The 72,089-nt window shown below is 34.5% G+C and overlaps 2 protein-coding genes across 2 annotated transcripts; one reads left to right on the top strand and one right to left on the bottom strand.

Annotated features, from left to right (window-relative positions):
* Positions 1 to 16,192: 16,192 nt before the first annotated feature.
* Positions 16,193 to 16,693, bottom strand: LOC131857026 (U3 small nucleolar RNA-associated protein 25-like). Its single transcript, XM_059209014.1, has one exon. The coding sequence runs from the start codon at positions 16,691 to 16,693 to the stop codon at positions 16,193 to 16,195; it is 501 nt and encodes a 166-aa protein (XP_059064997.1).
* Positions 16,694 to 31,927: 15,234 nt separating this feature from the next.
* Positions 31,928 to 44,438, top strand: LOC131036076 (probable LRR receptor-like serine/threonine-protein kinase At5g48740). Its single transcript, XM_059209012.1, has 15 exons — positions 31,928 to 32,018; positions 32,125 to 32,248; positions 32,332 to 32,403; positions 39,479 to 39,547; positions 41,414 to 41,485; positions 41,618 to 41,686; positions 42,290 to 42,361; positions 42,461 to 42,520; positions 42,640 to 42,812; positions 42,913 to 43,121; positions 43,202 to 43,334; positions 43,413 to 43,484; positions 43,623 to 43,812; positions 43,897 to 44,029; positions 44,133 to 44,438. Exons 1-15 carry the CDS (start codon positions 31,949 to 31,951, stop codon positions 44,397 to 44,399), a joined length of 1,785 nt encoding a protein of 594 aa, XP_059064995.1. The 5' UTR covers positions 31,928 to 31,948; the 3' UTR covers positions 44,400 to 44,438.
* The last annotated feature ends 27,651 nt before the right edge of the window (positions 44,439 to 72,089 follow it).

The raw sequence follows: 72,089 nt of genomic DNA, 5'->3' as shown, positions 1-72,089 counted from the left end.
TTATTGGGCTGCCCAAAGATTCACACCATGCAAGCAATACCATCGACATTCCATTAGTGTGTCAAATTCCCGTATAATGGCATTGAAATCACCATAAAAGGTGATCCAAATCCATTCCAACACTGTAATTACTTGAAAGAAAGTGTAGATAATCAAGTACCAATTAATCAAGAAGCACCTCTCACTACACAAATGGATGTATTGACAATCACAGAAACACAGAAGAATATGCTTACAACATATTCTTTATAGATAAAAGATATTGGTTATGGAGAGATATTCTATTTCGAATGCCTCAAGTGGAAAACAATTGTCTCTATCTCGTAAGTCTTTTGGGAAGCCAAAAAATGTAGTACAGAAGCTAGAAAAAAGAAAAGAAATCATCAGATACACATACTCGTGCTCTTTCATTAGATGGAGTGACTTACAAGAAGAATCTCTGAATGAATATGCCAATCATTGGATATATAGAGAAGAGGATCACATGACAATACCCTGGATACCCCTAGATCAGTATGGCAATGGGTTCCAAATACTCCAAAAACATGGATATGATGGTACCACAGGCTTGGGATTACAAAAACAAGGAAGACTAGAACCCATTATTCCTAATGACAATCCAAGGAATCCAGGGTTAGGGTATAAGCATGTACCACATATCATGGAAGAAAGACAGTGCACTCTAGATATACTAAACATACCAAGGACACCATCAGACTACATATCTCACAGACAATTGGCCGTGTGAGTGCTTCCCTCTTCATCTCAAACAAGAAACCAAGTACCCACATTGCCTAGTGTGGAATCATATGGTGAAGACATGAGACAACTCTTGCAAGAACCTAGCATTGAGTCACACAAGCAAATGTAGTAATAGACACAAGTTTACCACTAGTAGATGAACCTAATCCCTAGTTATTATCAATACCTCTGCTATGGGAAATGAATCAATCTCAACCCAATGAATCAGATGAAGAAAGACTACAATGGCTTATACCAGGCTTAAGAAGGGTAACTACTGTGCAAAGGAGACCAACCAATTTACAACAAAATCAAAGGAACGAACAAGACGAGATAAGTGATACTACCTCAAAAGATGAAATAGACATTGAAAGTGAGAGAGACTCTCACAACTATGAGTTCCTATCACTCCATGATTCTAGCCCATGAACAAGTGTCATATTAAGGTATCAAATAAAGGCTATAAAATATGAAAATACACCAAGTCACTCAAACAATCAAGTCTTCATGTAACCAGAATCTATTATAGAAGGGAGTAATGACTTACACCTTGATTAGGGGCGAGAAGGAAAACCAACTCTAGATTTATTTGAAAATGATGAAGCCATTACAGAATTCCTCGGAGTCAGAGAGGGATTTCCACAAGGTGATCACAAGGCAAGATTTTTTGTAGACCTAGATAGGATGACATACTTTGGATAGGCAAGTACCTCTATCATAGAAGATACATATCAAAATAAACATAATGGCAAGAGCGAGTTAGGTAACCTCCCTATCGTAAAAGAAATTTCAGGATTTCTTATAGAAGAAACTGAAGAGGTAAATATAGCAGAAGGAGAGGTTGTACATAATATCCACCTGGAAAAATCATTAAACAAGGAAGAAAAGGACAAGTTCATTCATTTTTTCAAACAAAGTCCAATCAACTTTGCTTGGTCCTATGCAGATATGCTAGGCTTAGATCCTGATTTGGTGTTACATCATTTACCTTTGCTACCAGGAGTTAAATGATACAAGCAAAAATTGAGAAAAATGCATCCACAGATTGCATTGCTGGTCAAAATAGAACTCCAAAAGCTGCTAGATGTAGGTTTCATTCGACCTATCAACTATGCGGAATGGATATCCCACCTGGTACCTATGACTAAGGCCACAAGAGGCATAAGAATCTGTATTGATTTTCGGGATCTAGACAAAGCTTGTCCTAAGGATGATTTCCCATTACCCAATATTGATATGATAGTTGACTTAACAAATGGGAATGAAATGCTATCATTAATGGATAGTTTCTCATGATACAACCAGATTAAAATTGCACTAGAAGATCAACATAGAACAACCTTGACCTATCCATGGGGACCATACTGCTGGAATGTGATGTCGTTTGGCCTAAAAAATGCAGGAGCAACATACCAAAGGGCCATGAAAATGCTATTTCATGACATGATCCACAATATAATGGAAGATTATGTGGATGATCTAGTGGCTAAATCACAGGCAAGAGAGGGTCACCTTACGGTCCTTGCATAGATATTTGATTGGTTAGAGAAGTACAATGTAAGGCTAAACCCAAAGAAGTGTGTGTTTGGTGTAACGATAGGAAAACTATTAGTGTTTATCATTTCTAACAAAGGAATTGAAGTAGACCTTGCCAAGGTCAAAGCTATTAGACACAATGCAACAATGAGAGGGGGACGGGGTGAATCAGTGGTTCTCTATCTATCCTTCTTCATGAATCTAATGTGTGTATATAGGTTATGGGATCTAACACAATGAAGACATACCAATTAGTGAGGAGACTAAAACAAAAAAATCACACATAAAGAGACATCTCATAATACCAGGATGTACGACGAAAACCCAAGATGGGAAAAACCTTGGTGAGCAATGTTGTTGGAGTCTACTACTCCAATCTAGCCTCACAAAGAAAAACATTGTTACAAAGTTTAGGGCACCAACCCCTAACTTTAGGGAACCAACCCAAGGAGCTACAACCCCTACACTGAGTTGCAACTTAGTGAGCACTAAGATAACTTCAACTACAAAATTATTTATCTTGTTACAAGTGAATCTTGCAACCTTGTCATATATCTTACTCTGTCGGTGAGGTACTTTCTCTTTTACACCAACTCACTTCTCTTGCTACTCTTCACCTACTTCTTCTCTGTCTACCTTGTCTGCAACCTCATTCACTTCTACTCAACTGGTGTAAACATTGCCGGTTCTTCTCTCTAACCGGTTGATTGCTTCAACCAGGTTCTCCCTCTCTCTCACTCACTTCTCTCAAATTATCATTGAGCACTTGACTAATTTGCACTTTCTTGCAGAAGTATCCCACTTCGCATTAGCACAATGATCTTCTCTCAAGCAGCACCGAACAATCTCTTAGGCCTTCATACTTATAGGTTCGTTTTCTTGCCAAAGTCCAATTCAAAATTTGGGTGGTTAGGGTTTCCTCACCATCTATGATACAAACTGAATCCAATCAGATCCTACATGATCTAATCACCTTGATGTCCATCTGTTCATCTTTGCCATTTTTGCACCTTCTAAAACAAATTTTCCGGATAAGGGAAGCACGATCCTTTATATCGACCTACATCTGCCAAACTACTATTAATACCTCTGTTGTTTCCTTCTCGAGGTATTCTTTCAATCTGATCTTCTTGCTTTGATCCAGGCACCAACAACTCCCTAATTCTATTTTTTCATTCATTCTTCCTCAAGCCACACACATCATATCCGATCCACAAATCATGGGATCCATAATTAATGCACACCTATCAAGATACCTACCTCAACACTGCACATCTCCACCCTTTGCAAGCTTTCCACTTTGACACCATGTGGCATTCACATCAACCAACTACTGACTTGGCTCTTCAAGTCAGTCTAGATAGCATCATATACCAAACACCCTACCAGTTCCTTTTCTCTACCGATTTATTAACCCCGTCGGTATCTCTCATTATACTAGTTCTCTTTATTTCTGTACTTTGCTTGCTCTATCAGTGAAACATCTAAACCAGTCTTTAGACATGTCTATCCAAATCATGCACGTCTCTAACAGATGAGACTCTTCTGCACCTGCACCTTGTCCATATTACTGTTGAGACATATCGATGATACCAAGTCATCACACTCTAACTGTTTTACAACAACCTTCCTTCAGCATCCCAGTATCCCATGTATATTCATATAGAATCACTAGCATTATTCTTTATTAAACTGGTTCTCCTCTCATCTAGTTTATCAAGATGACAAACACACCATCTAAACTCCTAATTCTTCCTTCACTATCTTGGTGACACATCTTGTTTATCCGGTGTGCATTTATGATTTCATGCATTGGAGACTTCCTTATATTTTACTTGTACAACCGATCTCTGCATTCAATCACCTTCCTATCTTAGGGAATCATTCTATTGGTATAGTGTGACTTTACTGAGGGGAGGATATAACATCCACATGCCATATGTCCTCCTACACATAGAGGGAACATGCTCTGTCAATCTATCACCTGGCCAGTGATAGCTTCTTCAACCGATTGGAGTCCTACTAGTCAACCTCACACTAGCAATCCAGTGGCCTGCTCAAACTTCTCCTCCAGTGTTAATGTGAACCAAGCAGTATTTTGCCTCTTCAGCATAACCAGTGCTCGTCATGTAATCTCTTCATACTGGTTGACATCAAACTCTAATGCCAACAACCTCTTGTTTACTAGTTTACATCAATGTCAGTGATACCGGTAACATCCAATACTGGTTTGACATCAATGACAACACAATACCAACAATCTCCCCCTTTGGCATTGATGTCAACTCATGTAGTATCTGGTATACTATAGTAACTTTCTTCCCCCTTGACAACAATGACAAAGGGAACTATCACGATAACATTCCTCCTTGTATTTACTAAATACTGACAGGAATCTCTCTCCCTTTAATACTGGGTGCATTTCCCTCTTTGAAGCTTATGCACAAAATCATCTTAAACAACAACACTTGAGATGGAAATCCCTGGTACCAAACAACCCTTTACAGAAAACACCGGTATCTCTCTTTCTTTGAGCATCTACTTGATCTGCTTTTGTGTTTAGTCTATCTGATATCAATTTGAGGATATAGCTTTGAACTTCCCCTGAACCACAGATTTCTGGTCTTCATTTCTCATTTTCCAAATTTCAAAATGGTACTCACCTTAGTACCTGTAACCTCTACCATCATGACCACAATGTCAACTATCCAACTGGTTGACTCAAAAAGATGCATCCACATGAGATCAACTAATAGACCAATACATGTCATTCGGGTCCTTTCCAATAATACCTGAGACATAACCACATCCATCCAGGTCATTAGAGTTACTACAATGACTCCTCTACTCATTGACTTACATATCTATGCAACAATGATCAACATTTGTGCCGGTAACATGCTTTGTATACCGGTCTCTTGTCTCTACCAGGTCACTTTCCTATTTACCTTTGTTTCTCAGATCCAGTTTCCTCTGCTACCATTCATTTCACATGTAGCAGTAGACCATTTTCTATGTGTAGTCAAAATATTAACTACACACACACACTGCCATCTTATTTTCTTCCTCTTACCGGTAGCATCTTGTTCATTTCCTTGACCACTTTCAACTAAGGGGTGAATGATATAATCAATGTGTAACTCCCCCTAAGCCATGCATCTCCTTTAAACTATAGGAGATATCACTTGTGCATTAAATGTACAATGCCGATCCATGGTCCTATTTACTTGCTTCTTTCTCCATGTCTACATGACCTTGCTTTTCTTCCCCTTTTCAGTCCAGGAAGCAGATTTATTCTTCTCCTACTGATTGATCCTTGCACTTCTAGATTCTCCATTACAGCCAGAAGTAGTTCTATAGTAGCACAAAACATCCATCCCAACCTCATGATTGGGGAACCTTCTAACATACCGGTTTGCACTTCCTTTTCTGACCATGCCATTTTGGCTGGTTACCGGTTTCCTTGAATTCCTTGCATGTGCAGGAACATATTTCATCTTGTTCCATATAGGTCTTTGCTGCTCATATGTACTATAACTGCCTCTGAGTTGATTAGGATGGTTCCACCAGTTTCCATAGGAAGGTGATTTCTTCTTCTTGCATTCATAATTTCTATGGCCAAATCCATTGCAATCATAACATACAACATTTGGATTTCTAGGAGTAGTAAGTGGATTCCTGTTAGCATAATTAGGAGCTGGCATATGCATGTTTCTACATTCTAATATCTTATGCTCAAATGCATTTCCTCTCTTACAATCTAACATTCTATTCTTAGGAGGAATACCCTATCTATTCTTAGGCCTCATTTTACATTCATTTGCCCTCTGGCCATAATATTTACATTTAAAATAATAACTCGAGAGAAGAGGCTTATTACTTACAAATTTATTCTACCAAACATGAGGTGTTCTTACCAGTTTGGCATCAACATTTCTTCTTCTCTGGGAATGGATCTAGGGTTGTCCATTTTCTACAAATCTTTCATCTGATCTCTTCTTCTGCCATGCTTGTTTTGACTTGGTGGCAACTGTGTGGGGGAAAAAGTGACACTAAGCAAACATGCCCTAATCTCACTTTCAACCACACACTTGCGGAATATGAAAGAGCCTAGAGGTATCACACAATTGGCTACTTCTTTTTGTGGAAGAGAGAGCCACGGGCTACCTATTAGGATTTCTATTACTTTGTTGCAATTGAAAGATAAAATGATGCAAGTTCAATCCCTAACCCCAAAGTGCAAGTATGAACTAATAACAAGATTGCAGAATTGAACTTAAACAATGGAAAGCTGTAAACACAAGGACAAGGAAAGAATGCAAATGCATACCCAGTGTTAAAATCTGAGTGAAAATGTTCAGGACGGGGGTGCGGGCGCCACTATCCTGATTCTGCCCCTGAAACTGCTCCGGAAACTACTGTTTTGCAACCTGGAAAAGCTATCAAAAATGCTGTCTGTCAGGAGGACCAGGGCGTCCAGCGCCCCTGTCCCAGGGACCAGGGTGCCCAGCGCCCCTGTCCTGGCACGACCAGGGTGCCCCACGCCCCTGTCCTGGTCTTTTGCTCTGAAATTTGGTGGGAAGGTTGGTCTCAGTCTGCTTCTCCCGGATCTGCAACCTGCGGCGTCGTCCGAGTCCTGAAACCTGCACTTATATTTGAAAAGGTGTTTGGGCGGCTATATAGGGTTTTGCCTTAGTCAAACCCCCGATTCGGTGATTTCCACCTCCACGAATAGCCAAGTTGTATTGTAAAAGTAATGTGTGTGCAGACCTTGTGTGTGTGCAAGATACTAAAATGCAAGTAAGCAAACTAGAGCAACCTAGAAAGTAAACCCTAATTGCTTGTAAATGATAATGTAAATGCTCCAAACCAAGATGCAAAGTGATCTAAAGCATGCATACAAATGATATAATGAAGCTCGTGCAAAGACACGAAAACAACATGAAATCATACCCAACCCCAAGGGAGGGGTACAAGCCAATCTTCAGTCGGTAATCTCCTATTGTTCTTCAATGTCTTCCAAGCCCTAAATGGATGAATGAAATTGATAAATGCTTGATAGAAGGATGTTGAATGTTGTTGAAGTCTTCAAAGATCTTCTCTTTCGCTGCATAGAAGGTCCCTGAAAACAAAATTCCGATCCCTTCAAATGAAGAAAGAGAGCTCTTATGTAGGAAACCCTAGATCGTAATTTCGTCTTTTGGCCGACCTAGAGATTGAATTTCCTGCCAATTTCTTGGGGTTAAGATTTATTTTATGATTGGATCGTGCTCCTAAAATTTCAGGAAAAATGTCCAGGACCGTGTGCACTCCGAGCGCCATGGTCCAAACAACTTTTCACCAAATTTTTAGGGCCGTCGGATATGATGATTTTAGAGAGAATCCCGAAGTTATAGCTGATTTCGAGATGTTTAGACCCCCGAAATCAAGCCCCCAAGTTTGAAATAAGACCTAATTAGGGTTTTTGATTAAATGATGTATTGGAGAAATAAAATGAAAAGGGCACACTTTAATGAAAGGGCCCAACTTTATGATATGGGAGATGATAAAATAGAACCTTAGACCTAATTAATTTAATTAATTAAGTGCTAAAGGGGAAATGCAATGCAAAATGCAAAATGCGCCAAGGCGGGTGCTAAACTAGGTGTGAAATTGTACCACCCTAGCAAGTGCATACAATTTACGACGCTACAGCAACAACATTTCTTTGTCTTCTATCGGTAGGAGGACTTCTCCTACTCATGCTATCGGTAACACTTTCTCCCCTCATCTTTCCTTTTCCTTTCAGATCTACATTGTTTCTCCATGTAGCACCATTCTCCATCCTCAGCTTGAGCTCATCTTGACATTTCTCAATTTATTTCTTAAGGAACTCCCTTTCAACTATCATCTGTTGATGCTCTTTCTCCTTTGTCTCTAGCTCAACCTTTAGTTATTGCACCTGCATTCCTTGGTATCTTTTTGTTGAGTCTTTAACTCTGAGTTACATTTCTCAGATTCTTCAAGGCATCTCATCAATCGGTTTTGCTCAACAACTGCAACATTCTTAAATAGTTTATATTCATTTCTCAAATTCTCCATTTTATTTTCCTTCAAGTCCAATACTAATCTCAAATCATCAGTCAATATTTTTTGTCTCTTTTAGTTGAGTGGTCAATAAACCAACCTTTTGATTTGATACTTCGAGGTAGGTTCTCAACTGGCTGCAATCCTCATGAACTGATCTTTTGTAATTTTTAAATTCATTTCTAGCATTATGAAGCTCTTCTAGAGCACTTACCAGTTCACACTCAAGATCCACTTCTTCTTCTTCTTCTTCTTCATCATCATCAATATCATATAGATCTTGCTGACTAGATCTATCTAGTTTGTCTCCTTCCCCAAGGTCACTGCCAAATACATCATACCGATGGGATCTATCTGCATTATTCCTTTTTGATATGTGATTCTCACTGTCTGTCTTATGAGACATGAAGAGATGAGTCTCTATATTACCAATGCTACTGCAACACTCTAAACTGCCTTTGTCATCTGCACATGTGTCTGTCACATTATTCTTCTCACTCTCATAAGCGGATTCAGTGGTGTAGGTTTAATTTCCATAGAGTTTCTTTAGTCTATCCCACAGACTTTTTTTGGATTTACATTTATCCACTTGTGAGGAGACATCGCCTATTAATCCATGGAGAATAGACTTCACGGTTGTTTCATTATGCTGGTTTCTTCTTTATGCATCTGAATTGGTGGGAGGACAAGCTTTACTAGGGCATCCATTTATGACAGACATCTAGACATCAAATCCTAGAGAGGACATGAATACTTCCATTCTACAACTCCAAATAGCATAGTTTGAACCATCAAACATTGGAGCAAGAATTGACACTAAACAAACCATTGTGTGCTTAGGTCAGAATCTACCCAAGTTAGAGAAAGCTTATCTAGCTGGGAACTTGGGCTCTGATACCAATTGTTAGACATAATGCACCAGTGAGAGGGGGAGGGGGTTGATCAATGGTTCTCTTTCTATCCTTCTTTGAGAATCTAATGTTTGTATACCGGTTATGGGATCTAACACAGTGAAGACATGTCGATTAGTGAGGAGACTAACACAAAACAATCACACACAAAGAGACATCTCATAACACCATGATGTACGAGGAAAACCCAAGATGCAAAAAACCTTGGTGAGTAATGTTGCTGGAGTCTACTACTCCAATGTATCCTCATAATGAAAAACATAGTTACAAACCCAAGGAGCACCAACCCAAGGAGCTACAACCCCTGCACCAAGCCGCAACTCAATGAACACTAAGATAACTTCAACTACAAAAGTATTTGTCTTATTACAAGTGAATCTTGCAACCTTGTCATATTTCTTACTTTGTCGGTGAGGTACTTTCTCTTTTACACCGACTCACTTCACTTGCTGCTCTTCACCTACTGCTTCTTTGCAATTTCCTTCACTTCTACTCGATCGATAGAAACACTATCGATTCTTCTCTCCAACCGGTTGATTTCTTCAACTAGGTTCTCCCTCTCTCTCACTCACTTCTCTCAGATGCTTGTTGAGCACTTGGTTGATTTTCTCTTTCTTGCATAAGTATCCCACTTCACATTAGCACAATGATCTTCTCTCAAGTAGCATCAAACAATCTCTTAGGCCTTCATACTTATAGGCTCATTTTCCCACCAAATACCAATTCAAAATTTGGATGGTTAGGGTTTCCTCACCATCTACGAGGAAAACTGAATCCAATCAGATCCTACACGATCTGATCACCTTGATGTCCATCTGTTCATCTCTACCATTCCTGTGCCTTCTAAAACATGTTTTCTAGATAAGGGAAGCATAATCCGTTATATCGACCTACATCTATCAAATTGCTATTAATACCTCTATTGTTTCCTTCTCAAGGTATCCTTTCAATCCAATCTTCTTGCTTCGATTCAGGCACCAACAACTCCTTGATTCTACTCTATCGTTCATTCTTCCTTGATCCACGCACATCATATCTAATCCATAAATCATGGATCCATAATTAATGCACACCTGTCGAGATACCTACCTCAACACTGCACATCTCCACCCTTTGCGAGATTACCACTTTGACACCATGTGGCATTCACATCAACCAACTACTGACTTGGCTTTTCAAGTTGGTCCAGATAGGATCACCAACCAAACACCCTACCGGTTCCTTTTCTCTGTCGGTTTACTAACCCTATCAGTATCTATCATTATACTAGTTAACTCTTCATGTCTGCACTTTGCTTGATTTGTCGGTGAAACATCTAAACTGGTCTTCAGACATGTCTATCCAAATCATGCATGTCTCTAACAGATGGGACTCTTCTGCACCTGTACCTTGTCCATATTACCGTTAAGACATATTGATGACACCAAGTCATCACACTCTAACTGTTTTGCAATAACCTTCCTTCAACATCCTAGTATCCCATGTATATTCCTACAAACTCACTAGCATTCTTCTTTATTAAACCGGTTCTCCTCTCATCTGGTTTGTCAAGATGACAAACACACCATCTCAACTCCTCATTCTTCCTTCACTGTCTTGGTGACACATCTTGTTTATCTAGTGTGCATTTATGATTTTATGCATTGGAGACTTCCTTATCTTTCACTTGTACAACCGGTATCTGCATTCAATCACCTACCTATCTTAGGGAATCATTATGTCGGTACAGGTATGACTTTACTAAGGGGAGGATATAATATCCACATGCCATATGTCCTCCTGCACATAGAGGGAACATGCTCTGCCAATCTATCACCTAGCCAGTGATAGCTTCTTCAACCGATGGGAGACTTGCTAGTCAACCTCACACTAGCAATCCGGTGGCCTACTCAAACTTCTCCTCTAGTGTTGATGTGAACCAAGCAGTATTCTGCCACTTCAGCATAACTAGTGGTCATCATGTAATCTCTTCATACCAGTTGACATCAAACTCTAATGCCAACAACCTCTTGTTCACTAGTTTACATCAATGTCAATGATATCGGTAACATCCTCTACCGGTTTGACATCAATGACAACACAATGCCAACAAAAGCGATCATAGATATGCAACCTCCATCAACACCTAAACAATTAAGAGGGTTACAAGGAAGACTACAATCCATAAGGAGATTCATAGCGCAACTGGTAGATAGATGTTATCCATTCCAGCATTTACTTAGGAAAGGAGTTACTTTTAAATGAATAGAACAATGCCAAGAATATTTCCAAGATCCGAAAGATTATTTTCTAAACACACTAGTTTTAGTCCCACCTACTCCAAGAAAACCTTTGTTACTATATATAGCAGCGACAAACTTAGCTCTAGGAGCTTTGTTGGCACAACATGATGAACAAGGAAAAGAAAGAGCTATCTACTATATAAGTAGAACCTTGATCGGTTATGAGCTTAATTACACTCCTATAGAATGATCATATTTAGTCGTAATCTTGACATCTCAAAAGCTTAGACATTACATGCTGAGTCATAAGGTGCAACTCATTGCACAATTTGATCCACTCAAATATCTATTAAGCAGAGTGACATTGACTGAGAGATTGGCTAAGTGGATCATGATCTTGAGTGAGATTGATATAGAGTACATGGACATTAAGGTCATCAAAGGAAAAATTATAGAAGATCAGTTAGCAGAGGCTCCTTTACAAGATTGTCACCCATTGCTCATAGAATTTCCAGACGAATCAGTATTTATGTTTACAACAACTACATTGTGGAAATTATACTTTGATGGGTCATATACAAGTCATGGATCTGGAGTTGGGATATTTTTTCATCACCACTCAGAGTGATTCTATCCCTAAGTCATTTAGGATAAATTTTCCATGTACGAACAATATAGCCGAATATGAAGCTCTCCTCATACAACTTCGTACAGCTGTGTAGTGGAGAATTAAATAATTACAGGTCTATGGGGACTCACAACTGATTGTAAACCAAGTCAATGATGACTACCACACAAAAGATGACAAACTCCCACCTTATAAGAAAATGGTAGAATATTACATAGAGCATTTAAGAAAAATCACTTTAGAATAGATTCCAAGGATATAGAACAAGGCACCTAACGCCATGGCTACAGTAGGGTCTCTTCTAAATATGCCTAATAATGAAACTCAGTTTGAGTTTATTATAGAACAATTGATGATACCGACATATGAGAATCCCTCAACAAAATATGTATGTGCAATTGTGAGTCCAAAATCCGCATGGTACAATGAGATATACGCATATTTGCATACTCAGTACATGTCTTCGGATTTGTCTAGAAATCCAAAGAAGACTCTTATTTGTTAGACATCCAAACACACTATTATTGCTAATACATTGTATATAAAGGACTTTGATGGAACTCTTCTCTGATTTCTTGATGAAAATGAAGCACAACTTTCTCTAAAGGAAGTCCATGATGGAATTTGTGGGGCGCATCAAAGTGGTCCACCATTGTCAAAGAAATTTCTAAGAACATGATATTAACGACCAACTATGGAAAAAGACGCCTATAAATATGTGCAAACATGCAAGAAATGTCAAATGCATGGAGATCTCATTCATGCACCAACACAAGAACTTCAACCTATTACATCATCATGGCCATTTTCCCAATAGGGATTAGATCTTGTTGGTAAAATCAATCCTACTTAATTCCAATGGTCACAAATTCATCTTAGCATCTACTGAGTACTTTACTAAATGGGTTGAGGCAATTCCTCTTACATACACCACTGGAAAAAAAATAGCAAAATTCATTCTCAATTACATTATTTGTAGATACAAGATTCCAATGTGCATAGTGACAAACAATGGACATCCATTCAAAAATCAAGAAGTGAAAGAATTGTGTGACAAATTTCAAATACAACAGAGATTTGCAACACCATATTATCTGCAAAGCAATACACAAGTAGAGGCAACAAACCAAAAAATATTAAAGATCCTTAAGAAATTTGTCACTGACATAGGATGGGACTGACATCTCCAGTTAAATCCCGCTCTTTGGGCTTATAGAATAGGAGTACATACCCCTACAGGAGAAACACCATATTCCTTGGTCTATGGTACAAAAGAAATACTCCCTATTGAAATAGAACTACCATCTTTAAGAGTCTCCTTAAAAAACATCATAGCAAAGGAAGACTATCAAGTGGCAAGATTACAAGACCTAGAAATGCTTGATGAAAAGAGACAAACTGCTTTCAATCATCTGCAAGGTTATCTGAATAGACTAAGATGGAGTTACAATAAATGAGTCTACCCAAGAAATTTTGAAGTGGGAGATCTAGTTCTAAAAGAGAACCAAAGGAACCTAGTAGAAGGAGAAAAGCTAGGGAAGTTTGAACCTAACTGGATAGGTCCTTTTTATCATAACAAGGGTTATAGGCAATGGAGCATACAATTTGGCTACCCTGGAGGGAGATCCACTCTCTAACCCTATGAACATCATGCACCTTAAACGATATAGTACCTAAGGGCTGGGTTAGTTTAGGTTTTACTTTTCGCATTGCATATCATCTTATCCAAAGCACTACATCACATATAGTTTCTTTTCAAAGCACATCATATTCAAAAATCACATTATCAAAGTTTCTGCATTTTCATACAACAACATCAATAAAACAAGGCAACTGTCCAAGTTGATCATCTATTTGCATCTAAGAGAAATAAGGGTCATCTCCTTTCTTATATATTTGGATATAAAGTCTTTGAGGTCCTAAGGTGATTCATTTTCAATATTACCCGATGACGATGCTTTACTTATGGTTGGGTAGTGATTTCACTATTTGAGACTTGTTAACCCAAAATCTATCAATTCCTATATCTCAAACACATTAACAAAATCTAATTCATTCTAGACAGCTAGTTGATCATATGACTAGTGAAAAATATAATATTCTACTTCAACGCCACTATAATTGTCACACCCAAGTAGGTTTCATTACTTACAAGTCAAGGCAAGAAAATAAAAGAAAAAGAGCTATGCCAAATATTCATGTCAAGGAAAAAGAGAAATGATATATAAATGAAATATCACACATACAAAGTGCGACAAAAATATTGACTATGGGAACATATGAGTAACTCCATCGAGGCTAAGAATGCCTGATGACAATGGAGCAATAATTGAGAAATTATAGTCTATAACCTCGTCGCAACTCTAAAAGCTTGCTGGCAGTGAGGCTCTATTCATGATGCTTTTGAAGTTAGGATAATCCATGTAGCTAGTCATATAGGATGTTAAGGATATTTAGTGAACACAAGAGCAGGAATTAACTCATCTACACACACATGGGCAAAAGAAGATCAAAGTTTCAAGAACTAATGGGGAAGTTTTCCGCGTCTCCATTTGTAAATCCTAGTCACTAAGTGTGTTAATTTGGGTGTTCCAAAGGACCTTAGGGATTGATTGACCACTTATCTATGAAATTTTTTGCACCTCCAGTTCAATTGGCGTATTACAAAAGGCTAAACAAACATAGTCAACCTTGTTCGGATAGGAAATACATCTTCATCACGCATATTGCATTAACATAGGTCATGCCAATAATTCATTGTCTAAGCATGCATTCTATAGATCATCATGTCATGCAGGTCTGCACACTAGGGGAATAACTGAAAAAATCCTAAAACACCATATAAAGTCTTGAAAAAATTCTAAAAAATCATATAACATCCTTCGAAAAATCCAAAAACAATGAAAAACTTAAAAATCCACAAACATTGGAAAACCATTAAAATCAATCCAAAAATAGTGAAAAAGTTAAACTCCAAAAACATTGAAAAAACATTAAAAAAATCCAAAAAAAGTGAAAAACAGAAAATCCAAAAACATTGGAATATCCTTCAAAAATACCAAAAACATCTGCAAAGCAATCCTGAAAAAATCAATCAAAAACATTCAAATATATGAAAAGAAAAAAATACCAATAAACATTTAAATATCAATCCACAAAATCCAAAAACATTGGAAAAACATTAAAAATACCAAAAACATCCATATAATGTCCTAAAAATTCAATAAAAAACATTCAAATATTGATCCACATAATCCAAAAACATCGAAAAAGCTCTTGGAAAAGAACTAAAAATCAAAAAATGAATGAATCAAAAAACTTGCAATAAAATGTCTTGTGAGAAACAAATACTCTAGCAGATATCTAGCAAACACTTCGCACGAAGTTAACAAAGGACACGACTATCCAATCAAAAATTTAAAATCAACTGATCAAACTATCTTATCAATCGTAGCATATCCATATCAAGTGATCATTATCTTGTCTTAAATAGAAGAGGATACACTCGAAATTAGATAGATCGGTCTTAAATGGGGTCCGCAACTTTTTGAGATCAGACATTATCAACCATCACATGAAGCAATTGAGAACGAAGGCACACGATCAATATAGCTGCTGAATTTTGTCTGGGTTAGTCTTTATCTTTTATCATTTGGCAATAGATTATGTTCCTATTCTACTCAGGGATGTCCACAAGTGACTAGAGGAGACATGATGGGCATTATCTTTTTCATTGTTTGTTGTTTGTGGTATGAACCAATGAAGTTCTAGGGAAATTTCTCTAGTGGGTTTCTATGATAGGAGCATTCATCTTGTGAATGCCACACATACATAAACAAGCCCGAAGGCTCATATAACATGATCAAAATGTCTCAACCGATACTGCCTCTGTCAGTAGGTGGATCTTGTCCACTAGCTCCTACCCTAGGATGTTGAGGTGGTCCCATAACACCACCATTGTTGCTCCTCTGTGTGGAAGTCCTACTAGAACCGGAATGACCTCTAACAACACTAAAACTAGGAGCTCTCTGTCCCTTAGATATGGTGTCATAATAAAGTTGTCGATAATAAAAATCCTCCTGTGCAGTCTAGTAAAGTTTGTCAGATTGTCTTCGTGCATTAGTACCTGGAGAAAAGTGTTGATCATAAGCATCTTGAATCATCTGTGACAGTCTGACTGCCTCATCTCTCTCCCTCTGGAGATGATCCCTCTCAGCCTCTAATGCATCATAGTCTGTACGGTAAGCCTCTTGCTCGACATCTCGTCTGGCAACCTCCTCCTCTAGACTCTGAATCCATGCTTTGAGAATCTGTGGATCATCATCATCCCTTTCACCCACTTGTCCTCGTCCACCCTTTGTAGTAGGCACGTCCTCCAACTCTGGCATATCATCATCATCATCACCATCCTCACTGCTCAATGACCTTGAAGAATCATCATTATCTCCGCTGATATTAGACTTGATGTCTCCACCAATATCTATGTCCTCATCTCCCCCCTCTGCTCCACCTCCCTCATCTCCTCCACCTCCCTCTTCTCTACCCTCAACTCCCCCACCCCCCTCTCCTCCTCCGAATATCTCCCCCATGTCTATCCTCAGCTGTTGTCTAGGATGTCAAATCTATTGTGCTGTAATCAGAACAACGGGATCAGTAAGTGGAATAGGCCTATGTCTGGCCCACCATGCATCATACTCCAGCATAGTCCCTGGATCCACTACACCTCTACCCCAACCCCAAAGTAATGGCTGAAGGGCATCGAACTCAGCAGAAGCAACATGTGGCTGTATACAGACACTCCAATCAGATACCTCCTGAGATACATGAGCAAAATATGCAGTAACCATTGGTGTCACCTGTACCTCCCCAAACTGTCTAAGTACTCATCTTGGAAGAGACATCTCAATAATCTATTGAGTCTCGAATGTCCTACCAATAAGATATCTTTGATGTTAGTAGAAAGGCAAGTGCACTGCATCATCTGCCCAACTGGGGCAATCTAAGTATAGTCTCCAAATAAAATACTACAGAATATCAAGCTGATGTCTCCAATACAAGGTGTTACCCGAACCCCTATGTCTAATGCTCGTTGTGTATCTATAAGCATAAGGCTCACCAGGTTGCAAGTCAACATGAATAACAAGTCTCGAAATAGAAATGTGCTCCCATGCCCAAGTTTAGAGAAATTTCACACCATAATTGATAGATCGATATCCAAGGTATACAATGTCATGCATCTGATAATACACCATGGCTAGAAGGCATGGAACCCAAGCATGTACTCGATGATGAACAGTCATATCATGGAGAACTCTACCCCATCCAACTGGAAATCCATGACCTCATCTATTAGGCATCAACAAACCATCGACGATACTACATAGTACGATAGTCAGATTATCGTAGTCTAATGGAACCCAAGGGATATCATATCGACCACTGATCTGTAAGTCCTGTACCTCACACTTGAAAAGTGCACACAATCTAGCAACGCCATCATCATGGGCATACACAACTCTCTCACCATGAATAGGAATACGCAGTATGCGCCATATATCCTCTAAGGTAATGGATGCCTCACTAGTAGGAAGATGAAAAGAACATGTCTTGGAATGCCATCGCTCTATCAAAGCTGTAATCAAGGCCCTATTGGCCATAACCTCTAGCAAATATAAAATGTAATATAAACCAAGCTGTCAAATATACTCGATCTCCTCCTCAAGTAAATCGGCATGAAGATCAAGTCCATTGGGTCTGCTTTGTCAATAGTATAATGCTCCTATGTTCTCCTACACAAAGAAAATGTTGAAAATATCAGATATCGGATCACAAGAACACAAATGATTATCAAACCCATGAATTTTTTTTTCAAATGCAATGAATGCATAATGTTTTAAACCCATGCATGACATTTAGCACTAATGCGGTACAATAACAACTTATGCGTAACATTTAACATGAATGTGTAATGAAATGAGCTATTGCGTAACATTTACAGTGTATGCCTAACAATTAGCATGAATGTGGTACATTTATAGCTAATGCGTAACAGTTGATGCGAATGCGTAATATTAATAGCGAATGTGTGATGCATACAAAATTGAATACTGGAATTTTTTTATAAAAAATAGAAAAAATAGGAAAAATGTTGGAAACATACCATGCTGCTAGTCCCTAGAGGTCTCCAATAAGAATGTACTCAGTCAAATAGGTGCAATCGAGCTCTATAACCAGCCATGATGATCAAATACAGAAAAGAAAGCACAAAATTTGCAAAGAAAACCAAGAACTTACCAAATTGCAAATGAGCAAATGAAAACCTAAAATCTCTATTTATAGCTCAAAATTAGGGTTTTTTTGCCACCTCAATGCCCACGGTCACCGCCAGCTTCAAACAACTTGTAGCCTACTCAAATGATCTCGAAATTGCATGAAAATTTACACGATTTCTCATTATACTAATATCGAAAATATGGTCTAAATTTTTGAATTTTTCAACCACCTTTTTCGAGGGGGCATATTTACACTATACAGTGGTACCAAGGCATACTAGGGTAGGAATATTTTTCGTTTTCTTTAAAATAATATCATTCTAACTTTGTCTCAAAGAGGGGAAAATGTAGACACCTAAAACATGTCATTGATCATGTACTAATTATTCCTCTAATTGATTAAATAATTCTTTAATTCTTTAATTAAGTTAATTAATCATATTCTTCTAATTTCATATTTCCTCATCATGTTACTAATTATTTCTATCTCAATTATTTCATCATTTAATCATTCAAACCATTTTCTAATTTTAATTAAATATTTATTATTTAAATAATTTTCATTTTCAATTTCTATCTCTAATATTCTAATCATTTAACCCTTTTATAAATATTAATTAAATATTTATTATTTAATTAATTATGATTTCAATTCCTTTAATTCAAATAATCTTTATTATTTAATTAAATTTCATTTCTAAGTAATTAAATAGTTTCTTTAAACTATTTAATTAACTAATTATTTCCTCTAATTCAAATTCCAAATCCCCAAATTCTAATTTCATTAATTCTTCAATTTCTAAATAATTAAACAGTTTCTTTAAATTATTTAATTAACTAATTAATTCTTCTAATTTCATTCAAATTCAAATTCTTCTAATTTCATCAAATTCAAACACATGTGCATGATTTCAAAAATTAAATTGAAAATCAAAGTCAAGTTCTAAGTATATTCAAATACTAAATTGAATTTTAAAATAAATTCAATTATTTGAATTAAATCTCATGCAAAGATTAAATTGAAAATCAGAGTTAAAGTGCAAGCACGTGCTAAATTAATTAAATCAATTATCTCTCCAATCTCTATTTCCATCTTTTAGTTAGCTTTTTCTAAATAAAGATTTCTTTGTCATCTATTAATTTTCCTTCAATCACCATTTTTCTTCCCTCGGTTAGTTTTTTCTCAATCAGTTGACTCAATTAATCTATTCAATTTATTCTGTTTCACCTCTAAATCAACAGTTCAACTATCAATTTTCATGTGACCTCACCTGAGTTCCACCTCTTGATCAATCTATTCCACCTTTCAATCAATCTTCTCCAATAATCTATAAATTGAGCATTCAATCTCCATTTTCAACAATCACGAACTTTGAAGCTTTCTATCATTTGCAAGTTGACAATGCGATATCTGGAGCCACCATACCACAAAGAAGAGAAAAGCAATGGAAGTTATACGTAGTCATGGAATATGGAGTTTTGATTGATTTACTTTATAATTCCTATTTCTTGTTATTGTGTTATTTCATTGTCTGTTTGTTAGAATTTGTTAATTAGAATAGGGATTCTTGATTTCCCTTTGTTTCTAATTGATATTTGAATAATGATGAATTCTCGCATGCGACAAATTTCATAACCCCTATTTACAAAATGTAAAATTTAATATTTTTTATTCTAAAATTGCAACTTATAAATAGGAAGAGAGAGGTTGATGCAAAGACATACCATAAAAAATTTAATCAAAGTCTCCTAGATTTAACCCTCATGTGGCTTAGATTCAATTCACAATGCAATTGTATAAAAACACAAGTAATACCACATTTATACTAAAACAAATATTTGAATTGCATCTTATAGAGTAAAAATTAGTAATTTAAAAAGAAAATTATGAAAAACAAAATCACTAGACAAAATAAAATCATAGTATCAAATCCTACAATTTTATGTAAAATAAATATACAAATAAATGTGAGATAATAGAGTGGAAGACAAGGTACATCTCTCAATCATTTTTTATAGTTAAGTTGTTTTATGTAAAAAAAAAATTATATTTTACATAGTTCTAAATATTCAATAAAAATATGCGAAAGTTTAATTAAATGGTAGCAAAATTTTATATGTCACAATTTAATTAAAATTTTAATGTAATTTATATAAATGTTTTAAAAAATATTTTAATTTAGTTCTAATTCAATTATTAAAAAGTTGGTTATTTTTTGTTAATAATATGCATAAAAATATGTTTAATAATATTATAAAAATATCATTATGATGTATCTACGAAATAATTAACATACTACTAAAATAATTATTCATTTATGTTAGTTCTAAAAGGATAAAAGTATTAGTATCTCAGTATTTATTTAAGGGGGCCACCACTTCCCCTTTAAAATAGTAGGGCACCCTCCCCGCCTCATTTTCTCACATTAATTAAGACTGATCAAATATTTTTGAATTATTTTTGATTTTTTTTTATCATCATTAAATTTTTCTATATCTAAAAATTTATTCAACTGTATTGAAACCATCTTTGATATTTATTGATCGTGTTAAAATTTTCCACCTGTAAAAGCTTGACCAAATGTACTTGAACTATGTATGATATTTTTGGACCATCATTAAATTTTCTACCTAAAGAAACTAAAACATTATGTTATGTGTTCATAAGCATTATGTCATTTCAAAGACAAGTCTAAGTCAAGACATAAATAGTATGTTGATAATAGATGTGACTAAAGCTAAAATGTCCTACTCACAATAATGGGGATGGGGCCAAACTATTGTACAAATTTCCACCCATCACTATTCAACCCCACTCCCAACCAAACTTTCCTCAACATTTTTCTGTTTTCGTGTGGAAAAAAAGAAATTGACTCGCCCAATAAAGCGACCCGTAGACTCGGCTCGCAAAATCAAAATTGGATACCGATGCCTTCAGTAATACGGCAGAATCCGACTGCTCTACGCGTTTCCTTCGATAATCTCTTTCGTCCACACCATAAATTCTTTGTATTTTATTGTATGTCTATGGCACGTGCCCATTTGTTAACCAGTTGTGTAATTTGATTTTTACTTTTTTCTAAATTTTAAAAAATATATATAATATATGTGAAGAGATATTTTTCAAGGTGCATATTGATTTCTAACTCTAGTTAAACCCTTACACTATATATAAACTTAATTGAACTCTAAGAGCAATAGTAATTGTAATCCTTCTAACTCCACTCACCCTAATCATAATCTCAATTTTTTTCATACAATCTTAAATGAACCCCAAATTTAATATTAATCTTAAATTTAATTTCAATTATTGTAAATGAAACTGTAACATCAATTGTAACACTAATCATGACCATAACCCTAACACTAATCATAAGCATAATTAAATTGTAATGTAAATCTAACCATAACTAAACTGTAACCATAATCAAATCCTAACTTGAATTTGATCCTAACCCTAACCCAAATTGAACCAAGTAATCATTACTCTAATTAAACCCTAACCCTAATTAAACCCTACCACAAATAAACCCTAATTGTAGTTATTATTTTAAGCAAAACTCTACTTACAATCATAATTATTACCTAAACCCTAAACTTAACCCTAACCCTAACCCTAACTCTAATCATATGCTAAGATTTTTCATATAACTCTAACTCTAATTGAACTCTAACTGTAATCCTAACCCTAATCACAATAATCACAATTGAACCAAGTAATCATTACTCTAATTAAACCCTAACCCTAATTAAACCCTACCACAAATAAACCCTAATTGTAGTTATTATTTTAAGCAAAACTCTAGTTATAATCATAATTCTTACCTAAACCCTAAACTTTATCCTAACCCTAACCCTAACTCTAATCATATGCTAAAATTTTTCGTATAACTCTAACTCTAATTGAACTCTAACTGTAATCCTAACCCTAATCACAATGATAACCCTGACCCTTACCCTTAGCATAATGATAACCCAAACCCTAACTGTAATGGCAATCTTAACCATAATCATATTTAAACTATAAATCTAGCTATAACCCCATCTCTATTCCTAACCCTAACCCCAGGTATTATTCTATAACACTTACCAGAATCCTAACCCATATTAACTATAATTAAACCTCAACTACATCCTAAACCTAAAGCTATTTAGGAGGTAAGAGGTTAGAGAGAGCATTATTATTTGGGTGGGAGATGAGCAGTCATACTCCATTACTAGACAACCTTTTCTCATGCTTTGGCAGGTTGTGCTGCTCTTTGTGACTTTTGACTCATTTTGATGTCAATCCTCATTTCAAATTAGGGTGCTCTTTGGATTTTGGAATTTATTTCACTCTTATTTTGTTATATTTTTTTCTACCTTCTATTTGATTTTAAGCTTTTGAATTGATAGTTGTGTTTTCTTGATAGCTTGGTTATGTCTTAATATCCTGATTTAATGCCTAAAGGAGGTGAGTCCTTAGGTGAGTTGCTTAAGGAACTGGAGTATAATAGTGGTTTTTTTGGCTTTGAAGGAGTTACAAATTCTTTTAAGGAAGCTATAATAGGTATTGATATCGAAAGACTTTTGAAGTTAGTGAGGATTATGTTACCAAGTGTTGCAACTTAACATAGTGAGCTCAAGACCCTAGTGTCGAACCCAGAGATTTGATATTGGATGTAAAGATGTAGGCACATATAAAACACAATTTCCACAAGTTGTTCTATATCATTCAATAATATAATATAAGGAGAGTGGCATCATAGTTCATTTACATAACTCATCTCATCATGAGGAAGATATTTCAATAATTGAGACCATAAGGTCTATTACATCAATATAAGATACTAAAGTCTCCAGTCATCACCTCCATATCTAAAGTGAGAGGTAAGAACATGATCTAGGCATGTTTTTGCACAAGTGCAAAACATTAGCTCTCTTTGTCCTCTTCAACTAAAGAGTTGTTGACCCTACATGAGGTACCTAGAAATCTAGAATCAATAGGTTGAATGGAATCTAGTTTAGCATAATATATCTAACATACATAGAAAAATCTATGCATCTAATATCATGATATAAAAAAGAGTTAGAAACACAATCATTTAATATTAAAAATAATTTTAAAATCATTGACAAAAATATCTTTTAAGTTTTCTTTCGACAGATAAATCTAGAGTTGAAATTAGTCATTCTTTGTTTACCCATATTCAACACATATCAATAAGATAACACTCTCACATATGATAACTACCTTGAAAGAAAATAAAAATACTCCCCTCCTAGAAATTATTAAGAATAAAAAAATATATTATCTATGGATGTGTAGATTGTTTAAACATAACCTCCAAATTATTCAAACATATGATTCTTGGGCAACTCAATAATTCAAAATTCAAGTATAGTTTTATATACTATTAAATAAAATAATAAATTTCATCTACCAATAAAAAATAAATCTCAATAAAGTTCCCAATATGACTTGTTCATTATAAAAATCACATAGAAAAATGAATATCCCCTTTGAGTGACTATTTAATTTCTCTAAAACATACACCTTTTTGTTGGCCATTTGGTGGAAGTGATTATGTGTTGCATTGATGTTTTGTCATTGATGCCAACACTATCTATTTGGATGCTTTTCTGACACCCTTCGAGTCTGGGTAGGTTGAGTGGTTTTTGGTTAACTTGGATCTGACATGATCTGGTAGGATCCAGTATAGTCTGATGATGGAATTGGCTTGTTTATGATACTTATAATCACATTTGGTCAGTTGGTTTTGGTCTGGAGATCATATTCTATCTTGCTTGCTTAGAAGATTGGTTTCTAGTTCCGACAAGGGTTTCACGGGCAGAGATTTTGGTGGAGTCTTTGATGAATTGCAGAAGTGGTGTTGGTGCAACTTCTGGTGGAGTTTCAGGATGTTGTTATTGATCATGTTCGAGACTTGGCGGTTGGAGATCATTGCTGAAGCGTGTGGACCTATACGGTGTCCTGTTTGATATAGGTTATGGACCGACTTTAATGTAACAGGTGGATAAGACCTATTAATGTATTTCCGGGATGTCTTATGTGTTGATATTATTCATTTGGTCTAAAGCCGACATGGCTTGTAATTATGTAATTGGTTTATTATGTGGTGGCCGACTAGATTGTTTATGGTCGAGGGTTTATATATATATATAGATGTAAGATCTCATTGTAGATTATCATGGTTATTGTTAGAGGTCATGGTCAAGGAATATAATGTGCGAGTAATGTAATATCATTCTGGCAGAGGAGTTGGTTGATTATTGGAGATTGAATTGGGTTTATGTAAGAGGATTTAGTCCCCTAGTATTGAGCTTAACCGGAACTATACTCAGGCATATGAGATGCTATCTTTTGTAGTTCAACACTTCTCTGGATTGTAATCTGGATTTATATGTAGTCAGTGAGGCTCCTTTTGTGATGAGTAGTGCGCTCTAGGTTGTTGGCCTTCCTGCAAGTGCAGGCCCCTTCATTGTAATTTGCATACTTACTGCAAAAGTATTATTTGATTATGGGTAGGCTTCCCACCTTGGTTTTCCCTTTACCGATGTTTCCACGTACAAATATTGGTGTCATGTGGATGGTATTTATTTTGTGATTATTGTTTATGCTTAATTGGTTTATTTTCTATTCCGGTATTAATGTTTTGGGTTCCAGTATTAAAGTTTAAAATTGCTAATCTTTCTAGTAATCTGTGACAACTGATTCACCACCCCCCCCCTCTCAGTTGTCTTCTAGTTATTTGAACTATCTAACAATTGGTATCAGAGCTTTGGTCCTCTATGCAAAAAGCTTAACTGATTGAGGAAGATCCTATGGCGACTAACAGTTCAAGTTCATCCAGTTCTTCCAGAGCTATCTTTCAAAGGGATATCTCGAGGCTTGATGGAACAAATTATAGTGTATGGAAGATTCAGATGGAGACTCATCTGAGATGTCTTGGCAAGGAGATTTGGGAGATCACATAGAAGGGTGTCACACCCTATAATCTGGGATCTAGCAATCCTCCTCCAGCAAACCTGGACAAGGAGCTTGAGAATGATTGTAGAGTAAGAGAAGTCCTCTCGTGTGCACTTTCTGATCAGCAAATAATGGGATTAACTAACAAATGATCAGGAAAGGCTATATGGGATAAGTTGGAGACTCTTAATGAAGGTGACCCTACACTAAAGATTGCTAAATTTGATGGTTGCTGGGTGAGATATGAAAACCTGAAGATGGAAACTCCAATGCTAAACACAATTGAAGCCTAACACTAACACTAAACTAAATTGAGCCCTATGATAAATTTAACTCTATACTAAATAAAACACTAACCATGTACTAAATTAAATCAAAATCATAAAATAAATTATACTCTAACTATAAAACTAAATCAAATTAAAACCCAACCATAAACCTAATTGAATACTATAGCAAATTCAAAACTATCTGTATAGCACATAGAAACAAAACCCTAAATCAGATTGAATGCTAACCATGACACTAAATAAAATTGAACCCTACACCTCAAACTAATTGAACATTAAAATACTTTAAACTCTAACAATATAAACCTAATTGAACACTAACCCAAAGTAAACCCTAAAACCAAATTATACCCTAACCTTAACACTAAACCAACTCAAGCTCTAACACTACACACCAATCCTAACACTAAACCATTGAACCTCTAAACTAAGCCTAATTGAATGTTAAACCAAATTAAACACTAACCATAATAATGAACACAAGTTTATAATATATTTAAAGAAAATGATTCAAACAAATTCTTTTTATCACCTTGAAATTTGGTTATCATATTTAAATAAAATTAAACCTTAACCTTAACCCTAAACCTATTTTGAAATGCAATTAAACTAAAAGCTAACCCAAACCATATTCAACCAAATTGAACCTTATCCCTATAGCTAAATGAACATTATCGAAATAAAATGATCCCTAACCCTAAATTTTATTGAGCATTAAACTAAATTAAACCTTAAAAATCAACTTAATTAAATATTAAACCAAAATTTATCCTAAATGTATGAACCCTAACCATATCATTCAACCATATTGAACCCTAGCTCGAAACAATATTAAACATTGACCATAAACCTAATTGAACATGAAACTAATTCAAACCTAACCCCAAACCAAATTCAACTTTGAACCTAACACTAAACCAAAGATGAAACAAAATTTGAAACATAACTGTAACCCTAAAAGGAATTTAACTATAACCCTAGCAAAAAAACTAAACAAAATGGAACTCTAGTCCTAAACCTAAATAAACATTAAACCAAAATTAGGCCTATTGTATCCTAACCTTAACCCTAAACCTAAACCTAATTTGACATGAAACCAAATTAAAACCTAACGCAACCTAGATTAAACCATATCGAACCCTATCCCTAGAGCTAAATGAATGTTAAACTAAAATGATCCCTAATTCCACATTTTATTGAACATTAAACTAAATTAAACCTTAAAAATCAACTTAATTGAATATTAAACCAAATTTGACTCTAAATGTATGAACCCTAATCACAACATTCAACCAAATTGAACCCTAGCCTGAGGTAATATTAAACACTAACCCTAAACCCAATTGAACATGAAACCAAATTCAAACCTAATGCCAAACTAAATTTAACCTTGACCCAAACACTAGACTAAAGTTGAAAGCAAATTTGAAACTTAATTTTAACCCTAAAAAGAATTTAATTATAACCCTAACCAAAAAACCAAACCAAATTGAACTCTAGACCTAAACCAAGTTGAAGCCTAACCCTAAAACTAATTAAACATAAAACCAAAATAAGCCCTATTGTATCCCAACCTTAACCTACCCTAAACCTATTTTGATATGAAGCCAAATTAAAACCTAATCCAAACCAAATTCAACCAAATTGAACCTTATCCCTAAAGCTAAATAAACTTTACACCAAATTAAACCTTAAAATCAACTTAATTAAATATTTAACCAAATTTGATTCTAAATGTATGAACCCAAATCATAATATTCAACCAAATTGAATCCTATCCCGAAACAAAATTGAACCCTAACCCTAACCCTATCCATTAAAAGTATCTACAGGCCTTAGAGGTAGTTGTACGTTGGAATCAAAGTAGCACCACAGTAATTTTGATAAGACCAAGTACAACAAGTGGTCGGTGATTATGACTGAAGCTGGAATCTATTAAGACAATGTCACATGGTCTGTGACCATGATTGAAGCTAGAATGTTTTTCCACATTATGTGGACTAAAACCCTTGACATGACATTTGTGCTAAACTTATCTAGCCGACAGAATGGTCAAAGGCATTGGCTATTCAGCATGGAGAAGGGCCCCTAGTGTAGGACTAATATCTATGCCTGTGCATACACCTTGGGAAAGGAGATTCTTGTTTTCTCAGCCGCTGTGGGCTGTGCGGGCTACTGCCGTGCGGTGAAAAGAACAGAGGGTTTTTTTATGTCTTCATTTTTATATGAAGTTTTTTAAATGTTTAAAATATTATTTTAATTATTTATTTAATATGAATTTTTAGATATGTCTACATAATATATTGTTTAATTTTTTTTAATAAATATTATATAGAATTTTTTTAATATGTTATTTTTATTGCTTTGATAATATGTATAATTTTTTTATTTAATTATATATAATGTTTAATTGTTATAATATTCTAGTTTATTTTTCTGGATTCTATTGTGTGTATATTTTTCACATCAACGTTTCGAATCACACTCCATGATTCATCATCAGGATGAAAAGAATTCCAAAGACATGAAAGATGTTGAGTTGCAGATTTGAGACAAAATAAAAGGAAGAGTGGGGTGAGGGAGGGCACGAGGAACAAAGAGAAAGGAAAAGAAAAAGAAAAAAGACCACCTAAAGGATGGGAGACCCAAAAACACCTAGGAACAGCCACCCAAAGAAAAGAAAAAGGAAAGCCAAGCAACACAAACATAACCACTAAAAAACTAAAAAGAATAAAAGAAATTAAGACAAAAATATATAAATCAAAATGTGTATACACACACACACACACACACACAGATATATATATATATATATATATACAAAAACATATAGGCAAATAAATAAAAACCTATACCAAAAGACATAGACACAAAAACATATATGTATATAAGCATTTACATATACCAATAGGCATATGCATATATAAAATTACATGTGTATATATCTATATACGTATATATAATTGAAAATATACAAATATGCAAATAAACCAAGGGGGGAGAGGGAGACGCACAAAGGAAAAAGAAAGAGGGGGAGAAGTCAAGGTGCGGGGTGGGGATGATACTGGAGGACAGAAAGCAGAGGGTGCCATGAGATACTGAGGTTTAACCCATCGTCTCGATTAAGATTTGAGGGGTGATGAATAATAGCAATGGCCTCTTTAACTTTCCTTTTGAAGAAGTTGTTCTCCCTACACAATATTTGAGTGTCCTCCAAACAAATATGATGCTTGGTAGTAGAAGAATGCTCAGCTAAGGCTGATTTGAGGGCCCGTTCATGCTTAATGTCGGCACTATGCTCTTTTATTCTAGTCATGAAGGAACGACCTATTTCTCCAATGTATGGAGTTCCATAGGAGCATACAATCTTGTCGACACCTGACTCTAAAAAGGCATCTCTAGTATCCTTAAGCGGAGGGTCATGCCTCTTAATTGTGGAAACATGTTTGAAGGCACAACGGAGACCTTGTGAGATATGCCTTCGACATAAGGGAGAGAGACAAATAGGGCTTGAGATGGTGGAGAGGGCAAGGGATTAGAGATGGAAAGGAAGTGAGATTTGGCTTGGAGGAAGGCCCTAGAGATCTGCTTGTTCAAGTAGCCATTCCATTTGAAGACTTGACGAAGATGGGAGAGCTCTTGGTCTAAGTTATCCTCATCACAAATCCGATGGGCTCTTAAAGCCAGGGTTTTGAGGATCCCAACTTTCTGGCTAGGGTGGTGATGAGAAGTCGAATGAAGATATAAGTCAGTGTGGGTAGATTTGCGAAACACCCGACGAACAAGGGATCTATCAGGCTTTTTACAGATTAAGACATGGAGAAAAGATAATAGGTTGTTGGATTCAAGTTCTTTGGTGAAGGCAATAGAAGGAGAAATGTTGTTAAGGTGAGCATGAAATTCCTCTAACATGTCCAAGCCATGGGGCCAACAGACATTAGTGTCATCCATATATCGTTTCCATCACTTTGGTTTGAGGGGGAAAGAATGTAAGGCCGCCTCCTCAAAATGTTCCATGAATAAGTTGGCAATAACCGGCGAGAGAGGGGAGCCCATGGCTACTCCATCAACCTGTTCATAGATAACGCCTTGGAAGGAGAAGAAGGTTGACCTTAAGCAAAGTTCCACTAAAGAGGCGATCTCTTCATTGACCTTAAGCTTGACAATCTTGATGGAGTCTAGAATAGGGACCTTGGTGAAGAGGGACACCACATTGAAGCTTACAAGCGTGTCTTGAGTGTCCAACTTGGTGTCCTTCATAAATTGGACAAACTGGTTGGAATCTTTGATGAAGGAGTTGGAGTTACCAACAAGCGGAGAAATTAATTTGGCAAGAAAAGCGGCTAGCTTGTAAGTCGGAGACCCAATGGTATCAACAATGGGTCTCAAAGGAATATTGGCTTTGTGAATTTTTGGGACCCCATATATACGAGGGGTCACTTCCTTAGAAGGAAGAAGACGAAGTTTGGTAGAATCATCCAAAGAGGAGTTGGAAATAGCAGATCTAACTGCCTTCAAAATCTTTGGGCACGGGTTACGTGACAAAAATTTGTAACTACTAGAATCCGAGAGGAGGACTACCATCTTGGCCAAGTAATCTGGTTTGCTCATAATGACCGTGGCATTACCCTTGTCTGCTCTTAAGATGATAAGGTCATAATTGTGCATGAGATTATTAAAGGCCAACAACTCAGCTTTAGGGATGTTGAATATAGGAGGTTTAGCATTATGGAGCGCCACAACACAATCTTGTCTAACCTCTTTAGCAACATCAAGGGGAAGCGTATGCACCGCATTTTCGATCTCGATGAGGAAGTCGATGTGCGGAATGTTGCAGGGAGTCAAGGCAAAGTTGAGACCTCGCTTGAGGAATTTAAAGGCGAGAGGATCGATGGGGGCGAGAGAGAGGTTGACGACAAGTTTGGACTCCCAATTACTAATAGGGTTGAGGATAGGAGCGGATCTAGGAAGACTGCCGCGATCCAAGGAGGGGGACAAGGGAGCCGAAAAGACAAAAGGACACGACTACATGAAACGAGTGGAGTTCATGGGAGGGGGAGTGGTCAGAAAAGAGTTAGGTGGAGGTTGATGAGCTATAGGGGATGTGTCCACCTGCTCCATAGGGGCACTAGCTATGCAGGGGAAAATTTGCACCGCACGGCCTTTACTGTAGCGCGCCTTCTTCGATGCACTGCACGGTTCTGTCACCTTCTGCAGTCCCTTTGTAAGAGAGTACTGGTCCAACGCCCATACTTGTCCTACGCAACCGTTCTTGCAGCTTCTTCCCCGACTCAACCCGACAACATTTTTTTTCATTTCCTTGCTGAGCCAGCGGAAGGACAGGGGAGTTTTTTTGGTTTGATTATATTTTTAAAAGTGAAATAATTTATTTTAATATAATAAATTAATAATTAATTATATATTAACTTTTTTCTAATAATATGTTAAATTTTTTTATCTTTATTGATTTTATTTTTAATAATAATAAAAAGATTTTAATAAGTATTGTTATCTTTATTTATTTTTCATTACATAATAAAAATATGTTATTAATAAAACAAGGTAAAAATTATAATATACTTATAATTTATAATATCTATAAAATAAATTATAAAATTTATAAAACATTTAATTTTATTAATATAAAGAAAAAATATAGAGATGATGTTAAATTAATCATTAAAGAAATAAAAAAAATATGATTAATATATGTTTTTATAAGTTAGTTATATATATAATTATAATTAATTAATTAATTTTGTATTAAATTATAAAGTAAATATTTAATTTAATTATAATTATAATTTATAAATTATTTATAATATATATTTGATATCAAAATTATCTCAATTAATTTAATTATGAATATAACTTGTAATTTATCTAGATTATAAATTTATGTAACTTATATTCATTATCTAACTTATAATATTATAATTATTAATTATTATTAATATAGATTTATTAATTAATATAATTTAATTTAAAAGTATACTTACAAATCAATATTAAGAAATATGGCTATTTCAAATAATGTTAAAAATATAATTTAAATAAAATAATGTTATCTAATAATAAATTTAAACTTTTCAAAGATATAGTTATTAAAGTATATTAATAAATTATTTAAGTATATTATTAAAGTACATAATTAACATATATTACTAAAATAAATTATTTGTTTTAGGGTTAGAAATAAGGTTTATTTTGGATTAATGTTTAATTAAGTTTGATTTAGAATTAAGGCTCAATATGATTTAGGGTTAGGGTTATTGTATTTTTTTTAGTCTAGAATCCGAAGACTCCAGTAAGATGCCTATAATCAATGCTATTGAGATGTACAGTCTCGTTCCCACCCAGAATGCAACCTTTAGGGATGACGGTACGGAGTCGATTTTCTTTCTTTTGCTCCTTTTCTAAATTTACATTTATAACTCAAAATATTGGACTATAAATCTTATTGGATTTTCTTAATGGTGATGCTGCAGTTAACGCTCTTGGAGAGTTGAAAACAGAGTTATCCCTCAACAACTGGACTTCGGATCCTTGCTTTGGTTTACCGTGGGAAGGAATCATCTGTAACATCAGCCACACCATAAGGATCTCCAGCATGTATGCTTAGTTTCTAATAAGCTGTTGTTTTCCATTTATATTTGGCATTCCAAGGAATTATGAATTTGATTTTATTCATGCAGAAACTTGTCGGGAAAGCAGCTGAATGGAACCATACCACCAAGTTTGGCAGAGTTAACCGAACTCGTTTCAGTGTAAGCCTCAACTTTTTAATATTACTATAAGTAGGAAATAAAGAAATCAGAGATTACTGCATTTATGTCGTTGTATGGTAGTAAAGTATGTTACCAAGTCAAACCGTATTTAAGAAAAATTTAAGTACATATCAGTATATGGTTAAATAATTTAAAATATATCAGTATTTTGGGTATTGAGCTGTTTTTTATATTTTGTAGTGTTGATTAGGCTATATTACAATTTATTTTAATGTCATGTAAAAAGAAATTCATGTGGAAAATAAGTTGGTTGATTGTTGATTTTGAACAATTCTTTTGAAATTTTGTTTTTAATGTGTAGACAAATAGAGAGTCCTTTTTAGACTTTCATGTCATTTAGAATGTGTTGTGGGCACAGATCATCTTTCTCATTGAGATTATCTTACAAATACTTATGGTTATAAGTATGCTATATATGTGTTTTGTATCCAAGTTTCTTATACTATATATGTTCTATGTCATATTTGTGTTTCAAGCACCCCAAGTTTTATCTTATCTTCTTGGCATTGTGTCCCCTACCTCTCCTTCGTTGATTCTTTTCTTGTCATCATTCTATTTAGGTGCCAAAAGATTCACTTATGTTTTATTTGACTTCCTTTATGTTGCTTGATTGTGTTTGCCATTGCCAAAAAGACTTAAACATAAATATGGTGCCTCTTTTCTAGGGCCTTTTGAACAAAGGCAAATGAATGTTGAAAGTTAGATGAGTAAAAGCACTTTTTGGAACCATTTGTAGTGTCTCATTTTCAAACTAAGTGCAGAGTTTTTTAATGAGGTGGTTTAATTCCACGTAGGAACCATTTAGTTTGGGTGAACATTTTTTTATGAATATGGGAAAACAGGTTTTGATGGGCCCCTAAAACCCATTACAGCCAAAAGATCAAAAGATTTACACTAAAGCGCAACAAAAAGCAAAAGACAACACCAAAGAAAAAGAAAGTTGATGAGCAAAAACGCCAGCAAACTAGAGACAACTAGTCAAAAACCAAAAGGACCTACAATCTCAAGATTCACTTCCAGTCCCACCTCCCTAACATCAGAGCTTTCAGCTTCTTTCATGGTCGTATCCTCCCCCATTAGGCCCTTATCCTTAGAATCAGTCATGAGAGGCGACCGATTCTTGGTTCCCACATCCTTAGTTGTAGGATTCTTCCTTTTCTACTTCTGGCTCACGAGGGTTTGGACCTCCTCGCTTTCAGTATCCATGTCATTAGGAGTCTCATTATCTTCCTCATACCAACTATCCTCATCCTCCCTTCTCTGCTTCTTTTTGGTCGACCCTTTATTCTGTTTCCCATGCTCTATTTTTTTATTTTTCCTGCTCGACCCAACAATCTGGGGGTCATCCCCTATCTCAGCTTCTGTGTCATAGCCTTTGCCTTCCTCATCATTAGAGTCATCGAGATCCTCTTCCGACTCGGAGACCTCAGCTATATTCAGATGGACGGTAATGTTCTTGATGTGATTATATAGAATCACCATCAAACCTTCATGCATTGCTGGGTTGATATTGGGGTTGGATATTGCATCCTTGATCCCATCATTAAGGGGGCAAAAAAGATAATATGGAATATAAATTTTATCTTTATACCTTAAGTGATTAAGTAAGACAAAATGGTAGCTGTATACCCTAGTATATTTACCATCGAGGGTGATAAATTCCATTATAGAAAGAAAAACCCTTTGCCAAATTAATTTAATTACCATTGGTGAGAAGCAGGTATAGCTGCCCTTCATGAGTCTAGCTTTCTCCTCTTCATCCTTCATAAATTTCTTCACAGCAGCGTCTGAAATCTTTCTATCCCTGTAGAACTTGATGTCTTCCATCAGAAGGTCCGTTGCCTCTGTGATCACAGTTTCAGTCACGTTGACGTTCCCATTGCATATGGTTAATGTGCCTTTATTCCAGCCTTGATGTTGTCCATCGGAAGGCCCGTTTGGGTGAACATTTTTTGTTGTTGTCTATCTGTGACATTTCTCAAATAAGCATGTACAACGTGGAGGAGCATTATACACAATATGGTTTTTCTTGAGAATTGGTACTTTGTTTTGGATTTTTCTAATTTTATAAACATAGAATTAGAAATTTTACATACAATCTCTAAATAAGTGGTATACCTAGTCTAGAAAGTTTTTTTGTAAAGTCATTTTATTTATTTTTGGTAACATGTGTGTTGATGGTAGCTAGATGAGTTTTATGAAAATATTATGAATGCCTAGGTAATTATGACCAAGTGTTTTATTCTTGTGTGAATTTTGCAAGAGCATAAGAACCCTAGGTAAATATTTTGTTTATTCTTTGTATTTATATATAGGATAACTATACATTATCAAAATACCTTGGGTGTTATTTTAATCTTCTTGCCTTTTTTTTTCTTTGGAAACATGCAATTTTCTCCTTTTCTTTGCCAAGAGATGTGTTCCATTTTGATGCATATAAACATCCTTTCACTACAATCTCAAGTAATGTATCTACTAAAACAAGCCAATATGACTTGTATACATGTGATCTTTTTCCAAAGGTAGCTATAAATTCCCATTAATTTGTACAAGAATGTCTTCAAGGCTTATGGTCATCCTTTTTCTATAAGTGAAATGCATGTCTCATGGTCATTAGTATTTGAGCTTTAATAGAAATATTTTTCTTCTTGTCAGAATACTTCGAATTTTTGACATTTATAGCAAAGTTATTTTCCACTAATTTGAGATTCATTCCATATTTATGGTGGGAATCTTGTTTCTTCTTGTGAACATATAATTGATGTAACTAGGAGATATACATAGAGGTGGTATTAGCTAGCCTATAAATCTTGTAGCATGAAATTTACAACTTGTGTGTATGTAGAAGATTTTCTTCCCTATCCCTATGTGTTGAGGCCTAATCTAAGATAGGATTTACCATTTATGAAAAAAACTTCTATTGTCTACAATGGTGTGTTAGTGAGATAGGGATTTGAATTGATTTTACATGTTGAAATAACTTGTGTCTATGCCCTGGGAGCTAGATGAAATCTATAAATTATATAGATATATGCACATTTTAACAATGTATATTAGGTGGGCCTTTTAAGATATTCTTGGGTAGGATTGCCTTCATGTATTTTAAGGACTCGGTCATAGAATTTTTTTTATACTATTGGGGTAGTGATAATTTGTGTAAATTAGTAATAAGGGTATTAAAGTAGAAACATATCCCAAACTAGACATGTTCATGTGGTTTAAAATAATTTATTACAGGGGATCTTGTGATTATGTTACAAGGTCTCCCTCAAAAAATTTACTAATTTGAATGCTTGGGGGATAGTTGGCATCGCAATGCTAAAAAAAATTACAAAAATCCTTTGTAACATTCTTCTTTCTAATACATGTTCAAGGTTTTTTTGATTAAATAATATGGATATTTGAAGTAATTTTATCATGCAATGCATCTTAAATATTTTATTTTAACATTCTTCTTTCTAATACATGTTCAAGGTTTTTTTGATTAAATAATATGGATATTTGAAGTATTTTTATTATGCAATGCATCTTAAGTATTTTATTTGTAGACAATAATGTTTCTAGTTATCTTGAAATAAACAATAAATAATCAATATCATAGAATAAGTCTATTTTTTTCATGGTTTCATCCTTAGTTGAGAGTGTTGATTTTCACGATGAAATTCAACTAAAAAAAGAAAGGTTAACTTCCTAAATTGTTTAATTATGAGATGAGATATGTTGGATTGTAAACATATTTTAACCAAAACAAAATAATTTTTAATAATAATTCATTTTCATCAAGCATAAATAAAAATTAATAATTATTTAATATTCACATGTAAGAGGGTTTTATAATACATCAAGTAGGAGTGCGACAATATTAGAGGTGTATGGGGATGGGGTGTGCATTGATAAATAAATTTGATTTGGATTCATCTTTATATTCCCCTTTAGTTATGCAAGATCTTGGGTTTATCTAAAAGTCGGTCAAGAAGATAGGTGGTTTCATTAGGAGTTTATTATATGTGAGGGTTTGTGTGATGGTAGGTTTGCCTAAATTTTTAGGATATGTTTTTATTAAGGATTAAAATTAAATTTAAAGCGTTTTTCTTTTTTATGTTTTTGTAGTGTCATAAAATTGTGACCCCCTGCAATTTGTTCCATATTTGGGGTCCTCACATTCATGATGACATCCTCCTTCCTAGTTGAGACCCCTTTCTGCATTTTCACCCATTGCCCCCTTCCTGTTTGAGCCTTGAGATAGCCTCAAGACCTTGTCCGGACCCCAAGACAGGGCAAGACAGGGGCATGGCACCCATATCCCCCTTGGACAGGGGCATGGCACCCCTGTCCCACCCTCTTAGGGTGGCCCCAAAATAGGTCCCCCTGACCCTTTCTGCATTTCGGGATCCCAAATCTCTCCAATGTCAGCCTTTGGTGAGATGAATTAATCTTCTTAGGAATGTATAAAAGGGGAGTTGGTTTTGTCATTTGCATAAGAAGGAATGAGATAAGCAAGCATAGGTGAAGATATACACAATCAAGCATTCAAGCATTCAAGTCTTCTTCATTCATCCATTGGAGTAATATTTCAACATTCATTTGCAAGCATGTATGTGTGTTAGGGTTTTATCATGTTACATGCCATTCCATGCAACACTTGTGATTACATTCAAGAAGCAAAGCAATCATCGTCAACAAGTTGCAAATCTACAAGGTATACATTTCCATTGTTTACATTCAAGCATTTACAATTACTTTCTTTCAAGGTTGATTCCTCAACCAGGTTTTGACTGAGGCAAACCCTTATCCACAAACTATCTTCCTCTCTTTTCTATGTGTAGGTTGCAAGTGCGTAGCTGTAATTGCAAGTTTGGACTTCATTTGCAGAGATGGAAGAACCCTTTTCGTTTTGCGGATTTTGTGGAGGACCATGTACACTTTCGCCACAGTCCAGAGGACTTTTCTCCAAATTTGTAGGGTAGATCCGTATCAGTCTAGTTAGCTCAGATCCAAAGTTACAACGCGTTCCTGAACGGGTAGCTCCTCATTTCACTTATTTTCTCTCTCTTTTCACAAAGTCAACAAGTCAACTTTCCTATTTACAAAAGAGGGCAAAACACCCTTCAAACCTTACAATCCACTTGGAATTCACATCCTTGTCTCCCTTGGATTTAGATCTAGTGGATTCAAGCCCCTCTTTTGAATGTAAAGTATCTCCAAGTGGAAATCATCCTAGTGACTTCTGTTAGATGCAATGACAATCCCAAAGACACTGAGAGGGGGGGTGAATCACTGTCTAAGCGGTTGATTGAATAATTGAACTTATTTATAACTTTGCAACCCAAATTAATGTACTGGTAAACAAGCAATAATGCAGTAAAGAGAAATAACAGAGACAACATAAATGCACACCATAACACAAGATATTTTGGCAAGGAAACCCGGTATCGGAAAAACCTTGGTGGGATTGGTGACCCACAATATTTACTCACTGACCAATATGACTAAATATTACTTACAATAAGGGCCTGCAAATGCATGAAGGACAACAACCTAGAGCACACTGCTCAATAGAAGAGTCTCACTGACTACAATATGGATAATTAAATCCAATACAATGTATTATTCAAAATAGCATATGCAATGCTTGATTCAGTACCAGTTTAAGCTCTATCATAAACCTTAACCAAAATCGTGCCGGTGAATGATATTCACTCACATAATACCATTACATAATTTCCTTTTTATGCTATATCAAAAATGACCTACAAGATCTCATACATATATGAGTCTTTACAATACATCATGTCGGCTATACAAATAATTAGTTACATTTACAATATAAATCATATAAGTAAAACTTGTCTCATGTCGGCCTAAGTGCTGGTATGCTTCGTTGTCGATGTAAACTAGAATGCCGATGACTAAACTTTGTTGTGTCTACTGGTGTCGGTAAATGATGTCTACATTACCGATGAACCTATAGAATCCTGTTACCAGTTGGTTGCCATCAATGACAACATAAACCATTCTCATTAGAGTGTAGAATGCCAACAACTTCCTTTCTCTCTCCTAGGTGGGGAGTCACTAGGGTTCAATTTTCCACTTTACAGTATTTAATATGTAAGTAGATGTATTATGAATTGAGGGAACAAATTTTGAATATTTTCTCAATCTATATTGTATTTTAAGTAAATAAATAAATTTTAAAATAGGATGTTTAAAAAAAATTGTATTAAGTTTTTTTTTCTTCTAAATTTCACAATTTATCTCATCCTTCTATTGACTAGAAATATGAAAGGAAGTATATAAGATTGGGATATCATCTTTAATGGCAAATAAATATTTTCTTTTTGTAGGATTATAACATATCAAGAATTCAAATAGTTTAAATACCTAGATGAGGAAACTAATAATTTATTTTTCACAAAAACTCTCACCATATCGTAGACAAAAATCAAGAAGACTACTTGACTTGTTGTGGATCAACAATAAAATATAGAGGGTTAAATACTAAATTGATACATAATTGGTGCAATTTTGTTATGAGTATTTTATGTTATTAATTCTGAGATTGGGTAGTTTCTTTTGATTTTCTACAAAGATGATTTTTTTTAGATATATGGAATCCATTTTCATGAGACATGGGAGAGTACCTTAATAGAATCCTTTGTTTATTGATCAAAATAACTTAATTTTATATAAAATATTTCTGTGAAATTCTAGTGAAATTGATTCACACAAAAAAATTACATATTTAATTTTAACATCTATTTTTTGAATTTTGGAAAATGAAACGTCCTTTTGATTTAGTTGGGAAAGTTATAATTAATTTTAAAAAATACCAAGATTTATATATTCAACAAAATTAGTTGGTTTAAAATCATTAGATTGATGTGGTTCAAGTAGAATTATTCTTACTAGAACATTTGAAGCCACTTATTTATAATATCATATTTGTTACATATATCAACCTTTAATTGTTAGATTTCTCACAACTTGAATATTGTGAACATGCTACTTGGTGAGACTTTTAATATACTTATTTTTGTATATGAATTCTTTCTAGGTCACTTGATAACAACTATTTCAATGGACCATTGGCCAATTTGAGCAATCTCTCCAAGTTAGATAAATTGTAAGTATATGATGTCTTCAATTAGCAAGTCTTTCAATTATGTCACTTCTATTCATAGTAAATATCCCATATATGAAACTTATAAAATGTACATTATAATACATACAAACATGATTTTATTGTATGTAGAAATATTGTAATCAAGATGCACTTATCTCATGTATGAACAATGTAGATAATTATTCATATCAGTTTTTCACACTCCATGATGTTGTTGTGTGTTGTTTTTGGATTTCAATTGTGTGTTTTTATTTACATTTGTAATGCTGGGAAAATGGTGAATGATAAATCAAGAAGAAAAACTACCCTTTCCCTCAAAGAGAGATGAGAGTTTTGCTATCGATTACCATTCAAGAACTTTTCACCATTACATTAGGAGGGGGGAGAAGATAATTCACTATATTTAATTTCTCCACACAAAGATGATAGATTGAATTCTAAATGAATTGGGAATGCTAAGTTGATCCCCTCTTCCTTGTTTGATTTAGGAAGGAATTTGATTGAATTATGTAATGAAAAAGTGACAAAGAATTGATTATAACTTGAGATCGGAATATGGGATGAAGCTGTGCACTTGGATTTGACAATAAAATGTCAAGACGAAGTCGCCCTGTGAATTTGAGGAAAAGTTGCTCGGACCGTGGTGGGAATTTACACAGTCCTCCCAAAAATCTGCAAAACAAAAAGGGTTTTTTCGCCTCTGCAAATGAATCCCGAATCTGAAAGTATAGTTGCACACCTACAACATACACATAGAAAAGAGAGGAAAATGGGTTGGGATTGGGGGTTTGCCTTTAAGTCAAACCCCAATTTTGGAATTAACCAAGTAATGAAAGAAAGTACTTGCAAGTAGATGTAAATGAAAGACTGAATTTGTAAATCACCTCAAGGAGGTTGTAGTAGCAATGTTGATAGAAATTCTTGTGTGGAATTGTATGTTGAAATCAATCTCCTCTTCCATGGTTGAATCCTTGACTTTGAATGCAACACCTAACCTTGAAGCGAAACTTGAGAATGCTCAATGCTGGAAAAGAATGCTTCAATGCTTCAATGCTCTTGAATGCTTGATCAATTGTGCACACTCCAATCTTATCCCACTTCAACTTATCAAACTTATGAAAATGAGAGGACAAATGCCCCTTAAATACATGTTTGTTGGATCCGAATTTCATCACGGGCCAACATCGAGGGAGTTTCCTGTCCAAGGCACAACCCACAATGCATGCTCTAGGAAGGGTCCTACCCCAAAATAGGGTAGGGACAGGGGCACCACACCCCTATCAAGAGAGGACAAGGGATCCACACCCCTGTCCAAGGGGGGACAGTGGCACCACACCCTTGTCCTACCCCTTTCTCCACGGGAGAATATGGTTGAGGTGATGCATAGGCCAAGGAAGAAGTTATTTTCACAAGCCGAGCAATCTCCGGTCTCCAATTAGGCTAGAGGATTCGAGTTCGCATGCGTGAGGACCCTAATGTAGTCAAAAATTGATAGGATCACAATTTAATGACACTACAACATTGGTTTTTTTGAATCATACTCCATGATCCATCATCAGGGTGATAGAGAGCTCAGGAGTAATCCTAATGATGGATCACAAAGTTTGATCTGAAACATTGATGAAAATAAAAACACACAATCAAAATCCAAAAACAACATATAATAATGTAAATAATTACCAAAATGATAACGTATCATATACTTAGAAAAATCATGAATTTAATTAGCATAAATTTATCATCAAAATTTATTTCTTATAAATACACTAACAAATACAATTTTTTTCTTTATAAACAATATATTAATAAATTAAAAAATTAAAAAGTCAAAAAATCACAGATACTATATTTTTTATGAATGTGCAGGAATCTCCAAAAAAACAATTTATCTGGTGAACTTCCAGACTGGTTATCTAAACTACCTCATCTTAAAGAATTGTATGTCTATCCCACTTTTTGCTGCACTTTGTTAATATCTTATTAGAACATCAATTATGAATTTTAAAGTTGTCAACTTTTTACTTTGGTGGTACATTTAATATACTTATTTTTGTATATGAATTATCTTAGGTCACTTGATAACAACTATTTCAATGGACCATTAGCCAATTTGAGCAATCTCTTCAAGTTAGAAAGACTGTGAGTATATGAAGCCTCCAATTAGTAAGTTTTTCAATTATGTCACTTTTATTTATAGTATATATGTAATCTACAAAATTAATGAAATGTACATTATGATATATATAAACATGATTTTATCATATGCAAAAATATTGTATTGAAAGTGCACTTGTCTCATGTATGAACAATGTAAGTAATTAGCAATATCAGTTTTCCACAATTCATAATGCTACTGTGTGTTGTTTCTAGATTTCAATTGTGTGTTTTTATTTGCATCAACATTTTGGATCACACTATGTGATCCATCATCAAGATGATACAGAGCTCAAGAGTGATCCTGATGATAGATCAAAGAGTCTGATTTGAAACATTGATGCAATTAATAACACACAATTGGAATCTAAAAACAGGGCACAACAATGTAAATAATTAACAAAATGACAATGTATATCTAAATTTAAGAAAAATTATGAATTTATCTAGCATAATTTTATCATCAAAATTTATTTGTTATAAATACCCTTATAAATATAATTTTTTTTTTCTAAACAATACATTAGTTGATAAAAAATATTTGAAGTCAAAACAAATTTATAGATACTATATTTGGTAAATGTGCAGGAATCTCCAAAACAATTCTTTATCTGGTGAACTTCCAAATTGGTTATCTGGACTACCTCGTCTTAAAGAATTGTATGTCTGTCGCAGTTTTTCTTGCACTAAAGTATTAGTATCTTATTAGAACATCAATTATGACTTTTAAAGTTGTATATTACTTTTGGATTGCGGCAGAAATATATCCAACAATGATTTCGAGGGTGTCATTCCGCAACAACTTCTCAACAAAAAAATGTACAATCGAGTAAATTTTATATTTATTGTATTTTATTTGTTATGAACGATATAAATTTCCATTTTCTTTTTTTTTTTTCCAAAATATTTGATAGCAAAATTTAATTTATTTGGTGCAGTTTCAGTGGCAACAAACACCTTTGCCGGACAAAGCGTGAGTGTCGTGATCACTTCCCCGCAGTTGGGGTCGGAGTAGCAGTTGCGGTCGGAGCAATTATAACTGTCACTGTAGTGGGTATCCTCATGTATCGATTCAAATTTAAAAGTGCATGTGCTCAACCAAGACCTTTCGGTACGTTTTTCACATTTACTAGTACGATCAAACACACCATAATCCATAGCTTAATGTAATAGTATGCTTTTCTCATCTATTACAATTAAACAAAATGCAGATTATTTAATGGTCAATGTAGCAAACTCATCAAAATCTCGCGCTTTTACTCTTGAGGAAATGAGGATGGCGACAGAAAATTTTACGAATAAAATCGGACAGGGATCGTTTGGAACTGTATTCTTGGGCAAGTTGCAGGATGGGAAGCAAATAGCTGTAAAAGTACTCTCCGTTTTCTCCAAACATGGAATTGATCAATTCTTAAATGAGGTAATGCTTAGATTCCTAAAGCACTTCATTTTCCTTGTACATTTATTTGAGAAATCTTAGTGTTTTCAACTTATGAACAGGTTGATCTTCTGTCAAAAATCAATCATAAGAAGCTGGTATCCTTTCTTGGTTATTGTATATGTAATGAATCCAGAGACCTCATGCTTGTCTTCGAGTATATGTCTGGAGGTTCCCTCAGTGATAACCTTTACGGTAACTATCAACTTCAACCATTTATTTCCACGATAGAAGTTAGAGATGATGAAAACATGGAGAACTTTTTATTTGCAGATCCAGAGGCACCAAAATATGCCCATCTAGATTGGAAAACCAGGCTTAAAATAGCTTTGGATGCCGTACAAGGTTATTTTTCAAAGCGATTTGTGATTTCATTATTCTATCAATAAATCCTTGATTAAGTCATTGTGTTCAAAATGCGGCATGCAAAGTTTCTACTTTGAATTAATATTCTATTTTTTTCTTAAACAAATATATTTGCAGGGCTGGAATATCTGCATGTAGGTTGCACTCCAAAAATTATTCACAGGGATATCAAGACCTCCAACATTCTTCTAGATAGTAATTTGAATGGCAAACTGGCTGACTTCGGTCTTTCTAGAGTGACTGGAAATGATGAAACTTCTCAGATCAATACAGCTATAAAAGGAACTCCTGGATATTTAGATCCAATGTAATTATTACATGTCTTATGTTTTTCTAATTCTCATTCACCCATTTATTCAAAAGTTTAATCTTTATTGTTTTACAATGGCAGGTACTACAAAACTCACATGTTGACGGACAAGAGTGATGTGTATAGTTTTGGAGTCGTTTTGTTGGAGCTCACATGTGGCAGGAAACCCATTGACGTAAAAGTTTCTACCGAGAAAATATTATTGACTGAATGGGTAAGAAGTCCCATTATTTCCCAAACAAGAAAATAAATGTGTGGTAATGGTTTACTAAATCATGGCAACAACTTAAACAGTGGGTCAATGCTTGAGTGAACAGGCTGCATCATATGCGGGAGAAGATAAAGATGAGGCCAACATTGAAGAAATAGTAGACAAAAGGTTGGGTAAGCGTTACAGTATGAAATCTATCATTCATTTGACCAATCTGGCCTGGAGATGTATTGCAAGCGAGCCATCTGGTAGACCAAGCATTAGTGAGGTTGTGGCTGAGATCAAGGAAGCTGTCACATTTGAGGAAGAGTACTATCAAGTTCCAGATGAACTCTCACTCACATTCACTAGCAGTTTCTCAAGTTCCCTGTAATAAGTTTGAAAGGGATAGTCTATAATAGTGTATGCGTAAGTATCCACAAATTTATGCAAGGGATAGTCTATAAGTTTGAAAGGGATAGTCTACAATAGTGTATGAGAGAAAATTTAGACTTATCACACAAATACCTTAGAACTAAAAATAATTATCTTCTTCTATTTTGTTTCACTTTTACAATTCTAGCTCTAGCTGAAATCCACAATGGTTGATTAAATCCTATATGTTGATTTGAATTTAATTGATTTCAACATCTAGAACATGTTCACCTTGATGTCTATAACCAATGTCTAAACCAAATGTTCTCAGTTGACATTATTTAAGATATTTATAAGGTTTGAATTTTTTCCTTTGATAACATATGACTTTTGTCTACTTTTTAGAATTAAATCAAAGATGAACTAATTAAAACAAATAAGATTAATGTCCCAAAACTATATGAGCACTCAAGTCTTTTTTAATCCTACAAATATGCTCTTTACACCTACACATATAAACCTAGCACATGTAAATGAATCTTAACCCCATAAATAAACTTGAGATATCTAACTATTCTATACCTCTGTATAGAGACTCAACTTCATTATTTTTTGAATTGAAATAGAATATTGGAGTTATTTATGAACACCTCTGGTAGCTTACTAAATGAAGCTCCAAGATCCAATATAATTGTAATTGATAAAAGTGACCTAGATGTCGTGCAATGGAAATATTGGAAATTATCGTAAATGAGGGTGACTTGGATTTAAAACATGGTACATGTAACATAGAACAAAATTACAAAAGGGTGATGGAAAAGCCTAGTGAAAGAACTAGGGTTTCAAAACTTAAGGTAATGTGATGTCATAATAAAGGCAAGAATGATTCTAACTTTATAGGGCACAACCATATATACATCAATTATCATTCCTTACACTTTCTTTAGTAAGCTCTATTATTATAGTTGGCCAAGTCAAACTAGTGGATGATGAAATTGTGTTTTTGTAAGAAGTATGTGATGTAAGATACATAGGATATTATATGTGATGCTTGTGGGATAAGAAATGTGACTTGAATGTTCTTGACAGTCTAAACTCTAGAAATAGGAAGTATAAATAATTTAAATATTTATCATTGGGTAAAAATTGGGTATGATATCGAATGTTGTAAATATAAATGATGATTGCGGTTTATGAAATCAGTTGTAGAATTATCTAGAAATTTAGTGACTATTAGTGAATAACATGTAATTATTTCGTTCATACTAAGAGTAAAAATATGTATGTTTATGTGAAAAGTAAAGTATACTTTGTCTTTCTAAATTTGAATGCATATGGTGACATCATAGCATATAAAAGGGTACCATCTAATTGTTGTGTATATCTTAGAGGAAATGCTCCTCACCTTCTTTATGATTGCATACTTTCATAGTTGGAGTTGTACATAAAAGTGGTTTGATCCTTGTAGTTCTCTTTTGTTCAAAGTTTGACTTGAGTAAGATGTTAATGTACTTTACCATAACAAGGTCCAAGATTATTTTGAATTTTAATTCATTGCCAAACGCTTGTAGAATTCTAGTTGAATAGTTGTCATTTTAACAAAAATGAACATTAATCTTTTATTTATTGGACCTTTTGTATGCAACAGTGATGCCCATTTACCTTCACAATGCTTCATTGATAGAGATAACGACTGGATTTACAAAAAAAAGAAGGAATGTGAAATTCATTTCTTTGATACCATGTTAAAGCACCAAATAATGAATGCAAAATTCAAGACTTTCACAAATGAATCAAACACAATCCAACAACCAACAATCTATCATAATATGTGCCAATGTACAATGAATTGTCCTTTATTACATACATCAAGGAGGAAGTGGGAAGGTGAAACATAATGACTAAATAACCCTCCAAGTTGTGTGACACATTTACAATACTTGGGAAAAGTGTGAAGGCATGTGTCAAGTGTTTATGAAGTGAGACAACTAAACCAATAAGTAAACTTAAGATAGTGTGAATATGACTACTAGGTGTAAGAACTAGATAAAAGGTAACTAAAAGAATAAAGAAACTTTTCAAAATAAAAACTTAAGGTTATAAAGGATTGATGACATTGTAGATAAGAGGAAAGTTGTATTTTTATTCTTTCCAATGATTTAGTTAATAAGGTTGGATTGTGAAATTTTTAAGGTAAATTATAGATAGGTATAGTTTTAGATCCTACCAAGGAAAGAATACTAATACATCCATTATGATTAATTAAATAAAGATATACTTGAACCTTTTATATAACCTCTTAAAAGAAACTACCTGGGTTGCATGAGGATTACACACCCAACCAACAAACTACAAGAGTCCAAAAAATGCCAAAAACCAATAAACGACCAAGACAAAACTGTTGGATAGTGACAAAAATAGATGAAAGAAAACTAAACAACCAACCACCTACCAAAGACACAAATAAATGGTCTATTGAAAAATTTTATTATCATTTTTTGATTCATGACATAAAAACCTTAACTTTCTTAAAAAAAGATAGCTTTTTGTTAGTGTCCTTTGTAGAGGCTAGAGTGATCAAGTTCGGTGCAGCCTTGACAATAGAAGTGAGGGATTTTGACACTATAGAAGAATACTCCAAGTGTATCTTCATCTTCACCTTCCTCAATTCTATCTCCTCCTAGATTGTATGTAGAGAGGCCAAATTCTTCAACGTCATTTCCTAGCTCAGAGCAGTCCTTTCTTCTATTTTTATTTTTAGAGCCTCATGATTTTTCTTTAGCTCAACCACATCTTTCTCTCATCCCCCTTAGTAATATTTGCACTAAGATCCTTAATATTCTTCTCCATAGTCTCCCATATGTCCAACTTCTTTTCCATGTCATTATCAACCTTCTAAACAATCTTATCATTTTCTTCCAATGCCTAGCCGTCACCATGAGTCTTTCCCTCAACCACAACTTAAAATTTTTTGACCTTCTTCTTGGGCACACTCAGATGGGAGAGTAGGCAATGCAAAACCACATCCTATCTATCAACTGCCTTTACCTCAACCATTGCTTCAATCCCATTGATCTTCTTCATGCTACATTCTGCTGGGGTAGGAGACAACACATGACCACATCATATCTATCAACCACCTCTGCTAGCCTAGAAACTTACATAGTGTATGAGAGACCAGTTTGGGGGTGGAAACACCATGGGTTAGAGAAGAGGATTATAATGGGGAGGTTAATATTGAGGCAGGGGTTAGACTCAAGTAATATATCTCAACTTCAAGGGTTCCTATAACACAATCCTCAAAACAACTCGCTTGGGAATGTTCATTAGTTTTCCACCATGGTCATTACACAAGGCTTAAATTTATTACTCATGAAGATTGGACAGAGGAGAGGATAAATATGGGTTTAAAATATTTCTTATAGAGCCATGTGACATTTTAATTTTGTGGCCTGTAATATCAATTGTCACAAATTTAGGACTGTACTATTGAGGTTGACAATCATGGGCTTTGCAATCCTTGGCAATGGGGAAACAACAAAAGGTGATAGTTATTTGACCCTAATGTTGGTTTAGAGAAATTAACAATGATCATCTAAATGTCTTTAGAGAGACTTCAACACACCCTCCATGCAACATTTTAAAAGGTGGTTGTTCATTGGTCTCCAAAAGTAGCAAACGATGTCTTAAAAGGACAATCAAATACAAAGACAATTTAATTTTTTTCAAAATTCAAATATTAGAGGGAAGGAGTCCCTAGGATCCTTACAAATTCCTTGTAGGCCTTTCAACAATGAATAGTTTCTTCCACAACCCTATTTGCATTATGTACATGATTGTTCGTTATGACTATGACAATCAAGGTGTCTAGGACAACTACCCCACTGTCACCCCAAAAGTGAATTATATCTTCTTGTTATGCCTCCCAACCTCTTGAGAAGGTTCCATAGGGTCCCCATACCCATCACTCTATCACCAACCACTTGTGAAGACCACTTAATTGGTCTATCAACAAATTCTTTACTCTCACTATCTTACAAGGTCTGATATATATAGAAAAGTAAAGCAATTTGTTATCATTTACATGTGCCAATTGATTTTGGAGGCATGAAAAACGTGTAACATGAAAGGTAACCTTATAATAAACCTTCCCACCCATTTTAGGGATTTTTTAATATTGGGAAAAATTATATATTTATTTGTCTCTCTGAACACCCTACTAAGTTTTTTTGACACGTTTTAGAAAAATGGATATCTTAGAGGAAATGCTCCTCACCTTCCTTATGATTGCATACTTTCATAGCTAGAGTTGTATGTAAAAGTGATTCGATACTTGTAGTTCTCTTTTGTTCAAAGTTTGACTTGAGTAAGATGTTAATGTAGTTTACCATAACAAGGTCCAAGATTATTTTGACTTTTAATTCATTGCCAAACACTTGTAGAATTCTAGTTGAATAGTTGTCATTTTAACAAAATGAACATTAATCTTTTATTTATTGGACCTTTTCGATGCAACAATGATGCTCATTTACCTTCACAATGCTTCATTGATAGAGATAACTGTTGGATTTCCCAAAAAAAGAAGGAATGTGAGATTCATTCCTTTGATACCATGTTAAAGCACCAAATAATGAACGCAAAATTCAAGAATTCCATAAATGAATCAAACACAATCCAATAGCCAATAATCTATCATAATATGTGCCAATGCATAATGAATTGTCGTTGCTTACATACTTCAATGAGGAAGTAGGAAAGTTGAACATAATGACTAACTAACCCTCCAAGTTGTGTGACACATGTACAATAGTTGGGAAAAGTGTGAAGGGACGTGTCAAGTGTTTATGAAGTGAGACAACTAAACCAATAAGTATACTTAAGATAGTGTGAATATGACTACTAGGTGTAAGAACTAGATAAAAGGTAACTAAAAGAATAAAGAAAAATTTCAAAATAACAACTTATGGTCATAAAGAATTGATGACATTGTAGATAAGAGACAAATTGCATTTTTATTCTTTCCAATGATTTAGTTAATAAGGTTGGATAGTGAAATTTTTAAGGTAAATTCTAGATAGGTATAGTTTTAGATCCTACCAAGGAAAGAATACTAATACATCCATTATGATTAATTAAAGAAGGATAGGCTTGAACCTTTTATATAACCTCTTAAAATAAAATACCTGGGTTTCATGAGGAGTACACACCCAACCAAAAAGCTACAGTAGTCCAAAAAATGCCAAAAACCAATAAACGACCAAGACAAAACTGTTGGATAGTGACAAAAACAGATGAAAGAAAACTAAAGAACCAACCACCTACCAAAGGCACAAAGAAATGGTCTATTGAGAAAGTTTATTATCATTTTGTCATTCATGACATAAAACCTTCACTTTCTTAAAAAAAATAGCTTTTTGTTAGTGTCCTTTGTAGAGGCTAGAGTGATCAAGTTCAGTGTAGCCTTGACAATAGAGGTTCAGGATTTTGACACTATAGAAGAAGACACCAGGTATCTCTTCCTCTTCACCTTCCTCAGTTATATATCCTCCTAGATTTCATGTAGAGAGGCCGAATTTTTCAACACCATTTCCTAGCTAAGAGTAGTCCTTTCCTTTATTTTTATTTTTAGAGCCTCATGGTTTTCCTTTAGCTCAACCATATCTTTCTCTCATCTCCCTGAGTAATCTTTGCACTAAGATCCTTAATATTCTTCTCCACAGTCTCCCATATTTTCAACTTATTTTCCATGTCATTATCAACTTTTCAAACAATCTTATCATTTTATTTTAATGCCTAGTTGTCACCACGAGTCTTTGCCTCAACCACAACTTTAAATTTTTTTGGGCACACTCAGATGGGAGAGTAGGAAATTTAACAACCACATCCTATCTATCAACTTCATCTACCTCAACCACTGATTCAATCCCATTGATCTTCTTCTTGCCACACTCTACTTGGGGAGGAGACAACACATGACCACATCATATCTATCAACCACTTCTTATAGCCTAGAATGTTGGCTAGAGTATGAGAGACCAGATTGGGGGTGGAAACACCATGGGTTGGAGAAGAGGATTCTAATGGGGAGGTTAATATTGAGGTAGGGGTTAGACTCAAGTAATATATCTCAACTTCTAGGGTTCCTTTAACACAATCCTCAAAACAACTCGCTTGGGAATGTTCGTTAGTTTTCCACCATGGTAATTACACAAGACTTAGATTTATTACTCATGAAGATTGGACAAAGGAGAGGATAAGTATGGTCTTAAAATATGTCTTATAGATCCATGTAACATTTTAATTTTGTGGCCTATAATATGAATTTTCACAAATTTAGGACTGTACTATTGGGGTTGACAATCATGGGTTTTGCAATCATTGGCAATGGGGAAACACCAAAAGGTGATAGTTCTTTGACCTTGATGGTGGTTTAGAGAAATTAACAATGCACATCTAAATGCCTTTAGGGATACTTGAACACACCCTCAATGCAACATTTTAAAACGTGTCTGTTCATTGGTTTCCAAAAGTACAAAGCCGTGTCACACTTTTAATAAGGATCTAGTCAACTATTGAGAGGAAGGGGGGGGGGGGGGGGTGAATTAGTAGATAGAAAAATTGATATGAACTTTCACCTTACTTAGAAACAACCTCTTAAAGTAAACTTTGAACTGACAAGTTAAACCACTGAACTATAAATGCAATATCATTGTCAGAATAATCTGTCAAGTTAAACTGATTGACTGTTAAAACAGATTAACATCAAACAACTTGGAACTCACAAACACCAAATATCTTTTCTTGACATAAGTAAAACCTTATTTTTGATTGTTGCTGGTTAACATAACTTATCAAAGTGGATTAAGTAGTTAAGCAATTTAACTATACAAAATATAATCACAAAAACATTCACCACGTGACACAATATTTTTGACATTGAAACCCAAATGGGAAAAACCATGGAGAGATGAGACTCACAAGATAACTATCTAAACTCTTCTAAGTTCACCCTCTTAGGAACCAAGCCTGTTAAAGATTTTACAAAAAGTCCTGTTAAGAATAGATCATGTTAGGGACCACCTGGTTAAGGGATTGACTATAATACCTTGTTAGAAGCAATACCCTGTGAGGAGTAACCTTGGTAAAGGATTCAAAATCCAAGATATTGGACTACCTGGTTAGAGGATTTGAAAAACACAAAGCTTGTTAGAGTTTACCTGGTTAGGGGATTTTACTACTGTAATTGTTAGAAAACAACAGGATTTTACCGATCTATTAGGATAGCACTACACTTGCTTGTTCAGATCCTTTTCATGCTCTTATCTTCTTTTACACAAATTGTAGATACATCATCCTGTTTGGCAACCACACAATCAATTACAACTTTTCCAACTCACTAAACAAAACAACTCATCAACCTTATAAACAAATCAATTAGATCGGTAACACAACAAAAACCTAATTCTCTCATAGAGATTAAAATTAGTCGGTTCAGGTATGACCATTGGATTACATAACAATCTCTGTACATCATTCAAGAAAGCCTCAACCACTCCTTGATCATTGTTTCATTGGGCTCAGTAACTCATCACGTGTTTTGCATTACATGCAATATACTTTCTCATTCCCAAGATAAAAACATTAACTCAACGCACCAAAAATAGTTTGAAAATCTCCTCATACAATATGCATATGTTTCATAATCATTACTGCTTATCATTAGATCATAAACAAATATAACCAATTCACCAAACTTAATCAGTTAGGGTTTATCAAAACAATAGATAGGGTTTACCGGTCCAATACTTAGCAATACTGGTTGACTCCATAAACTTACCCACTGATTACAGTTCCCTTCACATGCTCTTCCTACTGGTAACAAAACAACATTATAACAATATTATTACTAGTTAATTGACATCAATGACAACATAACAAATCATTAATGCAATCTTCATGTAAATTCCAATAGGTAGTATTATATATATTGTAATTGTCATTTTATATTATGATGTGGAAAGATAGATTAATATAAAATTAAATTTTATTTGAATAAGACTAAAGTGTTAATTTAAATATTTATTTTTAGCCTACAACTATATTTTATAAAAGTTCTTTTACTAAAAAATGTGTCACATTGAAATTGTATTCCAAGTTCTCATACCCCAACTACATATGATCCTTTGAAATTTTCATTATGTTCTCAAAATGAATAGATTTCAATAACAATATTTTCAAAATATATCTAACTACAATTTACGTGATAAGTTAGCATTATCTTACCATATTCACTAAATCACTAGTAGGAAGCAAACATAATATATCTCTTCTTTAGGATATTATTATTAAAATTAGTTTTTATTTTTGAAACATAAAAAATGTAATGGGACATGTATAAATATGGGTATTAAAGAGACAAAATAATTCTATAATGAGATGAGTTTCTAGGTACATCTTCTTTCGAACAATCTCCCCTTAGTGAATGTGTGCAATCCTTTAATTATAATTCACATTTTTCCTAGAAATGGGAGAAGGTGTGTATTCTTAGCCTTCTTCTCTTTTCAAAGATGATTATCTTTAACAAATATCCCTTCTATTTTCAGAGGTGAATATATGTGGATAATGATCACTTCCTCTATGCATCCCTCAAAAGGACCCCTTTAATTTTTTGCCTAAAGGATATCTCCTTGGTGATGAAGATTTGTCTTGTTTCTCTTTTCCTTAAGACATCAACATAGGGATACATTGTATGCTCCTTGTAACATATGTTCAATTCAAATTGTGGATTTCCTTGCATAATGCCTTGCTTGTTTATCCTTTTTTAATTCAAGTTTGTGGATTTACTTATGAACAATTTTCTTTGTTTGGTTATCTATATGCCTTCAACCAGGTTTAAATGCTTGAAACTTTACCAAAGTCTTAGATGAGATGTTTCATTCTCAAAACTAGACATTTTTTATTACATGTCTTAGATGGGGTGTACATGCTCGAAACCAAAGAAAAGTCTTAAATGAGTTGTTTCATTACTAAAACTAGATATTTTCAATTGCATGTCTTATAAAAGCTGTTACTTTTAGTAGCAAGAAAGAAGGAATACTGAGAGAGGGGGGGGGGGGGGGGGGGGGGCGGCGGGGGATGAATCAGTCTTCACCGAAACAAAAAACTTAACTACCAAAACTAAATCAAATAAACAACAACAAAAAAACATATATGTAAATTGAAAGAACAATACACAACACCAAGATTTTGACGTGGAAAACTCGATTAAGGGAAAAACCACGGTGGAAACCTACCCACAATAAGATGATACTCTACAATAGTATGTGAAAATATTACAATGGGGAATGCACATGCATTCAGGTACACTACCTAGAGCTCACTGCTCAAATAATATTTTCTCGGAAGGCTAGAAGCCCCAAGGAAGTCTCACTGACTTAAAATAAGATTTAGACTACAATCTGGAAGAAGTGAACTGAAAGAATAGAATCTCCAAATGCCTAACTGTAGTTCCAATTAAGCACAAATGTCTACCCTGCAACACCAAGCTCTCCTCAAACTCAACACCGAAGGATAAATCACTTTTTCTCACATTCACCTCTCTCTAATAATGTAGACACAACATTGACAACCAAGTTACATGAGTATATCACACACACACACACACACACACACACACACACACACACACACACACACACACACACACACACACACACACACATACACATATATATATTTCATCAACCTTGACAACAAGGTTGGCTAAACCCTAACCCTCAACTCATAATTATAAAATTACATCACACGATACAAAGATCAATCACCAGACCAATATAATAGTTTAAATAACATAGTATGATCCTAAATCAAATTTCCAAATGATCACATCCATAAGAAATCATGCCAAGATCAATCGCAACATGGTACACCACTAAAAATACTGCATAATACGAAAATCAATACTGGTTGATGAAAATCACCAAAAACTACACAATGATCAATACAGATCACTAAAGAAAATAGGATATGACTAGAAAATACCAACACACACATTAGAATCATCGAGGACAATTGCACCAACACCACTTATCAAATCTCCATCGATCAACATCTAAAAGCTCAAAAACACAACCAATCAACAATTATCACAAAGAAGGATAACTTGCGGAACCCCAAATCATGAACTAGATAAAATGAAGATACGCAAGACCATCCCAAAAAAATTCCCAAAAGCTCAGCACTAGATTTGATCACACTAGAATATATAGGAGGATATACCAAACTCTGCAAAATAGTGATCAGGAAACCAACACTACAAACTGGATCATAAGATCCTCCCAATCAACAATCACCAGAATAATACAGAGGAATATGTTGACATCAATAAAAAACATATCCTAGCAGCAACAATCCATGAAAATATCCAGCAATGTCCCCCTTTGGCATTGATGACAACATATGGATGTGAAAAATAGTTAATGCAAAAGAAATAAGATATCACTAGCAAGCTCCAAAAAACTCCCCCTAAGATCAGGACTTCGAAAGAAGTTTTTCACATGATCTCTCTCGCCCTTTGATAGAAATGCCAAAGATTTAAAAATAGAAAACCAAAAAGAAACATGAATCTCTCTCCCCAAAACATAGACTACTCCAGGCGAGGAGTAGCACCAACACACCAATCCAGATAAAAAGATAAAGCTCTGAAATCCATTGGATTGATGCAATTCAATGCATCTAGTTCTCATCAAGAGGGGTGGATACCCCTAAATTGTCTCTCAAATAGACAAATGTATCTGCAGGCAAAGGTTTAGTGAAAATATCAGTAATTTGTTCATTTGTAGATACATACTCCAGCTTCACCTTCTCTTCATTGAATTGCTCTCTCAAGTAATGATATTTGATTGACACATGTTTATTCTTTGAATGTTGCACCAGATTCTTTGACATGTTAATAGCACCAAAATTATCATAGTAAGTAACACTAGGCTCATCATAAATAACTCTGATCTCTTTCAACATTTGCTTCATCCAAACTACTTGAGTGTAATTACTAACATCAATAATATACTCAACTTTAGCAATAGATAAGGATACTAAATCTTGTTTCTCTCTAGCCCATGAAACCAACATCTTACCTAAAAATAATACTCCACCGGTAGTGCTCTTTCGATCATCAACATCACCAGCCCAATCAGCATCAGTGTAAGCACATATCATGAAATCATCATTCCTAGGACACCATAAACCATACTCCATAGTTCCCTTCAAGTATCTAAATATCCTCTTAACAGTAGTGACATGAGTCTCTTTCGAATCATCTTGATATCTAGCAGCCATGCACACATCATGCATAATGTCCGATCTAGTTTGTATAAGATATAGCAGTCCACCAACCATAGATCTATATAAACTCTGCCAAGAGTTCATATCGATCTAAGGTTAACTATTTGGGAATATGTAAGGTTAACTATCCACCAAGAGTTCATGAGTGATGATAATTTCATCGACACAAGGGATTTCAAAAATTTTGTTATTACAAGTTTGATAGACCATAGAAAGAACCAAAGGCATCAATTTTTGATGAATTAAGGTATGAAGAAAGGAAAAAATTGAAAGAGGAGGTCCTGAAGGATGGAAATCAATAATTTTCTACTATGACTCTGGAGATAGGAGCACTAATATATTTGGCTTCAAATTTTGACAGAGGTTTCCGATAGACAAGGCTTTTTATGATCAAATGTGATATTTTTTTTTAAAAATGCCCGATAACGGCGAAATACAGACGATCATGCCAACGACATTTTCTGACAATGCCCATGTTAGTCAAAATTTTGATGACTAGAGGAATTATTAAAAAAAAAGAAAAGCATGGGTTCATTTGAAAACCACGCGTGATGGATTGAATTAACTCTTGACTTCCTCTGCCTCTACTAATTCCTTTGTTTCTTTTGCCTCTTCCTCTTCCTCTACCTCTGCAAATCAGGTTCAACATTTCCTTTGCCTCTTTTTCCTCTACCTCTTTTTGCTTCTTCCCTTGCAAATTGGGTTGTCTAGCAAGTGAAAACGAAGGATTGAATTAACTCTTTTGGAGGGTATCAAACTATTGGAGATGGCAAAATTCCTTTGGATTTTCACATGCCATTAAATTCCTATGACGTTGCAGGTTGTGTGTTTGAATCATGTAAACTTGGTTGCAGACAAGTTCATTTAGAGTGTGTGTCTCATAAATTTGAGCTTGTCATCCTACCGATATGTTCTCATTTATCTATTTTTCTTTACTTTCCTAATGTTACAGCTCCTAGTAGTTCCTAGTTCGACACTTTGATGTAGTCTATACATGATCTATCAAGACTACAGAATGCATGATGTAGTGATGATATCCTCAAGCATGTGATAGATAAAATCATGCCATTATTGCACACTAGTTGTAAATAAAGAGAAAGAGAATTCCATATATAATCAATTCATAAACTTTAAACCTAATTATTTAAATAAATTCTTACTTGGATCCCCCTTCTACCAATGAGGATTAATCAAGGTGGGTGCCTAAGCTATAGTAGTCTGTGGTACAGTTCTACTACTCTCTCCATGCTTGTACTGCCCCTGTACCTCAGGATGTGGCTTAGATGGAGATGAATTTCATAACCATGAGCTCAGTCTCTGTAAGACTACCTCCTCCTCATCTCTCATTGCATCCTCTTCTCTATCCTCTAGTGTCGAAAGATCCATGACTCTAATATTTGGATGATTAGCACATCCTCCTACTCTTACTCATCCTCTTGATCTTACCCATCCTCACCACTCAGCTCCTCTGAAGCCTCTTATCCTTTGCCCTCACTATGTGAGTCGAATGCTCTCATCCATGGATTGAGATTCCCTCATAGGTTGTCCAAAGGAAATATGGCTCTAGGGAAGTTCCTCTCCCACCATGTGATGTAGCTTTTCTGAACTCCAATGTCATCCTAGAGTGGGGGGGGCATAGTTTTCTCCCGCATCATCATCAGCATCATTTGTAAGAGCTATCTTATCTGCAGTAGGTCTAGGCACTACTCCTGGTCTCACGACACAATGAGAATTTTGTGTGTAGATCAATACTATTGTAGGAATGCCTTTCTCTATACCAAACTATCTCATCACTCTATCATAGTAAAATGGCATGACAATATAGTTGTGATGACCCTCTACAAGACATTCCCGCTAATTGTGTTGAAGCTATGTCTCTTGACCTAGTTAGATGGCCATCCTCTTGTACTGTCTCCATACAATGTCATCCAATCACAAGTCTCCAATACAATAAGTCACCCCTTTGCAATGATCTTGTGCATGGATATGCATACACCCGAGGCTCGTCAACATCCACATCAACTGGAAACTCTGTTGGCCTTGTAGATGCAGTATGCTCGAACATCCAAATCTATAGAAGGGTGCATGTCATCAGACTCTTTGGGTATGTGCAGGATCACGAGGGGCCATAACATGGTGATATTCTGTTTGAAGTTATGATTGATAGGCTGATTGAAAAATATCTATAACTTTCAAACAATATCAAATTTTTTGAATTTGAAACATTCGTAACATTATATGCTTCGTATACTATAGGATTAAAAAAAGAAAATTTGAAATTAATAAAGTTTTGACCAAATTACTGTGGTCAGACATATGAATTTTTTATTTTTAAAAAAAGCAGTAGTAAAAAAATCATAATTAATTATTTATTTCAAAAAAAAATATATGTGTCACATCTAGACATGAGTCTTCTACTTATATCTAAAATATTATGATTTGATTGTGGTTAGGATGGTCAGACATACACCTGCTTCTTATCTTTTTCTTGAAATTTCAGTACTACTATATTGAAATTTCAAATTTTCATCAAATAGATTTTTTTTTTTCAGAAAACAACTAGTAGCTTAGAAACTACATTCAATATGCTATAGATTCTATTCTTACATATTTTTAAAATAATGTTGGTAGCATATTCAAATTTTTACGTCAAGTTGCCTAACTTTGTATTTTGATTTTCATTTCCACTTAAGGGCTTGTTTGGCCCACTATGATCCTACACATACCCCTTCCCCTCTTCATATGCATAGTCTCCCAAGTAATGGTAGAGATGCACTAACATACTACATCCCCATGAAAACATATTGCGATGCTTTTCCATCTCACGAATGATATATGCCAAGCCTCCATACATATGACTACCTTGCCCATTGGGGCATAGGGATAGTCCCATTATGGCTATCATTAGTCTCCTGACTAATGGAACTACATCAGATGGATGAACTAACCATCGCATGAGAATCTATCTTTCATCTCTAAACATGCGGGTCTTCCTATATAGTATATCTACTCTCTCGTCATATCTGCTCATGAGTGGGTTGACTGATATCTCATTGTTTGCCCTCTCACTAGTAGTCTCAAGATGCGGTATACATCCTCTAATGTCACTATCATCTCTCCCATTGGCAAGAAGAATGTAGAGGTATCAGGATCCCATCTCTCCATCAAGGCCATGAGCATAGGCTTATGAAACTTGATGGAAAACATCCAACATTTGTACCACAAGACAATTATATGAAGTTGTCAATCCTCTAATGATTGGTGAGGAATTGGACTCCACAGATGATGGTATGTGAGTCCAACGATATGTTCTCGTAAGTATGAAAACTCCTACAAAATCAACTATCATGTATCAATAATCTCTCAATGTCAATGATATCAAACTAATCATCAAATTGTCTTAACTCCATGTGTGCTACCTTGGTACCCCTTTTCTAATACCATGGTTCCTTGAGGGGACCATGGTGTCGTAGAGGGACCAAGGTGCCCAGCTGGGACCATGGTGCCCTAGGGGGACCATGGCATCCAAACTAGGTAGCCCTTGAAAAATTAGGGATTTGAGCAGTAAATCAACCAAACAAAATGAAACAAAGAACCAAGGTGTAATTTGGGCAGGCCTACTTGTTCCAATGGAGCATCCTCGATTATGAACTACTTGAAGATCTCCATTTGGGTGCACACTTTAGGTCATTGGCATGACATCTTGTGCTATGTGGGCTCCTCCTCTCCACTATGAAAAAAAAGTGAATAAGATAAATAAATAGTGTCACTTTCACTATTTAAGGTATTGTATCTCCTAAATCCCTAATTTTGCATTTCACACTTAATCTTTCACATCTTGAGCTAGAGAACTCTATTTTTTTCAACGTTGGTTGCGTTGGAATCATGTTTCAATTCTCTCTCTTACCAAATTTTCCTCAACTTGTTTTGGTCTCATATCAAGCCTTGAAGTGAAAATTTATCATCAATTCTCTTCACAATTTGATGTGGTATAGATGATACCCTATTTGAACTCACTAATTAGCAAGCTGAAATAGGGGGCATATAGCTACCCTTGAATTTCATCACTCTTAGTAATAATTGTAGGTGAATTTTTTATTTCAACTAACAATATAGATCTGTAGGATGCGGTTCCTAATGTTCTACTACAAATACCATTGGGGGCTTTGTTCAAAACCTTATGGACATATCTTTTTCTCATTAATGTCTATTTCTCTGTACTTTAGCTTGAATATGCACATAGTGTCATATGACTACTAAATTGGGGGCTAAATGTAGCATCGTAAATTGTACACCCCTAATTAGGGTTGTCTAATTCCATGCTTAGATTAGAACCTTCCTTAGTGTGTCGCATTACATTTTGCATTTACAAGGCTCCTTTAGGCATTTTATTATTAATTTAATTAAACCTAAAGTCCTCTCTCAATAATTCACATATCATTAAATTGGGCCCTTAACCCTAAGTGAGCCCCTTTTTATTTCATTTTAAATCAATCCTATTAAAGTCCTAATTTCCATCTTCAAGGAACATTTTCACATATCTAAACACCTTGGATTCACCTATCGTGTTGGATTTGACTTTATAATCATAGTATCTTTGATCCCTAGAAAATTGGAAAAATGTCGACCAAACCAAAATGCTACCATTTTGGTCTTGATATTTTATCCTCAACTTTCATGAGCTTAATTTAGTTGTATTACAATGCTCAAATCCCACTTTGTGTCAATTTTTATTAATTCTAAGTTGGCCTATTATTAAAATTAAAGTTAGGGTTTCATATATATATTGCCTTTTATTTCCCTCATTTGATGATCTGAATCTAGCAATTGAAAGAGATCCTTGTGAAATGAAAGCACAAATTTTATGTGAATTCTACAACCAGTAAGTTCATCATTCATCAAGTCTTCATCATTCATGGAAGTTTTAGGAGACATTGAAGAATAATAACGAGATCATTGACAGTTGTTGGCTTGTACCTCTCCTTAGGGTTTGGTATGGTTTCATGTTATTTTCATATCTCTATTTGAGTTTTAGATCTACACATAATTGATTTTCAGATCTACATTGCATTTGTGAGTTGAAGCATTTACATTACATTCATTTTAGGGTTTTTTAAATTCAAAACATAGGGTAGAACTGTACTTTGCATTTTAGGTCATAGGAATCTTACAAACACATGAGATTATAGTGCACAAACACTTTTCAATACTATATTAGATATTTGTGGAGGTAGAAATCACAAAAATAAGGGGTTTGACTATGGGAAAAACTCTATATAGCCAAAAACAAATCATTTTCTAGTTGGCAGGAGCAGTTACAAGTTTTTGTCGAAGTGTTCAATTTCTAGGAAATCTCAACTGGTTGTCACAAACCCATTTACAAAATTAGCACCTGGATCTCAATGACTAGGGTACCCACACCCTTTTCCTCAAGGACTAGAGTTCTCATTCCTTTCTCCTCCCTTAGTCAGTTGCAGATTTGACATACATGGCATAGACAGACTCAGTTTATTGAATTAAAATTTCTAGATCAGTTCAATCATTAGGACCAAACTGCCCAATGCTCTAGTCTAGTCAAATGTATCAGGTGCACATCAGACTTCCATTCTAGATCTGTATCTTTTGTTTCAATTTTCTTCTTTATCAGAGTGTTATTTTTATTATTCTAGTTATTTACATTCATCCTACTAGCTTAGTTTCATGTTATCTCACATTTGAGATATTCCCTTTCATATCAACGAAGGGTTCCCTTTCATATCAACGAAGGGATAGAAATCCCAAAAGTATTCCTTGACTCTCTTCCACTAGAGTTAATCAAAGCAAATCACTTAGGCTCTTTCACATTCTAATGTATGAATGAAAGTGTGATTAGGCCCTAATCTACCTGATTCCATTTTAATCTATCACACTACCACTGTAGTCTGATTGTCTTCCTCGATACTCATAGATGTCTACAATATTGAAAATAGGTGTTATACACAATGTCTCCAATAAATCGACTTCATATGTATTTCAAGAATAAAAATTCCTAAGAATATTACATAGTCCATACTTCCTCATCTCAACTTGTTATATTTACTAACTAGATATCTCTCCTTCCTGAGATATATCATGACTTCATCTCCAACAAAAAACTCTTTATGTCTCCTCTTTTCATCTGCATGCTCCTTATACTTATCATTCCTATTCTCAAAATATATTTAGTCCTTCTTATGCATTATCTCCATGTATCCTACAAATTGTCCTGCTTCTATACTCTTCTTATTCTCCATACCGATGACTCTAAGCTCGATAACTCCTGCAGGATGTGCTCTAGTCATAATATTAAATGGTGTCCTCCTTGTACTCTAGTTTATTGAATTATTGTATGTAAAATCTACTCATGGTAGAACAATATCCTAATTTCCTTCCTTGTCTCCTACTAAACATCTTAACAAGTTACCCAAACTTCTATTTCCTACCCCTGTCTATCCATTAGTTTGCAGATGGTATGCTGAATTGAATTTCAAATTTGTCATCTTTTTCAACAAGTTTCTCCAAAAGTATCTATTGAGTTTGGTATCCTAGTCTAAAATTATACTCTTTGGTAATTCACACAATTTGACAATCTCCTTGAAAAATAGGTCTGCAACATGTACTGCATCATTGGTCTTCTTAAAAGGAATGAAACGTGCCATTTTAGAATTTTTTTCCACCACTAACAGTATTAAATCATGTCCTCCTTTTTCTCTTGGTAACCCTAATATGATATCCATGATAAATATTCCCAAGGTCTTTTTGGTACTCTCAAAGGTTTGTATAATCTGATATTTTGGTTGCTTCTATTTGTAACTTGAAAATGTCTTCAACTTTGAACATACTTTCGGATATCCTTATACATATGCAACCAAAAATAATGTTCTTTCACCAAAGTAACTATTTTATCAACTCCAAAATGTCCTACTAATCCTCCACTATGATTTTCTTTGATCATATTCTCTCATTGAACTCCTTGAAATGCATAACTGATTTCCCTTGAATAACATGTCTTCTTGAATGAAGTAATCCAACCATTGCTTTCTATCTATCATTATTGGTTCTTTACAAGCTTTCCATGCTTATGCAAAATCAAGGTCGTCCTCATATAAGTACTTAAATTCTTCAAAACCCAATACTTTCACTCGCATTTTTGTTAGCAGATTTCTCCTCCAACTCAATGCATCTACAATACCACTCCTATTCTTCAACAAAAATATGTAACTCTACAATAATTCAACCCATCTCATATGTCTTTGATTCAACTTGTTTCAAGTTTTCAAATACTACAAAGCTTGGTGATCGATATACAACACAAGTTCCTTAGGCAACAAGTAATGTATCCACTTTTTCAAGGCTTGAACTATGGCATAGGACTCCTGATCATAAAATGATTTGTCTTTTTTTGGCATCATTTAAATTCTCATTTCTATATGTTATTGGTCTTCTTTCTTGACTCAACACTGCTCCTATTGCATCCCACTAGCATCACAATCAACTTGAAATACTTTGTTAAAATCAAGCAAATCTAACACCAATTGTTCTATCAGTTTTTGTTTCAATACTTAAAAGCTTCTTTGTGCTTTGGATGTCAACTTGAAGTCTTTCCTATCTCCTCTCATTGTCTTAGTCATAGCGGTGCAAATACTTAAATTTCTGATGAACTTTCTATAAAAAATAGCCAACCCATGAAAATATCTTACCGAGATCCAACTTTTATTGATGTGGGCCATTCAAAAATTACTCTAAAATTCTTTGGATCAATCTTTAATCTATTTGCATATATGATAAATCCCAAATATACAACCTCTGTCTTTATGAAACTATAATTTTTTCTGTTTATCAATAACTTCTCTTTCCTCAATCTTTGAAATGGTTGTTGGATATGCCACAAATGTTCTTCTCTAGTCTTATTGGAAATCAGAATGTCATCTAAGTAAACAATAACTAACTTACCCAAGAATTACTTTAATGCTTCATTAATCATCCTCACAAAAGTACTTCGTGCATTAGTCAAGCCAAAAGGAATCACCAACCATTCATACAATCCTTAATTTTTCTTAAATGCACTCTTCCGTTCATTTCCCTCTTTTATTTTGATATAATGGTATCCACTTTTTAGGTCAATCTTGGTTAAAAACTTTGCTCCACTTAGACAATCTATAATGTCATCCATCCTTGGTAGTGGAAATCTATACTTCACAATGATATTATTCATTTCTCTTGATTCTACACACATTCTCCATTCTCCATCTTTCTTTGATGTAAGTACAATAGGTACCACAAATGGGCTTAAGCTCTCTTTAATGAATCCCTTCTTTAGAAGATCTCCTACTTGTCTGTTCAACTATGCATTCTCTACTGGTGTTATTCTATATGTTGTCTTGTTTGGTAAACTAGCTCCAGGTATGAGATCCATATGATGGCCGATACTTTGGACCATTGATAATCCATCTAGCATTTTCTTTGATATAATTTCCTAGTATTCTTTTAGCAACTCTACTATTTCTCTCTATATTAGTTCATCCTCTCTTTTGATATGGCTCCCAACTTTTGGACTACCAAACTTCTTTGGAATCAATTAAAAACACATGTTCTCATGTATCAAACCTCCTAAGAATTTTCTACCATCGACCAAATAGATTCTGACGTTACCACGTACACTTAAATTTTCTCTTCTTCTTTCTCTATAAGTATCAATATATGTCTCTTTCCATCACATGTCATAGTATAAGTGTTCCTTCTCCCGTCATGAATTGTCCTCCTATCATATTTACATGGTCTCCCAAACAACAAATTAAATACATCCATGGGCATAATCACACAATACTTCATCATGATAACTTATAGTATAAACTTTCACCAAACATTGTTCACTTACAAGTACTTTGTGCTTATCTTGAATCCATGCTATCTTGTAGGGTATCGGATGCTTCAATCTCTTCAAATTCTAGTCACCATATTTTTTGAATCTAGATTGTTTGTACTACCACTATCAACAATGACTTTGCAACATTTACCTCCAGACTTACATCTGGTTGTGAATGGAGTCTTCCTTCATTGGTGGCTCCTTAGTGTTCTCTTCTTGCAATAAAGCTCTCCTCATCACTAGTGATTTTCCTTTATCTAGTTTTCCAATTTAATTAGCTGCTCTAGTAGGGTCTTCTTCTCTATAGGTTGTCTTGGTACTGTGTTTAATTCTCTTACCAATACTCCCTTGATGGCACTCAAATGCTCTGTTCTTCACCTCCACACTTGAAATAGGTTCCTCTTGGCCTTTTCTCATATCTCATCTCAACTCTCAAGTATACATCATTGTGGAATAAATTATATCCTCCTCTACCATTGGGGTAGGTATTTTTGTCATCTTTTCCTCTATGGTATGCATTTCAATCTTTCTGATCATTTTTTATATGTCTATCTTCTTTGTTTTGCTTCACGTAGGGCCATCTTTTTCTAGATTGTATTTTTCTTCTCTGAAATCTACCTCTTTCGAACCTTTTTCTCTAATCAAACTTCTTATTCAACTACTCCTCTACCTTCAATGCAAATTGATATGCCTCCCAATTGATGTTATTCAAGTACTAGACTCAATTCTTCCTAAATATTTGCTCTCAATCCATTGATGTACCATGCAAGCTTCTCTTTACTTTCTTTTCTATATCCAACCCTAATAATTACTTTCTAGAAATCCTTAGTATACTCCACATATTGTTCCTTTTTCCTTAATTTTTGTAGTCTCTTCAGTAGATGAAGCTGAAAATCAGTAGGTATGAATTGGTTCTTTAATTTTGTCACAATCTGATTCTATTTTGTAATTTCCTCTTTTACCCTCGTATTCCTATCCAACTGAACATCTTTCCAGCATAAAGCAACATCTCCTTTCAATTTGGTTTTGGAAAATCTCACTCTTTTTAGATCTTCAATCTTTTTATATTAAAAGTACTCCTCCATGTAATTTATTGAATCAATCAATTCCTCAGGGTTTATATTTCCTACGTAATTTTGAATTTTAATTCTAGGTCTTTTATTTATTTTTGAAATGACTTTCACCATCTTTATCTAATCTGATTCTTCTTCTTCAAAATTGTCTTTGACTAGGTTTTGGTCTAATTCATCATCACTTTTGCCTTTTGGTCTAGGGTTTAAGCCTATGTTTCTATTGTCTTCTATAACATCCAACTAGACTCTCATTTCTCTCATCATTTCCATCATTTCATCCATTTTATCAACACCATTTTATATAGTAGGTGTTCTCCTTGGCAACATCTCTTCCTTTTCTTTAGTACATCTACCTCAATTCGACAATCTAGCTACAAGGTCTTAACTACCTCACAGTCGGTGATTGGTTGACAAAACTTGCAGTCTACCTTAGGCCAAAAATATTTTCACCACAAGGAATGACTCTAATCTAAAAGGACTCAAAACTCACTCTAATACCACTTGGTGTAGTTACAGATGGAGGGTTCAAAACAAGAGCATCCAATTATGCAACATATAGTCAACACAGTAGAAATAACACAACAAAACACTTAGTAAGAAATAAGATCAATATATTTGTCCTCAAAAACATTAATTACATCATATGCATTGGTATCTAGAATAACAATGGGCTCACAGGCTTGCCACAAGGCATTGCAAGTTTACACAGGGAACATTGGCCTGATCCTAGTCCCATAGACTGGTAGAATTGAACTCTCAATGTGGATGGTGTATCTTTATGCTAACTATTGATTATCATGAATGATTAAAAGTGGTTATTATATATTCTTTACAAGTTCTAGGAAGGACTGACATCAACCTCAAAGGTCTCAACTCAAAAAATGATGAGACGTGTAGGTCAACCTCAAAATATATTGTGAAAGGGGAAAATGGAATACAGACCACAAGAAAGGATTTGACTAGGTCTCAAATTTATCGAATGATGCTCATAATTAGATTAAAGCACACTATATAAAGGGTCTAAAAGTGAACTAGCCTTAGTGGACACAAAATGTTTTTGAAAATGAATGAGCTTCCAAATGTGATAACTTGATGACAATAAAAAGATCACTGGATATGATGTAGACAACAATGTTTAGAGTGTGAATTTGGATTTAAAAGGCATGAAGAAAACATTTGATACAACGCAAAATAAATTTTGAGGTAGCTACATACTAAAATAAAAGAAAATAAATATTTTTTGGTTGATGTGGGATTGCTTGGTAGCCAGGGATGCTTCCACATCACCTCATGAGAGATTTCCTTAAATATTCACAATAAAGTAAAATGGTCCATTAGGTGATTAAATAGTCTCCTTAGAATAAAATATGATGCATGGTTCAAGTTTAGGTTTAGATTGTTCAATAAGGTTCACAATAGTGCTTGGTTCTATGCCCATATCATTAGGAGTAAGTTTAAGTCTCTTAGATTCAACAATATTAGTGGAAGGATAAGGAAAATGACAAGTAAATATTCACAAATTTTGATTAGGGGTGCCACAAATTTGTTTACTTTATCATTCACACCCTCCACATATATGGTGTTGGAATCAATAAGATCTTGGGTCTTATGCCTCAATCTGTAACACTTTTCAATATCATGGTTGTCTTGACAATGGTATGGGCAAAAGGCTTTATGGTCAAAAGAATTTTCTAGAGATTGAGAGGGATCTATAGGTTTGATGGGAGGAAGTTGCAATACATTATCATTTTTCAATCTAAGAACTATACTATGTAAAAATTTAGAAAGAAGAGTTAATTCTCTTAGAAAGTATGATGATAGAGGGGCCACAATTGGCTTTGTGGCTATTACTTGTGTGTGTATATGATTGGAAGATTTTTCATTGATCTTAATGTTCAATCTTTGTTTTATTTTTGAAAATTATTGAATGATTGTTGAGTGCTCTCTTATAAATCAAAGCCATTGAAGAAGAGGATTCAAATTGGCTCACTTGAAGCTGATAGTTATGAAGCATTGCACATAATTGTGTGAAAGATGAAAATTTAGAAAATAGAAGATCATCTCTAATATCATTTTAAAAATTAGTACTAAAAAATATTTGGACATCACCATTAGGCGTATGATAAGTAATTTGCGAATTTAAAAGTTTATACCTACTAATGCAATTAGTAACTTTTTCTTTAACTCCTTCTACACAATGAAACAAATTAGCTAAAGGAATTTGAGGACCAATATTATTTTGGAAATTTTGAATGAATGAATTATCTAATTGTGAAAAAGAAGTGATAGCATAAGGAGGCAAAGAGTAATACCATTGCAAATCTTTATCTCTAAAAGTTCACATAAATATTTTTTCCATGATTCTATGATTAGGAGAAAAATCACTACACAATGTTTGAAATATTTTCAAATGAGTCAAGCGGTCCATTTTCCATTATATAACTTCAACTAGGGAATTTGTACATTATTAGGAGCAACCACAAGAACTACACCATTGGATAATGGGCTATATATATCATATGTGAGGACATTAAACATAGATTGGGTTAAAGAAGCCAATTCTTGTTCTAAGGATGAGACACTTTGAGCTAGGATATTGATAGTGACTTTAATGAATGAGTTTGAATTGGACATGTTGGATTGTCATGTAGGTGTAACATTGTGATAGGTAGGTTGAGGATGGGAATAAGGAGGTAAACATTATGGTATGTTGGTACTAGAGATAGTTAGGAAACAAATGAAAGGCTAATAGAAGGAGGTGTGTAGGAGTATTCATTAATAGGATTTCCCCATGATTGACATGTGTAGGATTAGAATTTTATATAGAGGTACTCATGATATAAGATATATATGTGGACACATTAGGCATGGATGTAATTATAAGAATGGAATGATCAACTTGATTTGGAATATTAGAGTAACCAATAGTTTTGGCTCAACTTTTTATTTGCATAAGTTTGGTATCAACAATATGAGCAATTCCACACAACACTTACAAACCAATCTTACCACTTTGAACCATTCTCTTCAACCCTTCAATCAAGGCATTTTCCTCACTATTTAGGTGTTCTTGACCCATCTATTGTTGAAGCATATCCAACTCATTGTCAAACTTCCCCAATTGGTCAATAGTAACCCTAGTTAATGATTCATCCACATCATGAGAAGTGTGAGGGGAATCATTGTCCATAACGGTAACTATTTCTTGTGTAAGGATTGAGGATTCACCCAAGTTCCCATGGAATAGGTTATTAAAAATAGGCCCAAACCCATCAATAATTTTAAAGTTTGGGAAGCAATACGTCTATAACTTATTCTCACTACAATGTTGGATGTAGGTGAAAGGGTAACAAAACTCATGCACAAAGAAGGAAAAATGGAGTGGATAGACTTGAAATTGCTATAATTTTGGTAAGACAAGTTAAATAGATGATTAAATAATGAAATTTCCTTATAAAATGATTGATTGACCAATAAGATGCTCTAAAACAATGATAGATGTGATAACTAAATAATTCTAAATCTAAAAATAACATGTAATAATAATTAGATTGAAGAATATAAATCAGAAATTAAGCAACCCACAATTCAATTTTACTAAAATAAATTCAGGTTTTATGAATTGAACCTGTAAATTGATGTAAATTAATTTCATAAATGATATGTTTTAGAAATGAGAAAAAATATGGATTGAATAAATGCATAAAAATTAGATCTAAAAATATAAGAAATCAGAATTAATGCAAGCACTATGTCGAGTTCAACAAAATGTAATGTGGTGAAAAATAGGGTTTCAGAAAATCACCTATATGAATCCACTTATTTTCACCACAAACATTAGAAGGGAAAAGTGGACCCCATTGAATCACCTTTGATTATATTAGGATAAGGGATAAATGCAGATTGAATTTTATTCCCTTTTGTTTGGGTTGAGGATGTAATTAAAAGGATGTAATTTGACGGCTAGATCTAGGATAAATGGTGGAAATTTGACTTAAAATAACATGAATAGAAAGCTACAGGAACAATATGTAGACATGGATCTAGATTTGAGAAAAAAGGAATAAAGAGGCACCTATGTCTTAAAGTAAGGCTAAAAAATGTAGAACCGTGTGACAATTACTGACATGGTCCCCAACTATCTGATCTAGACAAAAATGAAATCTTCAGAATCCCCATCTATGGCTCTTGAATTTTTCACCTGCACATACAAAGAAAGGAAAAAGTGTTGTTGATAGGGGTTTTCCTAGGTCAAACACTAGGTTTGGAATTAACCCTTGAATTGAAATTGAACTTGAAATGAAATTTGATTGAATTGGAAAGCTTTTCTTTTTAGGGAAGCCTAAATTTGAATTGAAATGCTTGAATTGGAATTTGATACCTTGATGAATGTTGCTTTGAAGTGTTCATGCAAGGTTTCATAATGTCATGTAGGATGTCTTCATAATATCTTGATCATGGATGTCATCATGAATGCTTGAAATCTAAACTTGACCTCTCCTTTGTTACATTGATGATGATTGATTACTTGCTCAATTGAATTTGCTAAAGTGTAAAATTGAATTTCAACTTGATGTATGATTGAGAGATCATGTATATCAAAATGAGGGGGTTAGGATTGCTTTTGTACCTAACTGCATCAAATGTGTTTGAAATTTCAAAGCAAACTGAGATGAATAATGTCTTCCCACCTCTAAAATGTGACCATTGTGGGATCCAAATTTGGGCCCCTTTTGAGAGGACTATGCCACCTAGGGCATCTTGGTCATGGGACCAAGTCACCCATGGCATCTTGGTCCTGTCAATCAAGACTAAAATTTGGATAGAGCTCCACAAGGGTGTTTAGGATGTTGATTTTGGATTTGCTATGACCAGAATCAGAACAAGGTCAAGACATGGAACATTGGAACACAAAATGAGGCCTAAGTGAGGACATAATTTTATAGGGATACAATTTACAATGCTATATATTGCATCCAAATTTTAAAAAATAAATACAATTTACAATGCTATGTATTGCTATGTTAGGTTAACCGAAAATGAAACATATGGATTTTTAGATCTCATAAATAAATGCAACCCATGTATCTCAAATTTGATCCATTTGTAACTTTCTCTTTCACACATTGTTTACAATGCACCAAATCAACTATTGTTACTTAAGGTAAAATATTATTTTGAAAATTTAATAAAAATTGGTTAAGAAGTTGTGAAAAAGAGTGAATTGAATTTCTTGGTAAAGAACAATCAATCCAAATATTTCTTTTAATGAATTAGGAATTTGTTTTTCTAGAAGAGTGTTAGTCCCCCCGCAATTTTTCTCTTTTAAGTATTCATACTCATGGGTTGCCTTTTGTGCCTTTACTTTCATCGTGTCATTTGTTTTCCCTCATACTTGAACCGTTTAACTCTTTCTAAAAGGTTCAAATGGTTCAAGGTTCAAAGCGCGTTTAAAAAAAAGAGTCATTTGTGGTTTTTATCGTCGTGTCAACAAGTGCACTTTGTTTGTGGTCATTGAAGTTTTGAACCCGTTGAACCAAATTTCAAGAGGTACAAAAGGTTCAAGGTTCAAAACACCTTTTGTGAGTCGTGACAATGTATCATTATATAATGAGTGTTAGTCCTTATGTTTTAAGTTGATATGTGGTCTTGAACCTTGAACCAAATCTCAAGTGGTTCAAAAGGTTCAAGGTTCATGTTTAATAGTCCTTATTGTCACTTGTTCCCGGTGTTGTTGTGTGTATCAATCACTCACTATTATATCTCTTAAATGAACTTGAACCGTTGAACTTTTTGTCAAGAGGTTCAAAGGTTCAAGGTACATGGGTTCATTTCAAAACTAACTCTAAGGCTTTTTGGTGAAAATAAAAGTGGTGCGACAAGAAGGAATATTCCCTTATTCGGAAATTTAAAATTCTAAATATGGAAAGTAATCATGAGAACATCAATTACTAGTGCGGAAGTGATGGATAATTAAAAAGGTGTCAGATTTTTGTCATTTCACCATTACTTTGCATGCTTGGGTAAACCATGATGAAGCATGTGTGGCTCTATTGACATTTTCCTGTATGATTGAAGGAAATTTGTATGAATTTATTTCCATATTTGAGAAGGTTGCAGCTGCCATTCTTGAGAAAATTGGAGGTGCTAAAGGTAAAACCAACTCTATTCTTTGGAAGAATTTCCAGTTTTCATGGTGGTAAGGGGTAAGATCAGTTGATTCTTCCTAAGTTGTGTTTCTTTAAGTTCTGAGGATTATAGAAAAGGAAAATCTCTGAATTGTTGGGGTAGGATACTACCTTGTTTTTAGAATTTCTTGGTTAAGAGTATAGATAGGCAGCAAGAGGCCAATGCTACCAAAGCTTGGTCGGACCTCATGTCTAGTGAGCATTTTGCCAGAATTAGAAGA

This window comes from Cryptomeria japonica, chromosome 1, assembly GCF_030272615.1.
Source record: "Cryptomeria japonica chromosome 1, Sugi_1.0, whole genome shotgun sequence".
Lineage (NCBI taxonomy): Eukaryota > Viridiplantae > Streptophyta > Pinopsida > Cupressales > Cupressaceae > Cryptomeria > Cryptomeria japonica.
The sequence above is the reverse complement of the archived record's forward strand: the minus strand, read 5'-3'. Positions and strand labels throughout refer to the sequence as shown.

Bases quoted from the DNA above. Each gene is read 5' to 3' on its own strand.
- LOC131857026 (XM_059209014.1), bottom strand. From the start codon at position 16,693: ATGGGGGAGATATTCGGAGGAGGAGAGGGGGGTGGGGGAGTTGAGGGT.
- LOC131036076 (XM_059209012.1), top strand. From the start codon at position 31,949: ATGCCTATAATCAATGCTATTGAGATGTACAGTCTCGTTCCCACCCAG. The intron at 39,548-41,413 runs GTAAGTATATGA...ATGAATGTGCAG, and splicing joins CTCTCCAAGTTAGATAAATT to GAATCTCCAAAAAAACAATT. The intron at 42,521-42,639 runs GTACAATCGAGT...TATTTGGTGCAG, and splicing joins CAACTTCTCAACAAAAAAAT to TTTCAGTGGCAACAAACACC.